The 57,731-nt window shown below is 41.2% G+C and overlaps 2 protein-coding genes, 1 long non-coding RNA gene and 2 pseudogenes across 6 annotated transcripts; 3 read left to right on the top strand and 2 right to left on the bottom strand.

The window, feature by feature from the left end:
* The first annotated feature begins 9,288 nt into the window (after positions 1–9,288).
* Positions 9,289–12,352, top strand: LOC112271534 (annotated as a pseudogene).
* A 636-nt stretch (positions 12,353–12,988) lies between these two features.
* LOC104583463 lies at positions 12,989–17,792 on the bottom strand. Its single transcript, XR_731218.2, has 5 exons — positions 16,895–17,792; positions 16,344–16,456; positions 15,475–15,649; positions 13,789–14,164; positions 12,989–13,674 (listed from the first exon to the last, which is right to left on the bottom strand). It is a non-coding gene; the product is annotated as an uncharacterized LOC104583463 (long non-coding RNA).
* Positions 17,793–21,404: 3,612 nt separating this feature from the next.
* LOC100837884 (coatomer subunit beta'-2) lies at positions 21,405–33,140 on the top strand. Of its 3 annotated transcripts, XR_731217.3 has the most exons (26): positions 21,405–21,630; positions 21,900–21,920; positions 22,009–22,070; positions 22,187–22,241; positions 23,179–23,215; positions 23,290–23,615; positions 23,714–23,845; positions 23,925–24,073; positions 24,805–24,873; positions 25,547–25,697; positions 25,789–25,854; positions 26,407–26,595; positions 27,213–27,353; positions 27,446–27,520; positions 27,757–27,933; positions 28,035–28,126; positions 28,213–28,329; positions 28,404–28,518; positions 28,600–28,671; positions 29,137–29,333; positions 29,425–29,518; positions 29,668–29,774; positions 30,238–30,406; positions 31,832–31,994; positions 32,572–32,637; positions 32,709–33,137. XR_731217.3 is itself a non-coding variant. In XM_010235726.3 (25 exons), exons 1-24 carry the CDS (start codon positions 21,882–21,884, stop codon positions 32,589–32,591), a joined length of 2,766 nt encoding a protein of 921 aa, XP_010234028.1. In that variant the 5' UTR covers positions 21,867–21,881; the 3' UTR covers positions 32,592–32,637; positions 32,709–33,140. The 3 variants fall into 3 exon arrangements, 1 of the variants encoding a protein (XP_010234028.1); XR_731216.3 differs by lacking the exon at positions 21,405–21,630 and having other exon boundaries at positions 21,867–21,920; XM_010235726.3 differs by lacking the exon at positions 21,405–21,630 and having other exon boundaries at positions 21,867–21,920; positions 31,832–31,946; positions 32,709–33,140.
* Positions 33,141–35,496: 2,356 nt separating this feature from the next.
* Positions 35,497–47,567, top strand: LOC100837575 (annotated as a pseudogene).
* Positions 47,568–50,044: 2,477 nt separating this feature from the next.
* LOC100835421 (probable ADP-ribosylation factor GTPase-activating protein AGD14) lies at positions 50,045–57,177 on the bottom strand. Of its 2 annotated transcripts, XM_010235725.2 has the most exons (14): positions 56,940–57,177; positions 56,694–56,807; positions 55,357–55,418; positions 55,168–55,255; positions 55,020–55,081; positions 54,835–54,928; positions 54,251–54,724; positions 53,623–54,111; positions 53,354–53,524; positions 52,350–52,454; positions 52,100–52,264; positions 51,820–51,940; positions 51,583–51,649; positions 50,045–50,630 (listed from the first exon to the last, which is right to left on the bottom strand). In XM_010235725.2, the coding sequence occupies exons 2-14, from the start codon at positions 56,790–56,792 to the stop codon at positions 50,513–50,515; spliced, it is 2,115 nt and encodes a 704-aa protein (XP_010234027.1). In that variant the 5' UTR covers positions 56,793–56,807; positions 56,940–57,177; the 3' UTR covers positions 50,045–50,512. The 2 variants fall into 2 exon arrangements, with proteins under 2 accessions (XP_010234027.1, XP_024317609.1); XM_024461841.1 differs by lacking the exon at positions 56,940–57,177 and having other exon boundaries at positions 56,694–56,918.
* Between the last annotated feature and the right edge of the window lie 554 nt (positions 57,178–57,731).

Here is a 57,731-nt window from a genome sequence, read left to right as displayed (position 1 = left end):
CATGCAGACTTCGTCTCCCCCAGGAAGGAGCCATCAATATTTAGCTTAGACCAGCCGGCTGGAGGTTTAACCCAGCTCTTCATAGCAGTAGGAGACGGCGGGGCATGGGGACGCCGGCTCTTAAAATCAAATTCTAACTGTTTCCCTTTGACGACATCCATAAGAGGATTGATTTTCAAATCAAACAGAGAAGTCATATAGCTGCATCGAAACCGACTAGAGCCTTCCACATCAGGCAGTGGCTTGTTATTACAACAATGACTGCATGTATATTTCAATGTGGATTTCCCTCCACTGCTAACCCCTACTTTCCACCCAATTCCCCAAAGCAAATTCATAGCAACATAATCTCGCTGTTACCAAAGGTACCCATGCTATGTCTTACTGGCTACTAGGATCCAATTAAGCACCAAGTTGACATGTTATGGCTTACAAGCTATGAAGACCATAGAGATGTTGTTGAGGTTGTTGATCTTAGCTCCTCAATCACCTTCTCCCATAGTCATTGACTGGCCATCGATACTTTGCAGTTTGTCTTGACCCACACAAGACAGGAGCATCACTTCCTTGGCACCGACGCTGATTGCTACTCATGTTGAAAACTACATATGAAAACATATATATCAGATGAAGAGAAATGAATATATAATTGGTAGGTTCTCTACAAAACAGTTACCGGGTTCTTTACAAACAATTGCCAGGTTCTTTACAAACAACTGCCAAATTCTTTTCATAATAGCCACCGGGTCCAATTGCCATGTTCTTTACAAACAATTGTCAGGTTCTTTACAAAAAACAACTACCAGGTTCAATTGCCAGGTTCTTTACAAACAATTGCCAGGTTCTTTACAAACAATTGCCATTTCTTTACATAACAGCTACCAGGTCCAATTGCCATGTTTTCTACAAACAATTGCCATGTTCTTTACAAACAATTGCCAAGTTCTTTACAAAAACAACTGCTGGCTTCGATTGTCATGTTCTTTACAAAAACAACTACCAGATTCAATTGCCATGTTCTTTACAAACAGCTATTAAGTTCAATTGCTAGGTTCTTTACAAACAATTTCCAAGATCTTTACAAAATAGTAACAGGGTTTAATTGTCAGGTTCTTTACAAACAATTACCAGGTTATTTACAAAAAGCTACCAAGTTCTTTAAAAACAATTGGCATGTTTTTTACAAAATAGCTACAAGGTTCAATTGCTAGGTTCTTTAAAAACAATTGCCAGGTTATTTACAAACAGCTACCAAGTTCTTTACAAACCCAGGTTCTTTTCAAACACCTATTAAGTTCTTGCCAAATAGCTACCAAGTTCTTTACAATTAACTACCATGTTCTTTTCAGTTAGCTACAAGGTTCTTTACAAATAAGTACCAAGTTGTTCAGTACACAAATTCCTATTTCATTTACCAGAGTACTGGGCCGAAGTTACCAGGTTGTATGGTGACAAATACCAGGTAGTTCAAAACACCTTAAGTAATATACATAGTAGCTGGCTAAATCAAAGCTTGCCATGAACAGGTGCTCCTCTCATGAGAAAAAATGGATATACATCAAACATTTGAGCATTGGGTGAATTACATCAAACATTTGAGACACAAAATAGACACGGGATAGATGGGCCGCCTTGAAGCTAACCTCAACATCATGATGATTTCCAGCAAAATGGAGCAAGCGTTGTGGGGGACAACAACTCCGTCAAATCAAAAGAACCTTGTGACCACACAACCTGGTACACATTCAGCGAGGCACATGGTGGAAGGAAATTAAATTGCTTCTGGAGAAACAGAGAGGACGCTCACCAGCGAGGCATAACTGATGTTGGGGGACGATTACCATGGCAAGGCCCCAGGAACCCTAGAGGCGGAAGCCATGTCGGCGGCGAGGAGGCAGCGGCACATGGAGAGAAGACAAAGACAAATTGTAACTGAGAGAGAGGGGGCAGAAGGAGAGGATGGGGAGAGCGGCATCATCGGATTGGGAGAGCGGCGTCATCGGATCGAGAATCACAGGACCTAGCGGCGACGGCAGATCCGGAACCGAAGGACCTAGCCACCGTCGCACGTGCTCCAATGCCATCGCTCTGTCGCCGGCGCCACGACCACTCCCTCACTGTCGTGCCGGTGCAGGAGTCCGGGATGGTGCTAGGGATGGATGACGGTGCGGGATCGGAGGAGGCTAGGGGCAGCCGGCGTCGGTGCGGGAGACGGGCTAGGGGCGGCCCGCTACCGTGCGGGGTAGGGACCGAGCCGGGAAGAGAACGAGAAGGAGAGGGGAAAAGGATATCGGGGAGGAAGGTTGATGAGAGGGAGAGAGAGATGGGTGGACTGGAGGCAAATCAATGGACGGGAGAGGCGCCGCTAGCTATGACCACACTGGGCACGTGCCCCACTTAGAAAAGGCGTGTAAATTATATTATCTGTCTCTCTAACGTGAACGCGTATTCCTCGCCCCATTTTTCCATCATAAACAACACCTGGTGTCGTCGCACGGGGCTCCGACTCCGGGGATGCGCGGGCACCCCCTTTTTAGGTTCGGCAGTGGGCTACAGGGATAGCTCCGGTGATCGCCGGCGGGGCCAATGCGAAGCGTAAGAACGCATCAAGAACGCATGCACACGCTTTTTTACCTAGGTTCGGGCCACCTTGCGGTGTAAAACCCTACGTCCTGCTTGTCTGAGCTTCTATTACTGTGAAATCGGCTGTTTATAGGTTGCCGGGGGAAGCCCCCGGGTGGTTTCTTTTTGGCTAAGTGTTCTTTCCTACTTCGGGCTACTGCTAGTGTTGTACTATGAGTTAGCTCTCCAAACGAACCAACGAGCGAATTGAACCGAACTAACCAAGAAAAATCCAACCAAAAAATGAACCCTTTGACCGTTGGCGGGGGTCCTCTTTTTATAGCCAAGGGGATACCACAGGTGCCACGGTGCATGGTCTACAAGTGTCAAGCAAGGAGCTTGGGCAGCTCCTCCTCGGTGCGCAGGCATGCATGCATGAGCGCCAACCCCGCGGTTAGAGGTCTAAGGCCTAAATAATAGGACTGGACAGCCACTGTTCGTCCGACTAGACGGATAACGCCCCTCCTGTCGGCTCATTAAATGCGCCGTGCGCTTCACTCCTTGCCCTGGCGAAACTGCACACTGGGCGCCTGTCACGCGCCCACGTGGCGTCGCTGCTCTGCTCGCTCGGCCCCGCCTTTCGGTGAGAACCTGCGCCCGGGAACACCTCCTCCCGGCAAGTGCCTTCCGGGGAGGTGCCCAGGCGGGAATATTCCCCGAAGCCCCGCTAGCCCTTCCGGGATGGTAGCTTGCCAGGCAGCCTATACGTTGCCGTCCGGGGTGAGATCCTCTCGGGAACTCAGCGATGCGACCCACGCGTCGTGCAGCGGTGGTACCCCGGGTGCCACTGGTACGACACCTGGTGATAGGTCATCACCACTCGGCGATAGAACCTTTTGACATGAGAGGTGTCAAGGGAGCGAAATAGAGTGATGCGTACGGAGTTCTGTGCAGCAAAGGAAAAGTTTCAAGGGAAATCTTTCCTTTAAATATGAATATGCCTTTCTTGAGATATTTCCCTCTTTTCTACAAGAAATACCCTTTGGAAACAAAGGCAGAAGAAACTCGGATACTGAAGGAGCCGTCCATAGCCTGAAGGTCGGACGCAACCAGGAAAACAGGGGGGCTCGACCTCACAAAAAAGAGACGGACCTAATGAAGACACTGGGGCAAGCATTCAAAGATCAATCGGCCTCCTATCCAAGCTGTACTCAGGGGCTAATGTGGAGGATATACCAGCCGGACAATCTTAGGACGACTTAGTGTACAAGCCCCCCCCCCCCCTCCGCCTAAGTCGGTTTGGTAGATATCTTCTAAAGGAAGGACAACCCATAGATATCTTGTAAAGGAAGAAACTCCTAATAGATTGCGGATGGCAGAGACCACGTTGTATGTGAACACCCCAAAAAAAAGTGCCCTTGACAGGGCAGACAATCTCTTATAATTGAAATTCCACAATACTACAATTATAGCAGGACGTAGTAGGTCTACCTCCAAGAGAAGGGGTAGCCAAAATTGGGTAAACTCTTGTCTCGCCAAGCTTCGCCTTAGATCGCTTTTGTCCCCATCGAAGGGCCTCCCTCCCGATCATCCTACATGAGGATATTTGTCTCTGAGAACTCTTGACAAGTCTTCTCTGGACCTGGGGTCAATGGAAGTGGCTTGCTCTATCTCTCTCTTGTGCTATCATTGTAGTAGAATCATATGAGCTGCTGAACATGATTATGATCACCCTTGTTATCTTTGTTCGTGGATCTTTCGTTAAGGATTAAAGTTGTGAGTTGCAATGTTCAGTTTGTGTGTGATGTGTTTATTAATCCATGCATCCTCCTCTTCTTGTTCACTTGTATTAATTAATAGTACTTGTTTCTGAATCTATGGAGGAGATGTGTGTTTTGGTTAGAGTTAAGCAGATAGTTGGGGATGGTCTAGTGACAATAGATTCCTGATCCACTATCAAATCTTTCTTGCTTACTCTTCTAGGGATAAAAAGATTTTATTTAGGAAAACAGTAGATCAATGATCTACTACAAATATATTAATAAAATATAATATGTACAAGCTGATAATGATGAATTATCAGGGCAGTCTCTCTAAAGCTAGCTATCCAGTTAGCAAACTGGTTATATTTCTTTCTTCTTGCCCTATGAAAAACAAGATTAAGCTCACCTTTGAAGATTTGCCTGCATCTATAAAGGGAAGGCCTGATGTTATTAAAAATACGGTCATTTCTCACCTTCCGGATACTCGAACACACCAATGTAGTGATTTCCATATGAAATGGTACCATAAGCTGCTGCTTCAGACCTTGAATATTTTGATGAACATTCGGGTGTGGTGCAAACATAGGACAAATATATCTCCAGCATGCCAGTGAGAAAGGGCATTGAAAGGTGATCTCTGAACTCCCTCTGAATTCCCTGACAGAGCAAACAATCATAGGATAAAAAGAGTTGAAGTGGCTCATCTGTCAGTGACCCTTATGATAGTCATGTGCGAGGTAGAACTGATTTTCACCATCATGTTGCAAAATACTTTATGCAATACTTTGCTTGTCTTAAACTTGGAATAGATCGGTATGTTCTCTACATCCAAGGAAGTGTTAGGAGATGTTAATAGCACTCTATTTATGAAGCATGATGCCAATATAAATATCATCAAATAGATCTCCGATTTGCTAAATTTAACTCTCCTTTATGCTATATTCATGCCACCAAAATTGTGATAGAGTAGACAAGTGAACCCATGAGACGAAGTCCTATTTTAATCATACAAAAACACTATATTTACCTTTGTTTTGCTATTATTACCTTGCTATCCAGATTTTACTAGTACCCGAAAACCTAAATTAAAAGGCAACATATCATGTGCATCCCGCAACAATTTGTATCCATGCATCCATCGATTGTCACCCCTCCGATCAGAATTTCACGTCCAGAAATGATGCAATGGCTAATTTGTACATAGACGCCCGCGTGGGCACTTAAGTTAACATTACTTTGCAATAACCCCCTTGAACCTTTCTTGGTGTGAAGAGCTTCATGCGCTAGCCAACGCAACCAAAAGACTGATCTAATGGAAAGGGTTAGGCAATCCACTTATACTTCAACACTCCTCCTCACGTCTGGCTCCCGCAGGCCTAAATGTGGATCGAAAGTGCGTCGCAATTTTATTGCGGCAACCAGGTCTCAAACTCGAGACCTCTTGGCTCTGATACAATGAAGAGCTTCATGCGCTAGCCAACGCAACCAAAAGAACGGTCTGATGGAAAGGGCTGGCCACCTGCAAGTCGAAGCCCCGTCGCCGTTTCCGCTGCTGCTTTTCTATGCGCCACCGTTGCCGGTCGCGACACCATAGAATTTGACGCATCTACGCATCCGCTGCCGCTGATGGAGCTCGCCACTTCCACCGCAGGTCGCCGAGCCGGCGCCTGCGATTGAGCTCACAGCACGGACGCCGTCACAGATCGATGCAGCCGCATCCGCCACTGCGCGGGTCGCATCCACGGATCCACCGCTGGAACTAGCCCCTGCCTCCGCAATTGCAGGTCAACGTGCCGCGGCGCTGCAGCTGTAGGTCACGGCGCCGCCTCCTGTGCAGATCTCTGAAGCCGTTCTCAAGGACAAGTGGGTCTATGGGTGCCGCACTGCGCCGAGTCGACTGTGAGGCTGGCGCTAAAATACGGTGCGGCTCCAGGCTACGGACTCTAAAATACGGTGTGGCTCCAGGCTACGGACTCCATGAGCGAGGCGGGGAGATCCTGACGGACGGCGGCATGTGCAAACTCCTCGGACAGGAGAAAGCACTTGTCGTTAGGACCAGCCCGCACAAACAGATACCTGGTCATGTTTAGGAGGTGTATAAGTGCAAAATAGTTCTGATTACGAAACAATACGTGCGATCTGGATCCTATGGCTGAGGGAGCAACGGATACGCGGATACAAAGAAGCCGCGGATGCACAGGATATGTTGCCAAATTAAAAATCCGTTTACAGTTATTTCTTGCATATTTAGTAGTATAATTAGTTATCCTTTCACTAAAGCATTAGTTCAACCATAAGCATTGCATATTTATATTTTAGAATCATATTTAGTTTATTTAAATTGCCTATTATCATTGTGACAGCCATTGTGATATCTTGTTGGGGCACAAAACAAGAATCTTTGTTTTGTAGGTCGCTTGACTGGAAGTTGGAACAAGATAATTACAATTCACACGTCTCCCCAAGCGTTACCTTTGTGGGGAAAACTTCAGCTTGCTACATCACACTGCGCTTAGAGTAACAATTGGTGCAAACTCAGTTTGACGCCATCAAGCAACATCCAGGGAGTATTAGGGATATGTTAATAGCACTCTATTTATGAACGTGATGCCCATATGAATATTATCAATTAGATCTATGTTTTGCTTAGTAATAACTACTCCCACCTTCCATAATTCTTGTCTCAAATTTGTTCAAAAATGGATGTATCTATTACTAAAAAGCGTTTAGATACATGTAATATTTCGAGAAAAATTATGGTACGGAGTGAGTATCATTTATGCTATATTCATGCCATAAAATTTTTGAGAGAGAGAGTAGTCAAGTGAATCATGAGCCCTGGGCCTATTTTAATCATAAGGAACAACTATCTTTACATTTATTTTGCTATTATTTTTTTGCTGTCCAGTATTTGCCAATAACCAGAAACAACATAAAAATAACCTGGGATTGCAAGCGACTACTGTATTTTGTCCGAGATCTTGGTGTCGGTGTTTAAGCGCCGTATTGATGATGCTCTTAGAGCATTTCCAATGCTAAAAGCGATTATTTGGGTGCTTAACATCAGAAAGATAAATAACACAAAATGAAGAGTTCGGTTAAGCAGTTCCTCTTCCAGCGCTGGGGAGGCAATTCGATCCGGATGCTAAACTATGCTCCGATTCTCATATGACAAACAAAAAAAAAATTAAGCCCCCCGCAATTACTTTGGCAGCGTTGGTCGGGGAAGAATTTTACAAGTTAAAATGAAGTCTAGAAGTTTATTCTAGGGTTTATATTTATTGAGGTACATTATAATAATACTGGTTTTCATGCATCTTTAGGTATTATTATTACTTTACCGCTTGGCAAAAAAAAGTAGGGATACTACACGGAGAATCAAGTATTGACACTGACATAGTTATTTTAGGTCGTGTACTTCCGGCTGCTCAAAACTCCACCGTGAAGCAACACCGAACATCTCAACTCCAAAAAGCTAGATGTAAGAAGCTAAACAAATCTGTTGTACAAAACCTGAAGCACCAGTTGTGAGAACTAGATGATGTCCCGCACGTTGTTGCGAAAAATTTTAGTTAACATAAAGAATATTCAAAATTAAAAACATATACTCACTCCGCCCAACAAAGGATGTCTTAATTTTGACCAAAATTGAATGCATATATACACTAAGTCATGTTTAGATACATCCAAATTTTGAAAAACTCGAAACATCTTTTGTTGAACAGAGGGAGTAATAAAATTGTACATTTTTCACTTAGTGGAAATAACTTGATGGATGTAACATACATGCATGTGCAAAAATATGAGTTTTTCATTAAATAAATGTGAACAAATTAATTATATGATGTATGACGCATGTTTAGAGAAATTAAGCCTCGAGGATACATGAGTATACAGAAGATTCGTGGATCAGCAAATCATTGATCAGCTTCTATTTACGTAATGTGGCACCGCCAAGTGAAAACGTTTCGCCTATTCTGTTTCTTCCTCCCTCGTCCATGTTTATCGCGAGCACATATCTCGACCAACTCCCGTCCCAGTAACCTACGAGACAGCGGGAGCCGGGAGGGTCTTCCCAGCCGCCGGCGCCTCCATTCTCTTCTCCGGCCACAGCCCACAGCTCCGTCTTCCTACATAATTTTCCCCGGCCTCAGATCCGGCCTCATCCCCAGCCTGATCTGCGCCCGTGTTAGCAGCCACCCCAGGTTGCCCGAGCACACACGCGTGCATCGAGCTCGGCGGCGGAGGCACAACGCCCCTGCCTGTCGCTATCCTCCTCCCAGCGACTCCCTCCCCTCCTCTTCCGTCCTGTTCCCTCCTCCCACAGCGAATCAATCGATAGGTGCTAGCTTTACTCAGCATTCCGAACTCACTATGTCGTTCCCAGGCGAGGCCGTTCCTGAGAAGCCGCGGCGGGAAAAAGGTGTCCGCCTGTACGGGTTCTTTGCCGGCAGAGGACGGTAGAGGGTGCCGCACTGAGGGCAGTCGACGGGGAGGAATTTGGGTGAGAGAGGAATCGATTGGGTAGATTGTGGAAGACGACCAGGGGAAATAAAAGGAAAATGGGCTTGCGGCCCAGGAAGAACTGGCTTCCGGCCCAGCCAAAAAGTAGCACCGAACCTTCTCTGCTCCGCCAGAGATGCTGGAGTGGCCCCTCGAAGCTGGATCGAAGGAGTTCTAAGAGCGACGACGAGGCAACTGGCTCTTTTTTCTGCTGATCGGCACGCTGCAAAGGGCATAATGGGCCCTGTTATCCGTTTCCTCGGCCCGCGAGTCTACTCTTTGCTGCCAAAAGCCCGCACGGCAACCTTGAAACACCCCGCCTTGGCGCCCGAACGTAACCGTCTCAACTCTCAACCAACAGGCAACAGCCTGTCTTCTTCTTCCTCTCGCCGGAGCCCGAAGAGGAACCCATCCCCAAACCCCCATCTCTGCTCTTCTCTGCAGAAGCAATCGGCGACCGATGGACCAGTTCCTCGACGGGCATCACGTGCGGCTGCGCAGCCTCGAGCTCGGCACGTACCTCCACGCCGCCGCCGACGGGATCGATGTCTGCCTCGACCCGGACCGGGCGTCAGTGAACTCCGCGTGGACGGTGCACCTACGCCAGGGCGATCACGCCAACGACTACCTGCTGCTACCACACAGCGTCGCCTTCGGCCGCTACCTCGCCGCCGCCGCCACCAACGAGCGGGCGCCGTGGGGCCAGCGCGGCTTCCGCTTTGAGCAGCGCGAGTTCGACGAACCGGAGGCGGGTGAGATCATGTGGCAGGTCATCAGGCCCGGGAGCTTCGTCCTACTCCGTCACGTCAGCGCCCGCCTCCTCCACCATAACGGGAGACGACGCTTCAACTGGAACAGCGGCGTCACCGTCGACAACTTCGAAAACATGAGCACGATGATGATATGGGTTGTGGAGCCCATCCCGCCCAGTCAGGTGTATCCTGGGGTTCTAGCTCCGCTCAATGTGAGTTCTCCATGCCCGCTTCCTCGACCTCGAATTGCTCTGGGCGGACCCTACCGATTGTGCTAATTGGGTTTTTGGTCGTCGTTAATCTGAATAGGATTTTAATGTCTCGGACTGCGAATCGTGTTAATTTCATTCTCCCGGGAGCAATTCTTCCTTCTGTTGTTGCCGAATTTTGCGCTTCCTGGGTGCAGCCTCTGTTTCCTGACCTCCTGGGTGCATCTGGGTGCATTTGCGTAGCTTTAGGGACTTTTCCTGATCGCATTTGCTTCTTCTCGAGATCGAATTCGGAGCCTCATCATGGTTCTTTGTAACTCAAATGCAGGAACACCTTTCCAGTCCCCAGTTCGTGTGTTTCCTGTTCGGGCGCGAGCCGCCGCCGCTGCGGGTGATATGGTTCAAGCGGGCCAACGCTGACGGGACGTTCAACGAGGACGGCAACTCCAGCTACCGCCTGATGTACCAGCTGATCCTCCGTCTGGACATCGTCGAGTTCATCATGTCCGTTCGAGCTGGCCGCTACGCGCGGCTCACCCCGATGATCGCCAACCTGCCTCACGGCACCGAAACACTCTCTACATAGTCCTCATAGACACCATTACGCCAGGTGAGACGCTCTACATGTCCCCAACTGATCTCCCGTCGCAAGAGATACATGATACTGGTCTTGAATTGCTATGCACATTTCATCTAAATGTTATTCTATTATTTCTGAACGCAAATGATATTTTTGGTCTTTTTTCAGTGGAATGTTAATCACTTAATCTGATTGTGGTTGAGAAACAGTTTCTTGAAGCTGTCGTGGTCTGGAAGTTTACTGAAACTGTTTGTATACTGAAACTGTTGTATGCTGAAACTGTTGTATACTGAAACTTTTACTACTCTGATTGGGACTTTGTCTCATACCATAGTAGTCTTGTAAACAATTATAAGTACAGATGTTTCACAGTCCTTCTTATGGAAATTATAGGCTTCATACTACTACTGTTGATTCAGAGGATAATTCATTTCTTCCATTTGATGCTATTTCCTCTAGTTCTTTTATTATGCACATTTCATCTAAATGTTCTTCTATTATTTCTGCACGGAAATGATATTTTTGGTCCTGTTTCAGTGGAATGTTAATCACTTAATCTGATTGTTCTTGAGAAACAGTTTCCTAAAGCTGTCGCAGTCCGGAAGTTTACTGAAACTGTTGTATACTGAAACTTTTACTACTCTGACTGGGACTTTGTCTGATACTATTGTAGTCTTGTAAACAAATATAAGTACACATGTTTCACAGTCCTTCATATGGAAATTATAGGCTTCATACTACTGTTATTGATTCAGATAATTCATTTCTTCCATTTGATGCTTTTTTCCTCTAGTTCTTTTGAAATATAAACTTCTTTGCACATTTTATTTATTCCATCTTGTTCTACTATATGGGATTGGAATACTGAGCTCAACTTTTATCTGTTCCAGGAGGTAAAGTAGCGTGCTACTGCAGGCACCAATTTCATGTTGAGCTCGGCACCAATCAAAATCATCACAAAACTCTTCAATATCCAGAGTATGTTTTTTCATGTTATCTTGCAGATAACTAAATCAATGTACTCCACATTTTTTAGTAGTGAAAGGTGAAAAGGCCAATGTTGCACCAATCTACATATGTGTACTTGTTCTCTTACAACAAATAGTTGCATATAATGCACGTCCAAATATGACATGTAACGACTATTCGTGCTTAATTGTTGCAGAGACGTTGCTCAATTGAAAGAAATTGATGTGGGTAGAATCAACTATGCAACTTCACCCATAATGAAAGTATGTCGTACGATTTGCAAAAGTATATGGTTGCCTTGTGTAATTATGATAGAAAGTTGGTTTGATTATTTCCATACTCTTTTTAGTGTGCAGCTATCTCGAACCCAATGTTTAAGTGCCACAGCTCATCTGGATATAAGACAACAGTTTCTCCATGTAATGGTCAGAAAATATTTCAGCAGTTTTTCTCGAAGAAGGTATATTATGTGCCTTTATTTTATGTGTCTTGTCTTCATTGAAATATTGGTAATCTGCAACTAGACCACCCGAAGCTGTTTGTTGCTAGTTATAGCTGTTTTAGTCTTTATAGTCCGTAGTTTCTAGCTTCTGCCGTCGTGCTCTTTTCAGTTTTGGCCTGTACTTATACTTTGTATATTTTTCATCTTCTTAAGAAATGAAAGTAGTGCTGCTAAATTTTGTCAAAAAAAAAAGGTAATCAATCCCTTTTTCTGTTGGTTCTTTGCAGGTTAAAGGTTTCCGCTCACCGATTGATCAGATAAAAATTGGGAATGAGGCTTTTGTTTGCATTGATGAAACAGAGAATGAATTGGGATTCTTGGAAAATTACAGGACTGGTATTGGAGAGATGCGATACTGGTGCTACAGGAATGGACACCGCATCAATGTTTCCAGTTTATTTGGTGCCAATTCTGTCATTTATACCGCTCCAGGCCGGGGGTCTTTCAACCTTAATCTGCTGTACCAACAGCGGGTGCTCCGATTTCCTTTATTATTATTTTTTTGAGGAAAAGACGGTCGTTTCCGTCATTCGATTAGTGGAGAGAAACTGTACAAATCATCAGACCAAGCGGGTCCGGTGAGGGAAAGCAAAAAGAAAAGAAAACAGCCCTCAAGGGGCTAAGAGTCTCCCGGATCAAGGGAGGAAGCTAACGCCCCGCTCTCAATTTCCTCCCAAACGAGGAAGGCAACATCTAAAACTGGAAGGGCCTTGGATTGGAAGATGCGTCTGTTCCACTCCTTCCAGACACCCCACCAAGTCGCTATCAGCCTACCGCTGAGCATCCGTTTCTCCTTCTTGGGGAGGCCACGGAGCATGTCATCCCAGTGAGAGCTAATAGTGGTGGTGAGAGGAGGGGTCGTCGTGGTTGTGGAACTCCAAGTTTCCGATTTCCTTTATTGGGTGACTTGTATCTGCTAGGATGGGAAGGTGGACCCAACGGAGCATTTTGCACCCTTAACAGCGCAGACATTCTCAGAAGGGAATGTCAAATGGAAGCACAAGTTCTTCCTTTTAAGGAGAACTACGATCATCTGAGGACTGGTAGAAATCTTGGTGAGATTCCAACTGGCCCTGTTCCTGTTAGGAATGCATTTGAATTCCTACACAGGTGCAATGGGAAAGATTTAAGTTATGTGAAATCTTCCCTAGCCATAATTTCTGTGAACTTTTGTGAGGCTGCTCGGATGCAAGGCCCTTTCCAAACAGTTTGTGATTCTACCTTCGACTACACATTACAACAGCTGGACTCTAGAGATGACAATTCACCATGGCTGACAGAGTACGGAAATTATTCAAATCAGGTCGGTCTAGAGGTATCGTGCAGACTATCAGGAAAGACTCCTCGGCTATTGATGTTAGCTACTCTGATGGTAAAGTTGTCAGGTCTACTTCTGACATTTTATCAAACATCCAAGTACTGCTGAGGTCAGATCATCTTGCGCATATACCCACTTTCAGCACCACTGTACTCAGCAACTGATTCACCAAGATTTCCAAAGTGGCTATTAGAAAAGTTTAATTCTGATCATGATAAAAAAACAAGAGTGAAGTCTCCAGCATCTCTGCCCCTGCATCTTGATTCAACATCTTCACATACCAATAACCTCATCAGGGATCCTTACATGTTCTTGCCTACCTTGCTGATGAGAACAAATGAACACAGCACTGTGACAAAGCTTCCCCTGGAACCAAGAGTGAAGTCTCCAGCATCTCTGCCCCTGCATCTTGATTCAACATCTTCACATACTAATAACCTCATCAGGGATCCTTACATGTTCTTGCCTACCTTGCTGATGAGAACAAATGAACACAGCACTGTGAAAAAGCTTCCCCTGGTTGGAAGAGAAGCTGGGCTTAGGTAAGATAAAAAAAAAATTAAATCGTAGTTCATTTCGTACACAGCATTGTGAAAAAGCTTCCCATGGTTGGAAGACAACTTTGCTTACCTCAAGAAAAATATTCTTGTAGGTGTGTTTCAAAGAAAGATTTTCCATTGTGCATGTGAGAGGTCAACTCTAATGAAGTTTCTTCGGTTTGTTCATTGATGCTTGAAAGTGATTAAAGCTGACATGGAGGCCATCAGATGTGTGTGCTACCACAGGCAAGATGGACTGAGCTCTTACCATAGAACTGATGGCTTATTAGCTTATGTTAGTGTACCTCTTTAGAGTTTCCAATGCACTGCAAGCTGTACCATTCGCCACAATCCCAATGTGGTCACATAGAACTTCAGCTTCCTCCATTGAATGCACTTCAAATTGATGGAAGTGTGTTTATGTGAATTCAAGATGCACAGGCATGAAAATGCAGTAATTGACTGACCTGAAAAATGTATTGATATATGAGAATTCGATGTAAAATACTGTACTCATGAGAAATATAGCCCTTTACTGTTTGGTGGACTTTACAGCATTCCATAAGTCATTCATTCCTTGATGCTGGGCCTAATCCAGAGCTAGTTCATCCATATAAATACCAGGTTCATGAGGTGGATTCACTAGCTTGCTTAAAATTTGGGCATTTATTAGCACAGAATGACAGGTTCATGAGGTTCATCCTTAAAATACCAGGCACATAACCAAATCATCATTCTGTACAATCATCATCAGCTGTTCACAGGTTGTACTGTCAAGAACCATTTGCGATAAATACCAAATTGTTCAATTCAGTCCTAGTACATGAACCCCTAGACATGCTGTTTCCTAATGTAAATAAACTAGATCATGAAAGCGCGTGTTGCCGCGCCCGTCTATGCTGACAAAAAGTTGATAGGAATACGGTATGTCTCAAGAGTCAAGATAGGAATAATAATAAATGATTTTTTTCGAAAAATAGGACATATATAATAATATCTACTCCCTCCGATCCATAATAAGTGTTTGGAATATAACTTTGTACTACATTTCCGACACTTACTATGGATCGGAGAGAGTAACATATTTTGAATATATACTTCACATAATGTGCCTTGTGGAGCATAACTGTTTAAATTTTGCTTATAAGCAACACATTTGCGCAACCATTGCCGCGCCATGGGAATGTATTTGTTTTAAGTTCATTGTAATGAGAAATACAGTTGATGTGCTTCTCACTCTTCCAGTAAGGCTAAGGATATTCCCTAGGAAAGTTTTGGTATTATTTCAAATTTGAAGAAGTTTCCTAAAAATAACAAGAGTCCAAACATGGCTTAAAGGTTAAAATTTCCACGGCACAGTACGTCCTTGGGGCATACTTTTACAGTGACCACGTTGGTGAGCACACCATCATCAAAGCATAATGTTGCCTTTTATTCAAATGTTAATCCTGGAAACATTAATCATGTTATATCTGAGACACATAAAATTAGGACATCTTCCCAGAGAGGGAATAACAATTACAACACGTACAGTTATCATCGGACATTTCGGCATGAACACCACAACCATATCCTGGAGCATACATAGTTGATATGCCAAAGATAGGTACTACTAACAGCAACAGTTCCAATATTGGAAACCTAGGTAAGCAATAAGAAAGTAGCTACATGATATGAATATAATAATCTCCCGGACCATGGTCTTCTGTACAAGGGTAACTACTACCAGAAATCAATAAAATGTAGAATATAAGTTTCAGTGTTATCAAGAGTTAACCTGATCATCTTTAGATACAAATATGACCTTGGGCCCACCAGCTCATCACAACTAAAGTCCACAATATCCACTGCTCTCCTGGTTGCAATGAAGATCATACATTACGTTGAGAAAACGTATTAGACTGGTTGAGAGAGTGAAATGATTAATGATCTCCCATTATGTCTCTCGGGTCCTGAAACAATAGTACTAAAAATCAAGAGTTCTAGTTGATGTAGTTCGCACATAGAAGTGGCAAATAAGAGCACAAATTACAGTGGTTATCTAACTGAAACTTGTAAAGAAACAAGAGGAAAAGCAACGTGCTGTACTACATCTTTTATGCTTGCCATTCAACACCTGAAGAACATAAGAGCAAATAACTATTTCCTATAGAGAAATTAAGTTAACAATGTGGTATCTCAGACTAACCAAGTGTTAGTTCCCAATAAGATATATATCTGATAGAAGATTATACATACCAGATTATGAATAACATGTTTATACCCAATTTGCAGTTTTTTTTTTGAGAAAGACTAATTTGTAGTTTCCCCTTGAACAGATCGTTTAGAATGTTGTACTGTATTTTATTTTGTAGATAGTTCCATATATACTGCCTAGATACCTGAAACTGAACGATTCTTATAGAGTGAAACATATGTTTATCATAAAGAGCAGCCCTTCCATAGCATGCAGAATGTTACTCCCTCCGTTCCATAATTCTTGTCGAAGTAATACATGTATGTAGACACTTTTTATAAATCGATACATCCATTTTTAGACAAATTTGAGACAAGAATTATGGAACGGAGGTAGTATAAAATATAGTAATCCCAAAAAAAAAAGTTAGAATAGTGTATTCAAAAGTTAAATTGTGATGGCCTTGTTACCTCTGATGGACTGATGGTGCAGAACATAAAATGCAAACTCTGTCATAGTTTCTTTATGTCAGATATTGGACAGACATGAGATTGTTTCCAAAGGCAAATCCTTATGGCAGTTCCTGAGATATTTCCATTTTGATTAAATTGGAGATCAACAAATTAACTTGATGAAACGACTGGGTTATGAGATAAAAAGAAATGTGAAAGCCATGTTGCTAAGAAAAAAAATACAATTTTCTGCTAAATGTACAAATACCAAAGGAAAAATATATGAAGGTAAAAAACAGAATTATAGTTCAATTGAAGTTCATTACTTCAAGAGTTCAAGTTATTATTTCTGATTGTGCCAATCAAACTGGAAAATTTGAAAACATAAATCCATGCCATAGTATTATTTTTAATGAAATAAGAATTTGTTGTAGTCCTGCAGTATTTTTTTTCTTGACGATCTAGTCCTGCAGTATGAAGTGCTTGGTTTGCATATAATCCTGAACAATAAGTCTAAAGAAAAATAGAACAAAAGAAGTGGTGTCAGAAAGCATTAACAGAGATCTCACCTCCGGCACTTGTTGTTGCACTGATGTGCTACACCAAATTCTGCTCCGACAAACTGACACCCATATAAAAGCAAGACATTGCATCATGATATCCATAATTTGTTATGTATAATCTCCTTACCAATATGATAAGCCTGCACTGTGAGTGTTTATACTACTGTAAAGTGTACAATATTCAAATTAAAAACACAAAAGCTCATTGTTTTACAGTAAAAAAACTAACGTATATGCACGGTCTATAGTGTCAGGACTCAACTCACTGAATTTGGTTTCCCATCATGTGATCGTTACAAAAGATAGGAAGTCTTAAAACATATTACAGCTATTAATATGCTCCCAATACAAGTTCAGAAGAACAGGTCAGGATATTGCCAAAGTAAAAACTGAGCAGGTCATAAACCAGTAAAGGTTTAAATCGATTTCAAATTCCAGAAATTTTTGCCATCGAAAGACCACTGACCAAACCATGGACTCTCAGTAACCACGACTGCGAGGCGCAACAAGCCTTCCAGGACACCCTCCTCAACCTCAGGCTTCCAGTGCCGTGCCAAGAAGTCTCACGGTCTCAGTCTCACCGCCGCCGCTGAGCGCATGGCCGCCGCCTACTGCAGGTTTTTGCTCGCCGCCGAGGAGTCCGGAGCGCTCGCCGACGCGTTGCTCGCGCTGCGTACGCATCAGCCGCCGTGTTCTCCGTCGTCGAGGTCGTTCCCACCGCGAAAGATCTGTGGTTGCCGGGCGGAACGGAGGCCGTGTGCAACGCCCACCTCGACACCGTGCCCTCGCCGGGCAGATGCCGCGGATGTGATCGAATTTAGGAGACCTGCCGGCGCATGGTGGAGGAGAGAACTCGAGGAGCCTTACGTCTGCCTAGATCACTGGCGGGCGCAGACGTTTACGGGCCGGGAGAACGCTCACATGGCCGAGATGGGCCGTTGCACCAGGCCCAATCAATCAAAGATCTCAGATTTTTCTGCTGGAACAGCGGCCCGTCGGACCAGTCAGCTCGTGCGGATTTGCAGCCACGTTGGACGGTCAGAAACGACCAGATAGGGTGATCCGGAGTTCCGGACGGTAAAGTAGGCAAGCGACCTGAGAACGCTCCGAGATGGCTGGGTTTTACTGTCGTGAATAAAAATCTGTGCCGTTATAATTTCCACCGGTTGTAGATATGCCGTTACAAAAACTTGAATTAGAGAAATGCTATTCTAACTTTTTTGTACCTCTATTCATGCCATTTTGTCCAATACCAGCACGTATACTGTCTAAATACATATAGACATAACTTTATATGAACAGTTTTTTTCTCATCCCAAGTCAAAGAGTTCTATTCCTCTTATTCCCCACGCTCTCCTCATGTCCCGTCCCCAACGGTGAACTCATATTACTATTTTTTATTTTCTGTAATTTTTATAGATTTTTCTGAGAAGATTGAATTTTGGGCTAAATTTGAATTTTTTAAACTTTTATGGCGCCCGGATGATTCGAACGTACTGCTGAACGTTGTAACTAGGAGTATTATTTTAAATAATGGCATTGATAGAGGTATAAGAAAGTTAGAGTGGCATTTCTCCATGTAAGTTTTTGTAATGACATATTTCCAACCGGTGAAATAGAGAGTCGCATAGATCCAATTAACCCTAAATAAAAATGCACGACTGCCCTTTTGAAGTTCCAAAACAGACCTTGCTAGAAACTTTCTACGTACTAGTGCTCCCTCTGTTTTATTGCATCTGTCAGGTGCATGTTCATACTAGCACATCTTAAAAGACTAAATATACATTACACACGTTGGAATGCTAACAATTTATTGAATTGATGCACTCTTCGGCGTATCGTTAAAGTTGTGGTACTCCCTCCGATCAATATTAATTGTTTTAATTTTGTCCAAATATGAATATATCTATGTCTAAAAAGCATCTAGACATATGTAATAGTTCGACAATTAATATGGATCGGAGGAGTTGATCGATGTCTTCGCAGAACAGATTTAAGCGGGGTGTGGCGAGCAATCTCATCTCAATCTCAACTGTCCCTAACAAATGGGCCCGTTGGTACGACACACGAAGTACGTATCGTCAACACCAGCTGGTTAAAATTTTAGCAAAGATATAATGAAACCGGACCATGCTTGCCACTATTAAACATTTTGTGTCTCCTAGGTACATGTGCTAGATAGATAAAATTTCATCCTGATTGCATTCTAGGTTAAGGAGTCTCACAAATTAAAGTTGTACACAACACTGAAGTTTGTCAAAATGTAGAGAAGGACCGAAATGTAACTCCAGCCTCAACTTTAAACATAACATGGTTGCATGATAAACTTACACACTGACTACTTTCACCAATGATTTTAATTAAGATTAAATGAACTAATCATAAGCAAAGGATTATTATTGTTTATAGAAGGATAACACTGGCTGGAGCATCTACAGTAAGATACCCACCTCTTTGATAACATCTTCATTCTCCATTTTAACTGAAGTTTTGAAGTTCTGAAGTTGTATCATTTTGCTGTTGAGCAGCTTGAGAACGGTTCCCACCCAGGCGAGTGCTTACGAATAGCTTCCCACCGCTTCTTCTCTTTTCCAGAAACTGCTACTGTTTCCTTGGTTGGCTTGAACGGCTCCTATTTTCTTTTCCAGAAACTCCATTTGCAGTGGAGTGACGAAAATGCAGGGAAAGTTCCAGAAGTGTAATCCAGCTTCCTAGAAATGGGCAAATGGAATAAAGGACTAACACTTGGATAAAAGAAGCCCTAAAATTCTAATATGAACTGCATAACGATACTTCTATGGAGATAAACTTGCATACGTACTCGAGAGGAAAATGTCTTTAACATAGGACTTGAATAGAAATTCTCCTAGAAGGCCAGGCGCAAATATGTAGAAATATCTTGTCACTGCAGCGTGATGTGCCAAATAGTAAGATCAGATAATTTCATACCATCTAATGGAATGGACGTAGCAAAACTATTTGTGACTTTGTGTAAAGCTGTCCTCACATTTGAGAAGCATGTTGCCATAAGAAATGCAAATGAAAGTAGAACACAAACTGTACGCCAAAGTTATTCAGTCGGAAGATGCTTAAACCTGGAAATAGAGATAAGAGTATAAAGCAAACTTCTAATTTACAGCAGTTTCATGATACTCATTTCTGCATTATTTTTAGCAATTTCAATTAACCAAAGAAAGAACCAATTAAAATTGGTGAAATAAAAATTTCGATTATCAGATCCACGTAAAAAAATATTTCTTTCTACCAAAACATAGACATAGTCATGAAAGTAATCAAGCATTATCTTACCAAACACTGAACCAAATAGCATGAAGGACGACAACACATAAATCACTGACAGAAGAATAAAATATCAATAGTATATAGCCCAATATGGTAAATCTCCAAGACCATGCATCTTCATCATTATCCTAAGCTTTTTTCCCCTTCTCATGTACAAGGTTGCTGAAAATTACCTGCAGGATCAATTCATTCTTCTATAAGCTATAAAAACAGGTGCTGCCATATTTACTTGCTTGTGAAATTTTTTCAATAAAATATATACTCATAAATCATTGGAATTAACGGCGCTTTGCAATGATCAAAGAAGCTCTAATGCTCCATAGCCACACATAAAGCAGCTGCCGTAGGCAGGAGATGTGGAGCTTTCAGAATATTGTAAACCTGCATGCATGCAATATTTATCAGATTCGTTGTCGGCTCTTTGTAAAGAAGAGTCCATTCCTTAACTGTTTTTAAGACACGCTTAATATCAGACAAAGGGGATGACCAAAATTCATATTGTTGTGAATGTTTCGTGAACTTAAGAGAACAGTCGCGCAAACATAATTTATGCCTGCATGATTTTTAGAAGCAACCCACCCGGTAGATATGGAAAACAATACCAACGACTATATCTTTCTGAAGAAAAAAGGTAGACAAGAATACCCGCACTGACATTGCAATCACACGGCCAAAGAGAAGATGCTGTAGAATTTCTTTTTCAGTGCAAAAAACACAGTCTCCAGATTTTTGAATTTTCCTCTTTTTAGGTTATGTCTTGTCATGATTTAATTATGTCAGATTAACACATGCTAGATAGCAGGAATACTAACCGGACGACCACTTCAAAATTAGTATGTTGTAGAATGTGCTTGTTGAATAAACCTCAGAAATGGTGTATTTCAAAATGTGGCGTGACTTTAAAATTTTAGTTAATTTGATTGAACTAAACAGGATGAGAAGGGTCTCCTTACCGTTTTTCCATCAAAAAAAATCTCTACCTCTACTGCTCTGTAGTAATTTAATTTTGATCCAGCCTAAGAAAAAACATAATCCCTTGGTATGGTATCAAAAACAAACGAACTTCGATATAGTGTTTTTTTTTCGATATATAGTGTTGCTTAGCTACAACGTCAGCACGAGAAGTCAACATCGGAAAGGCAGCACAGCACACAACCTTCAGATCCAATCAACCTCCCTCCCCAGCGACCAAGACCCGTTTACCCGTTTCTGCCATCGGCCATCGCCCACTTCCTGCCCCTCCATTCGCAAATTCTTCTCCTCCCTGTCGCGCCCTTCCTTCCCCTCCCTGCCCGGCGAGAGAGGCCACCCAGCGCGGCTCCGCCTCTCCCGCTCCCGCGCCCCACAAACCCTAGGAACCTCGAACCCCGAGGTTCCCGTCCGTCCCCGCGCGCCTCCCTCGCCGCGTCGCGGCCCTAGCCGTCGCGGGCGTCACAATGGTACGTGCTTCTCTCCCGCCCTCCCGGCAGCCCCGCTTCCTCCCTGCGTTTCTCGCCGCTTAGACGCGAATGCGATCCGAGATCACGCGATGGCGAGGCCAAACCGTCGCTCGGGAAGTTCGTATCGCGCGCCGGCTATGCCTCGCCGTGGCGAGATCCGCCGCGAGACCCGTCGAATTCCCAGTGGATCTGGGGTTTTGGTGCATCTACTGACGTGATTTCCATTTTTTTCGTGTCCTTGTCTTTGGGTGATGGCCATGATGTGGCAGCCGCTCCGGTTGGATATCAAGGTAATCTTGATGCCTCGTGCTATAGGATCAACTCGGTAAATGTTTGGTGTGGCGTCGCTTATGTTGGTCTTGTGTTTGGTTGGATCAGAGGAAGCTCGCGCAGAGGTCGGAGCGGGTCAAGTCTGTGGATCTGCATCCGACAGAGCCATGGTGAGTGGGCAGTCTGCGTGACATGAACATGATTTTTTATTTTGGGTACAACATTGATGTGCCAGCTATCGACACTTCTTCGACGGTTATTTGCATGACTCTCTTGTGTGATACAGGATTTTGTCAAGTCTCTACTCGGGGAGTGTCTGCATCTGGAACTACCAGACGCAGGTAGGCTCACACTAGCTTGCCTTTGTAATTTCTTAACTAAACTGGATGAAGATTATAGTCCCTTAAACAATGATCAACTGATGATGGTGTTACTTGTACCTTGCGTATTGCTTTTGCATTGAAATAATATTTTTATACATATGTAGAAATAAAGATGATTTGAATTTGCTGTAAATAGCTGCATTTAGATTTAAGGGGTGCGTTCTCTGGGATGCATCTTAGGGTGTATATCATGGTGAATTTGATCTGAAATTTCCAGATTAGTGATTACATAAACCCCAGAGAGAAAGGCTTTAATGGCACTTCCAAAAAATGTGCTGTCGAAGACAAAAGTAATTGGGACCTTCCACAAAGTTATTGTGATGGATGAGTGTTTAGTATTCTTTCCTACTTATAAACTTTGGAGTTGGTGGTTGTCCGTTCACTTCTTCCCAACCCTTCTCTTCTCATGTCTGACAAGTAGAGGGTGCAAACCATGAGTTGGAACATCAAGCCATAACCTTCCATTGCATAGTCTCTGCCTCTCGTCTCCACTTCAATCTCCATGAGTTTGGGTTCGTACTTCAAATCCAGCAAAGCTTGTCATCAGCCTTTATGGCATTGGTTCATAGCCTGACTATCATGTTGTTTTTAGCTGTAATTTTTCTTGTCTTGGTGATTCCGTTGCAAAGCACAGGCAGACAACTAGTCAATATATAAGTGGGACCTGTAAATGGTTTGTGACTAATTAGATATGAGAAAAGTAAAACCTCACGAGTAAACCCCATTAGTAGATGGCAGAAAAGATAGTACAGTGGTTCCATAATTTCTAAGGGAACAGAGGAGGTGGAAAATAAAAATAGTAAATACAACTATCCGTTTTATCATAACCGAGATAAATGAATTTATATAGTTGTTTTTAAAACTTACTGATGAAAATATATTCATTTATCCCCAGACAATGGTGAAATCATTTGAAGTCACAGATTTACCAGGTATGCTTTCCAACATAATTGCTTACTTCTCTTCCCTTGTATACCATCATGTTAATATATTATGCCAATTACAGTTCGTTCGGCTAAATTTATTGCACGAAAGCAATGGGTGGTTGCTGGTGCTGATGATATGCATATCCGTGTGTACAATTACAATACAATGGATAAGGTCAAGGTATTTGAAGCTCATACCGATTACATCAGGTGTGTGGCTGTTCATCCAACCCAGCCTTTTGTGTTGTCATCATCTGATGACATGCTGATCAAGCTTTGGGATTGGGATAAGGGTTGGGCGTGCACTCACGTATTTGAGGGGCATTCTCATTATGTGATGCAAGTCACATTTAACCCAAAGGATACCAATACTTTTGCTAGTGCATCTCTTGATCGCACAATAAAGGTCTGTATTTTTTTTCTCAAAAAGGTGCTGGTGAAAATTGTGCCCTGTTGTGTATGGTGGTCTGTGCCTGACAGTGATATTCTAATATTTAATTTCAGATATGGAGTATTGGTTCTCCTGATCCCAACTTCACGTTAGATGGCCATTCAAAAGGCGTGAACTGTCTTGATTACTTCACTGGTGGTGATCGCCCATTTTTAATTACTGGCTCTGATGATCAGACTGCAAAGGTGTGGCATCTGTATTAATTTGTGCTATTTTGAGCATGTTGGGCATTGGCCCTGCTTATGACACAATTGGTTGGATCAGGTTTGGGACTACCAAACAAAGAGCTGTGTTCAAACACTTGAAGGACATGCACACAATGTCTCAGCTGTATGTTTCCATCCAGAATTACCTATAATAATTACTGGTTCAGAGGATGGTACGGTTCGCTTGTGGCACTCTACTACCTACAGGTATTGGTTTTCTCCCCTGTACTAATAGTGTGTTGTTAGAAAATCTGATGATTAAACGAACATCTATACATTCACATCCCGTGCTGATATGACTGGTTTCAGTTTCTACTTTTCATCCACACGTTTTTGTGTGTGTGTGAAATTTAGTACTCCCTCCGATCCATAATAAGTGTCGGGGATTTAGTATAAATCTAGTCTTTCATGCTTTAGTTGTAGATTTGGGTGTTGAGTGAAAGGGTTACACACTTACTCCTACAGTGTATGCTTTGCAATAGGGCTCAGTCGTTCTTTAGTACCTGCAGTAGATAGCTCAGATAGAAATTTTACAACTCGACGTAGGGATCACGAAACGAAATATTTTGATATTAAACCTGTATGGATTGGTGCCAGCTCTGGTAACTACGGTTGATTGTTAAACTATCTGAAATATGTGACTAGACTACCATATAGCTATTGACAATTATGGATGTGATCAACTCCTATTAATGGGAGGCGTTGAAACAAGAGAAGTTCTTGTAGCTATTAATATTGCAGAGTTGGTGTAATTAGGAAAGATATCTCTTGAGTTCTCATATAATCTTTTGAAATAGGTTACTGTATATGCGGCTGCCTAGTTGGCCGTTAACATTTGCCACAATGTTATATCCATAAATATTCTGTTTCTCTCTCGAGTTTAATTCTTTCTGTTCTTATAGAATAAGTGAATAACACTTTGCTTGATGCATTTACAGACTTGAGAACACTCTTAACTATGGCCTTGAGCGAGTTTGGGCTTTAGGATACATGAAGGGATCAAGAAGGTAAGGAATATTTAACACTTGCGTTATTTGAATGCTAAGGTGGTATGACCAATGTGAAGGGCCGTGCCACTGATGTATATTTCTTCTTGTCTGCCATCGAAGCTACCCACGCGCTAACAAGCTGACTGCACTCCATACATCTTTGTTTGCACATGTATTTCTCAACCATCAGGAGGAAATAAGTATTTTGATGCATTTATTCTATGTGCCAATTTCTTATGGTGTGTAAACTGACAACAGCATTGTTTTTGTGCTACACTATCTTTCCTAATTTTATATAAAGTTTAGAGTTTGTGGTCGTCCGTTCACTTCTTTTCAACCCTTCTCTTATCACTCTAAGACTATACAAACCCGCGAGTTGGAGCAGCAAGCCATAACCCTCTCTTCTCCAGTCTCCTACCACTACCTCTGCTTTCCAATCTCTACGAGTTGGGGTTCATAGTTCAAATCCAGCAAAGCCTATCATCAAGTTTTAATGGCATTGGACCATCTAGCTAGATGTTGTTTTTAGCTGTAATTTTTCCTTTCTTGACAATTCCGTAGCAAAGCACGAGCACTCTGCTAGTTTGTTCCAGAATTTGCTCTTTACTCAAACATGTTTTTTGCTTTCATTGACTTTTCTTTCCTTGCAAGTCAAGTTAGTAATACAATACAGGATGTCTTAATTTTGTAGAATTGTGATTGGTTACGATGAGGGGACAATTATGATAAAAATCGGGCGTGAAGTACCGGTTGCTAGCATGGATAACAGTGGAAAAATCATATGGGCGAAACACAATGAAATTCAAACTGTTAATATCAAGACTGTTGGGGCAGGCAACGAGGTTTCTCCTGGTTCACCGGGCTAATGTGTTGAAAACTTGTTAAGTTTGTTATAAGCTTTATGTATGCTCTTTAACCTATTTCATTTGTCAGATTGCAGATGGTGAGCGATTACCATTGGCTGTGAAGGAGTTGGGAAGCTGTGATCTTTACCCACAAGTAGGCTTATATTTGATATTGAAATATCATAATGAATGCATCATTTGCGTAGTGATGGTCTTCAACATTAGTCAACTAGATTCTTGCTGATGTGTCTGAAGTTTCTGATCGAGTTCTTTCCTTTTCTGTGCAATATAACCTTTCATGATGCACCAAAATAACTCATTAACCCTGCACATTTTAAAATAAAATAAAAACATTTCGTCATACATGGTAAAATATTTTCATTTTGTTTTAAAACGTGCAGGGCTAATGAGTTATTTTGGTGTAACCAACTTTTATGTATGGATTTTAAGCTCAAATACTGAATTGAAGTGTACTTTTGAACAATGCAATATGGAATTAAGTCTTCATTTTGAATTTCACTTGTTGGATTAAGAAAAATGCACCTGAGGATGTTGTGACTGCTACTAGATTCTTCTGTGCAACATTGAATTAACAGTAATTAATTTTCATACTGAACTGGAATCAATGAACCCATTTTTTTAAGCTTTTGCATGTTCTTTGTTCTAGTTTTTATCTGGAAGTTACTAATATTGATCTTCATTTCAGAGCTTAAGGCACAATCCGAATGGGAGATTTGTTGTTGTATGTGGAGATGGAGAATACATAATTTATACCGCACTAGCATGGAGGAATAGATCTTTTGGGTCTGCTCTTGAATTTGTTTGGTCGTCTGACGGTGAATACGCAATCAGAGAAAGCACATCAAGGATAAAGATATACAGTAAAAATTTCCAGGTTTGTATTCAATATAGTACATCTTTGATTTTCCCAACTAATGGTTTGTTTAGTTATATTTATGCAGAAGTATGGTTCTTTCTTTGACGAACATCTATGACAATAGCAGTAATGGCTTGTTCATACGCATTTCATTCCCTGTGCTGCAATAATCTTCATACATGAAACCAGATTTCCTGCAATTTATTTGTCAGTTTGTCCTTATTTCTTCGATGTCATAATACAAGACCTGTTTGCCCAACTACTGAAAGAAATTGATGGAATACGTATTAGTGGCTGTAGACAGGTCATTTTTTCTCATCCTGGAAGCGGCCTTATGCTATGAAACAAAGAGGGAAATTTTCTTATGTAAAGCGCAAAGTAAATATAGGAACACACACAAGTATTTGTGCTGCTGCTTCAGGATCAGACTGTGACCTTGAGCTTTTAATAGTCAATGTATTCCCTCCGTTCCATAATTCTTGTCTCAAATTTATCAAAAAATGGATGTATCTATTCCTAAAAAGTGTCTAGATACGTGTAATATTAGTAGAAGACGAATTTAATGCTTGAATATCTAATTCCGTATATCAATCTTCTTTACTACAATTCCTGAAACATAGAGCTAACAATTTCAGGAGAGGAAAAGTATAAGGCCAACATTCTCCGTAGAACGTGTATTTGGTGGAGTATTACTGGCTATGTGTACAAATGACTTCATCTGCTTTTACGACTGGGCAGATTGCAGGTTGATACGTCGAATCGATGTCAATGTGAAAGTGAGTTAATTGTGTTGCTTCATGAATCAAACTTCCTTTCCTTGTCATTTGGAAATTTATGCCACTAAAAAGATCTGTTCTTTTCGTTGTAGAATCTCTACTGGGCTGACAGTGGTGATTTAGTGACTGTTGCAAGTGATACATCATTCTACATTTTGAAGTACAACGTGAGTTCTGTAACTTCTGTTAAAAATTCCGTTGCCTTTGTACAGTTAGTAGTTATGATACATCTGCCGCTTATGTACAACTATTCTCTTCTTGTGTTAATTGTACTACTCCCTCCGATCCATAATAATGGAGCAACAGATTTGCAACTCTTACATCGATACTTGTATTTAAGACTTATTGTTTTTTCAATGTAACAGTCTGTATTGATACAACATCACTTTTTTTTATCTTCTAGAGGGATGTAGTATCTTCTCATTTGGATGGAGGGGGTTCAGTTGGCGAGGAAGGTGTGGAAGATGCCTTCGAACTGCTTCATGAGATAAATGAACGCATCCGAACTGGGCTATGGGTTGGCGATTGTTTTATCTACAACAATTCGTCATCGCGGCTTAATTACTGTGTTGGAGGAGAGGTGAGTGTTTTTATTATATAAAAAGGCATTGCTATGTATGGTTTCATTTAGATCCTTACCAGTTTTATCTCTTCAAGTCATAACCATTCCATGTATTACAGGTCACCACCTTGTTTCACTTGGACCGACCGATGTATTTACTAGGATATCTTGCTAACCAGAGCCGTGTCTATCTTATTGACAAGCAGTTTAAGTGAGTTTTTTGTTTGTTGATCTGGTATTCTTCCATGGTATGAACTCGCTACAAACTTTTTGAGGCTAATATATTTCTTATTGCAGTGTTGTTGGGTACACGTTACTCCTCAGTTTGATCGAGTATAAAACACTTGTACTGCGTGGGGATTTTGATCGTGCAAATGAAGTTTTGCCCTCTATACCAAAGGAACAATATGACAGGTGCCCCATGTTCTACTAATTATTGTACTCTGCAGTTCAGGCCTTGCCTTACACAGATAACCTTTTATTTGCAGCGTCGCACATTTCTTGGAATCACGGGGCATGTTGGAGGAAGCCCTTGAGATTGCAACAGACTTGAACTACAGATTTGACCTGGCAGTGCAGCTTGGTCGAGTCGATGATGCAAAGGCACGGCTAGCTGACTATTATTTTTCACATTTTCAAGAAAGTTCCCTCTTTTTTCAAATATTCTGAGTATTTGCTTTACAGGCCATTGCTCTTGAGGTGCAAAGTGAGTCCAAGTGGAAGCAGTTAGGGGAGTTAGCTATCTCAACTGGAAAGGTACACAGCGACTGGATGTGTGTGTTGCTTGTATGCTCACTATATATTGTGCCAATGATTTGGGATTGTTCAGCCATGGCATTTGAGCTTTAAATTATTGATAAATGGATGAGTTGCTAACTATGAGTTTGCAGTAAACAATCTAATCTAGTACGATATGGACATATATTAAGGCATATTACACTACAGTTTTTATTGGAAGGAGGTGCTCAGCATCATTCTTGAATCAGAAGTATTGTTGGCGTTCAGCTTTTGCTCTTTCAACCTTAGTTTTTAATAAATAGGATTTACTGTAAAAGCTACAAAAAAAAATATCTAATAACTTTGCCATGTTATTGTTTTGTTTCTGCATTGCACTGGGATGTAAACAGTAAACTTTTATGTGTTCCGTTTCTTCCTTTCACTAGGATGCAAACATTTGAGTTTGCATACTCTTGGTTTCACATGTCATACAACTTTTTGCAGCTCGAGATGGCAGAGGAGTGTCTTCAACATGCCATGGACCTCAGTGGTCTATTGCTTTTGTACTCATCCACTGGGGATGCTGAAGGGATAACAAAATTGGCGTCAATGGCTAAAGAACAAGGAAAGAACAATGTTGCCTTCCTTTGTTTGTTCATGTTAGGCAAGTTGGAGGAATGCCTTCAATTGTTGATTGAAAGGTATTGACGTTTTGGTGAGACTGTCCTGTTTCATACATTGCTTGGTCAAATAGATTACTTTATGTTAACCATACGACCATTCTCTATGCAGCAATCGTATTCCGGAAGCAGCATTGATGGCGAGATCTTATCTTCCGAGCAAAGTCCCTGAGATTGTAGCATTATGGAAAAAAGATCTCCAAAAAGTACTTTCAGCCATATAAGTGCTTTCATGCTTTGTTATATTCTTTTAGTTGACTACTCTTATGTTTTGACCTATGCTGCACCATTTTTAGTATTCAAGGGTAATGTTTTACTAACTGATAATTTTCCTTTTGTTCCATTTGCTTTGTAGGTAAACTCAAAAGCAGCAGAGTCATTGGCAGATCCTGATGAGTACCCAAACTTATTTGAAGACTGGCAGATTGCTCTTAATGTAGAAGCTACTGTTGCGCCTAAAAGGTTTTTGTTTTTTTAATTATTTTTAATAATAATAATAATAATAATAATAATAATAATCATCATCATCATCATCATCATCATCTTATAAAGATTTGAGTTGGTGGTCGTCCGTCCACTCCACTGCTGAGAAATCACCGTTATTGCCACCCAATATGTGGTAGATATACATGTCATGATATTGTTATTATAAAAAAAAAGGGAAATTTAAGGGCACAAGCATTTAACAACTCATGCAATACATATTTTTTTAATTTTGCAGCAGTGCACATGCATTTAGCTAGTATCTTTATAAAGCTACAACATTTGTGAAGTTTTAACCAATTTGTACTCTAACTGTCTTCCATTAATGTTTGGAGGATTTAGATTTTGCTTTAATTGGATGCTGATGAAATTGAAAATCATGTCAGTACCTGTTTCTGAAGCTATTAATTTATTGCTATTCTGACAAAAATAAAATGAGTAGGGGTATCTATCCACCTGCCGGGGAGTACTTGATTCACGCTGAAAGGTCCAACGAAAGTCTTGTGGAAGCTTTCAAAAATATGCATGTGCATGAAGAGGATGATGTACATGAAGAAGACGATGTACATGAGGAGGAGGTGCTAACAAATGAAAATGATACTGTTCACGAGGTATTTCTTGTTGTGAAAAGAGTTGTTTGCATGTTTAGCCAGTTGATTCGTTATAAATTCTCACAGCACAAGCGACCATACGACAAATATGTTACTCCCTCCGACCCATATTACTTGTCGCAGATTTAGTACAAAGTTGTACTAAATCAACGACAGGTAATATGGGTCGGAGGGAGTATGTCATTTCTGTTAAATACCTGGTTATTGATGTGTTTTGGTGAGAGGGATTACACTTGTGCTTTCAGATAAATCTGATAAATATTGATAATAACTGATAATAGGCTTGTCCAGGAACCTGCGGGTAGAAGAGTTTCACACCTCCATTCAATAGTACTACATGTCCTTTGCTTGTCTTTTACTGTATTTGAAAATCAGCCAGTGAGTTTACAAAGTTTACAGAACTATTGTGTGTTAGGTTTTCTGTGCTTCTTTCTCATGGGACCAAAAGAAGCTCTCCGTGGCTCTTGAATATGACTAAGCTTTTCTGCTTAATGAGAATGCTTTAATAGCTTATGCACATCTCTCTAAAACGAGAGTTTCCAAAAATTGCTCCAGGCAGGAATGACTGAGATAAAAAAAATTCGCGGGTAAAGAAATGACTGAGATACCAATGTAGGACTAAGCAATAAGCATTGAAGAATTTACTAATCTTGATCATTGCCATGAAGTTCTGTTAGTGGTGATTGGTGAACCTTGTTGGTTGGTTCCTATTCTTTTGGAAGATATCCCAATATCCCTTGCTACCTATTGGTTGAGAGCAGTTCTCTTATTGCTTTTCTGATTCATAGATACTGGCGTTTGTATTATTCTTGGCTATAACAGGGGCTTGCAAGGTGATATTTTCCCTGTCAGTTGATTATATGTAGGGGTTTTCTTTTGAAAATGGTTTCAAAAGGAACCAGGGAAACCAGCATTCACAGCTTTAGTTCATTTTGCTTCACTAATCAGTAATCACAACCACAGGTGAATTGGACCCGTATTGAACAGCCCTGATTCCATGTCTGGGTGATAGAAACGTCTTTTTATCACATGGGGGCAGGTTTACAAATGCATAAATGATTTGTATTTTGCTTTTGCTTGGCCAGAACCTCAAGCAGTGTATGCTAGTACTCTATACTAAACTCTTTAGGGCTTGTTTCGATACACTCTGATCCATCTCAATTCCTTTGGCTCAAAAGGATTAGTTCAAAATTTCCAATCTAGTCAAAGAGATTGAGTTGTGTTAGTTGGGATCCAAGCAAGTCCTTCTGCAACTCTACGACTGCACTTGAATCACCAATGGCGTCAATCAGTCGGTTCTAGTTCAAACTTCTGCACGTCTAGTTAAACTTAAAGACTGTTATTGTTATTATTATTTTCACTATAATCACTGGCCTCTATTGCTCCTGTTCATCCTTGAGTAAATGATAACATCTTGTTCAACAGGTTATTGAAGATGACGGAGCAGAAGAGAGCCAGGAAGATGCTGTTGAGGTTGATGCTGATGGTTCAACTGATGGCACCATCCATGTGAATGGAAATGATAGTGAGGAACAGTGGGGTATGAACAATGAAGAACCATCAGCATAAAAGCTGTAGTTGAGCAAGTGTACAGTCCCAAATCCTTTTCGTCCTGGTCTTTTCTACCAGTGCACCAATTATCTAAGGAAAACCTACTGCTGGCTAATGGTTGCCTATTCTGGACATACAGATATCCTTTAGTTGCCTCACTAGTTGGCCTTCATCTTTAGACTTCTGAGTTCTGACTGCCTCAAGTTTGGGTGTGTTTGCATAGCATATGGGGCACTTCAGGGAGTTTTGATTGTCTCAAAGTTTCACTGGTTTTATTATGAAAGCTAGACAAATTATTCTAAATAAAAACCTGCAAAACCAATACTTCTGCCCTTGGCCCATTCAAAAAATTGTTTTTGCGGTTTCTATCAAGTCACTGTTATGTGCGATATATGTGGTGGTGAACGAAGTGTTTGATAGGCAAACCAAGTTGAGTCAGGTAGCAATTAAGTTTATTGTATGGACATTGTGTTAGAATTCCAGTCAATCTGTTACTTCGACCAGTTTAGTTTAACTGGTATTTGAGCGTTATACGAACTCGACCTTTCAAAGTTGATCCTTGTCTTGCATGGTTTGGGTCCAAAATGTTTTCTAATTGTTACCTTGTTTTGCAGTGCTGACTCCTGACCACTAGTGGATAATGAGACAGCAGCCTGCATCAGTGGTTTAGTTTTGTAAAGGCAAGTCTTTTTCCAAGTGCACAAATCATTTTCTTGATCAATATGTTTAGTTACACTTAATTTCTTTGCAGGTTGCTGACTGTTTCTGGGATGTAAAAGTCGTTTCTGCCCATCTGTATAAGCACTTTGCTCTAGGATTGGCTTATCCAGTTACAACATTCGACATCAATTTAGTAACTACTTTGCTTTTGTGCCGGATAGAAATTTTGCACTTCATTTTTACATAGAAGTCTGGTTGGTAGGTTTGGGGGATGTTTTATAGGGTGTAAGAGGCTCATTTTCTCATTTTGAGATGGAATTGTGTTTGATTGGAGGCGCTATGTTTTACACAATTTATACAAAGTACATAGGGCAGTCGGTTTGGGGAGGTTTCTGCCGCCCCGTAATGTAAACGTCAGATAGCTTGAAGACAGTACACTGGACTTGGTGGGAGCTCTATATATCTTGTACTGTATGTGCCTGGTTGGGACTATATGGGTGTGGCATAATACGTTACCTGAGCTGAACTTAAGAATAGGCTTTATCCAGTTAGACCTGGTTGCATGTGGAGCTATAGAATTCACTGACTTGTTCCTAAGGTTGTGCGGCGAGATGTCTCAGTGAAGCATAAAATCGCTAACACCTCGTTTGGCAACCCTCACTTCACTTCATTTGGTAGAAATTAAATCCACATTTTGGTAAGATTCCATTTGGTTGAATTTGAATTTTGGGTTCAAAAATCATGTTTATTTACCACATAACTTTATAGAATGAGAGACAGATATAGAGAAATGATGCCTTCTAAAGAGAAATTGAGGTTAGGTATAAATGTAATTACATGAAATTTCAAATTGAATTCTTGTACCCAATTTCGTGCCTGCCAAACTGGCTGTGGAAAATATCCACATATTTTGTACGTGTTCGGATAATCGGGAAAGCGCGCATTTTCTCGAGCCGTCGCCGCTTTGGCGAATCAAGCGGCTCAACCTGTTCCTACCTAGCATTGGCAGACACCTCCTCGACCTGCCTCGTCCACCTCTTTCTCCTTAGCATCGGCTGCGCCGGCCGCTTTCTCGTCCTGCTGCAGCCACGCTGACAGTTGTGAAATGAATGAATGTGTGTGTTTTTCATTGATTGACTTCATATATATATATAAGGGGAAGAGACACCAATACATGCATCTGACTGTTGTGAAATGAATGAATGTGTGTGTTTTTCATTGATTGAGTTCATATATATACAAGGGGAAGAGACACCAATACATGCATTGGTGTCTCAAGATTTGGCATTCGTGTCCCAGTTTTGGAAAAATTGGGACGCGAGCATTTACAAGCTTAACTGCCCTATTAACTATTAATTAACTAATAATTAATCCTAATTGATCATGACTAATTATTCTTAACACTGACCACCTTGTCCCCCCTAGTTCCACTATTTCGTCTGCCCTGTGTCCATTTCTTTTGATGATTTTTTTCTCCAAATTGGATATGTAAATGATGAATTTGGATTATGTATGTTGAAGCATAAATGGATAGAAGTTGAATTTGGATGATGGATGATGAAACTACAACATAGTGTAGTTTGTGAAATTTGAAATTTGTTTGACCTATATGCATTGTAGTACATGTTTATGTTTGTAAAATTGGAATTGCATGGTTTAAAAATCAGGATTTGAATGTGTTTGAACTATATGCGTCCAAAACATTCAGTTAGAAACTATATGCTTCCAAAATATTCAGTTATACAAACTATATGCATTCAAAACATGAACTACATTTTGTTGGAGTAAGCACTTGTTTTTGGCCCCTATTTGCACTTTTAGGTGTCTTCTGATAGAATATCTAGTGCTCCGGGACCATACGGTGCTCCGAAACAGTGTTGTGCTCTGGGTGATTGTGAACTGTTGGATGGACAACCAAGGAACAAGATTAGATCAAAGATACCCTTAGTGTTGTGCTCTGGGTGATTGTGAACTGTTGGATGGACAACCAAGGAACAAGATTAGATCAAAGATACCCTTTCGTCGTTTTTCATTTAGACCCTTAAGTTTATTAGGAATCAACCCTCGCTCCACTCCTCTATAGGGTATTTTTCAGAAAAACCCTTGAGCTTTTCTTAAACCCACGTGCAGTCCGCAAAAATGACACAGTAATTTTATCGATATACCATTAACATGTGCTCCCTGTGTCCCATATTAAGTGACTTGTATTACATGTATCTAAATACTTTTTAGACATATATACATTCATATTTGGACAAATTTAAGTCACTTAATATGAGCGGAGGGAGTAACATTTATATATCATATACTAAATGACATATATAATTCATATATCATATATCAATGACATGTACCGTCCACGTACTATATACCAAATGAAAAAAATAAAGCATATACCATATATACAGTAATATACCATTTAGGAGCACCGGTAGCACCGTATGGGCCGGGAGCACTGGATATTCTCTCGGTGTCTTCTCTAGAGTCTACCGTTGGGGAAGTTCTAATGTTGCGGAACTGCTCGTTGAAGTGCTGGTTCACTTTCATGCTCTATATCTTTCCACAAGAAGAACATTTGTTTGATATGCGTGAAGTTTTCGAAAGTTGGTCAATTCCTTGTGATTATGTGTTATAAGCTTATAGCGGTGGTTTCTTTATAATTTACTCACAACAAATCGGCTCTTTATATAATGATACTCTCTCGTCCCATATTAAATGACTCAAATTTGTCTAAAGATGGACATATCTATATACAGTATTAAAATATGTTTAGATACATGTAATATTTCAGCACTTAACACGTGGCGGTATAAAAATCTAGGATATGAAGTGTGACAGTGACATTAGTAGGTGTTTAACTTTAGAGGACGATCCAGCGTTAGCGACTACTCGTACCGTCTTCGTCCTCCACTCGCAAATCCTCTGTCTCAGCGCCGCGCTCTCCTGCTCGGCTGCTCCTCCTCGTCCGGCGAGAGGCCACCCACGCGGGTCCGCCTCTCATGCTCCCGCGCCCACAAATTTAGGAACCTTTCCTCCCCCGAGGTTCCCGCTTCCGCGCGCTTCCCCCGCCGCGTCGCGGTCCTAGCCGTTGCGCGCGCCACAATGGTACGTGCCTCGCTCCCGCTCTTCCCACAAACCGCTTCCTCCATGCCCTCTCGTTCGCGCTTCGAAGCGAATGCGATCCGTAATCAGGCGATAGCTATGAATGCGATCCATCTCGATCAACTCGTTCGTACTGCGCACTGGCTACGCCGCGCCGTGGCTAGATCCACCGCGAGCGAGACATGTCGAATTCCCAGTGGATCTGGGTTCTGTTGTGCTATGGACTGACGTGAATTCCGTTTCTCGTGTGCTTTTTTTTGGGGGGTGATTGGCCGTGCTGTGGCAGCCGCTCCGGTTGGATATCAAGGTAATCGCCATGGCTCTTACTAGGATCGACGCGGTAAGTTGGTGTGGTGTCGCTTATGTTGGTTTTGTGTTTGGTTGGATCAGAGGAAGCTTGCGCAGAGATCGGAGAGGGTAAAGTCGGTGGATCTGCATCCTACAGAGCCATGGTGAGTGGGCAGTTTGTGTGATACGTATCATTAAGATTTTGGGTATAAATTTGATGTGAGAGTGATCAACGTGTTGAATGAACCATGGTAAATCGCATGACCATTCTCTTGTGTGGTACAGGATTTTATCGAGTCTCTACTCGGGGAGTGTCTGCATCTGGAACTACCAGACACAGGTAGGTTACTGCTCAGTGTTCACAGCTTATTTGAAAAATGCAAAATACTCTGTATGGATGCATTGATAGAAGAAAAGTTTGGTACAAGCCTAAAAAAGGGCAAATACCCCTGTTGAAATTCGACATTTCTATACATAATATAGAAACAAAGATGCATTTGGATTTAAGGTGTATGTTTTTTGAAATTGCAATTTATGGTGTAAATGTAGCAGGCTAGCAGTGAATTTAGTGGTATGCAGATGCCTGAGAGGGGAAAAAAGAAAGATCATTGAACATTGACAGATTAGAGATTAGTAATAATTACATAAAAAACCAGTGAGGAAGGCTTTAACATATTCACTATGTAAGTGGGACTTGTATGCTGACTACATAGAAACACGAGAAGGAAAAACTCAATAGTAAACTCCATTACTGGACGGAAGAAAATAGAAACACAGACTGCTACTCCATAGTTCCGCATATTTAAAGGAGGCAGAAAAGGAAATGTAACTAGTGTTTTCTTAGAACTGAGATATATGACTCTGGGTAGTTGTTCTTAAAACTTGACTGATGAAAACATATTCATTTATCGCCAGACAATGGTGAAATCATTTGAAGTCACAGATTTACCAGGTATACTTTCCTACCTAATTGCATACCTCTTCTCCCTGATATACCATCATGTTAATATATCATGTCAATTACAGTTCGTTCGGCTAAATTTATTGCACGGAAGCAATGGGTTGTTGCTGGTGCCGATGATATGCATATCCGTGTGTACAATTATAATACAATGGACAAGGTCAAGGTATTTGAAGCTCATACTGATTACATCAGGTGTGTGGCTGTTCACCCAACCCAGCCTTTTGTGCTGTCATCATCTGATGACATGCTGATTAAGCTTTGGGATTGGAAAAAGGGCTGGATGTGCACTCACATATTCGAGGGACATTCTCACTATGTGATGCAAGTCACGTTTAACCCAAAAGATACCAATACTTTTGCTAGTGCTTCCCTTGATCGCACAATAAAGGTTTGTATTTGTTCCTTCAAAAGATGCTATTTAAAATTCCTTGTCCCGTATCTTGGTTAGAGTCTTGACTGTGATATCCTAATATTTGGTTTCAGATATGGAGTATTGGTTCTCCTGATCCTAACTTCACACTAGAGGGCCATTCAAAAGGCGTGAACTGTCTTGATTACTTCACTGGTGGCGATCGACCATTTTTAATCACTGGCTCTGATGATCAGACTGCAAAGGTGTTGCCTCTGTATTGAATTGTGCTATTGTGATTGTACCGGGCATTGTTCTGACTAATGACACAATTTGTTGTATCAGGTTTGGGACTACCAAACAAAGAGCTGTGTTCAAACACTTGAAGGACATGCACACAATGTCTCTGCTGTTTGTTTCCACCCAGAGCTACCTATAATAATTACTGGCTCAGAAGATGGTACAGTTCGCTTGTGGCACTCTACTACCTACAGGTATTGTCTCTCTCTCTCTCTCTCTCTCTGATGTATTTGGAGATGACACTAACTGTACATTGTCAGATAATCTCATTGCTAAACTAACATCTATGCTGTCACATCTAGTGCTGATATTACTGCTTCTAGTTTCCATTTTTCTACCATATGTTTTTGTAAATTTAGTAATATCTTCTGCCCTCTCATCCTCAATTTATGTAGTCATTCATGATTTAGTTATAGTTTTGGATGTTGAGTGGGTTAACACACTTACTCAGACAAAGTAGCGTGGATAGGGATCGGTAAACGGAAATAATTGATATTGAGTTTGTGTTGATTGGTGCCAGAACTGGTAGCTACAATTGAACATTAAATTATTTTGAAATATAAAATTTGCATTCAACAATATAATTCATAGGAAACTGGTTCTTTCCTTTTTTATTTCTATACTCAATTGTTCAATTTCTCTCAATTATGTAATTCTAAGGAAGTGAATGGCATTTTGTTTTATGTGCTCACAGGCTTGAAAAAACTCTTAACTATGGCCTTGAGCGAGTTTGGGCTTTAGGATACATGAAGGGATCAAGAAGGTAACGAATATTTGGCACTTGCGCTAATTGAATGCTATGATGTTGTGACAAATATGAAGGGCCATGCAACTGAATATCATGTGTTTTCATCAAAGGGGTGTAGTAGTCTAAATTTTTTGGAACCTGGACCCATATGAACCCTATATGATAACTTACTGGAAATTCATATCTACAAGTTCCCAAAATTTGTAAAAAAAAGTCAAACAGCTAATTGATAGGTAGGCATGCATACATACGAAACTTCGTAAGAAAATATGATTATTTGCAAGTGTAGAAAGACAACAAAGTTACTGTACAGTTAGCTACCGTACAAGTTTCGAAAGTTGTATAAAAATCTAAAAGTTACTGTTAACACAGATCACAAATGATCTATATTTTCACCAAATTCCGCATGTACATGTTCTACCCGTTCTCTACATGCACCTTTTTTTGAAACTTGTTGATATGCTCTCTTTTTTTGCTAAGTTACAAATTTCGGTTCATATGGACCCAGGATCAGAGCAGCTCTTTTTAGCGAACACATCAGATAAGTATTTTTTAGGGGTCTAGTGGTAAACTGGTTGCCACATTTATTTTCCTAGTCCTCTAATCTGCTATTGAAGCTCCGCACGCACTAACAAGTCGTCTCCACTGTGTGCATTTTGTTTTTAATTTTACCTCGACCATCAAGAGGAAACAAGTATTTTGATATATTTATTCTCTGCGCAGTGACAACAACATTGTTTCTGTGCTACACTATTCACCAGAATTTGCTCTTCACCAAAACATGTAGATTTCATGCGTTCATTGGCATACTCTTTCCTCTACTAATATATAGTGTTATATATTTTCTAGGATTGTGATTGGATACGATGAAGGGACAATTATGATAAAAATTGGCCGTGAAGTACCGGTTGCCAGCATGGACAACAGCGGAAAAATTATATGGGCAAAACATAATGAGATCCAAACTGTTAATATCAAGACTGTTGGTGCAGGCAATGAGGTTCTCCTTGTTCGCCATGTTATGTGTTGAGAACTTGTTAACTTTCTATAACCTTTATGTAGGTTCTCCTTGTTCACCATGTTATGTGTTGAGAACTTGTTAACTTTCTATAACCTTTATGTATATTTTCAGATTGCTGATGGGGAACGATTGCCGTTGGCTGTGAAGGAGTTGGGAAGCTGTGATCTTTATGCACAAGTAGGTTTATATTTGATATCAAAACGAGTCAATCATTCGGATAGTGATTCTCTTAAGTCTTAACCATTAGATAACTAGATGCTTGCTGTGAGCCCCAGGTTTCTGATTGAGTTCTTTCTCTTTCTATTTAATAAAAGATTCAAATTGCAATATAAGATTCATCATGCATGCTAAATATTCTATCTTATTTGTTTTCAAAATTCAGGGTTGATGAGGAGTTAATTTTAGTGCAACCACACTTTATATATAGATATTCGGTTACTTGTAGCTGCTGATGTATAATTAAGCTCACATATTGAAATGAAATGTATAAGGTTCATGGTTAGTAATAGTGCAATATTGAATTAAGCATTGGTTTTGATACAAACTTGTTGGGTTAAAAAGAAGACACATGAGGATGGTTTGACCATTAACAGATTCTTCTGTACAATGTTGAATGTTACTTTGAATTAATATCATTTTTGCTTTCCTGGCGAAACAACAAGCACATTTTTTTAATTTTGCTCTACTTGTCCTCTCTTCTAGTTTTCATTGGCATGTTGCTAATATTGCTCTTCATTTCAGAGCTTAAGACATAATCCGAATGGGAGATTTGTTGTTGTATGTGGAGATGGAGAATACATAATTTATACAGCACTAGCATGGAGGAATCGGTCTTTTGGGTCTGCACTTGAATTTGCTTGGTCATCTGATGGTGAATATGCTGTCAGAGAAAGCACCTCGAGGATAAAGATATACAGTAAAAATTTCCAGGTATAATTTTCCCTTCTATTGATTTGTGTGTTTATCTTTATGACAGAAATACGGTTCTGTCTTTCCTAAGGGAACAGACACATGCTTGTTTTATGGGAACAAAAACATGCTTGCTTTATCACTTTATGACAGAAATACGGTTCTATCTTTCCTAAGGGAACAGACACATGCTTGTTTTATGGGAACAAAAACATGCTTGCTTTATCACACATATTTGCATTCCCTGTGTTGTAATCATCTTTATACATGAAATCAGAATTCGTGCAATTTATTGACGGTGAATCACTATTTCTCCCATTTCATATATAGAGGCTTGTTTGTGCAACTACTGGCAGAAACCGATGGTACATTTTTAAATAGCATTTACTAGGTCATTTTTTTTCTTCTCATCTTATGTAGATCTTGCTATTTCTTAATCTATATGAAAAATTGAAGCGGCCTTATCTTTGCTCTTATAAAGAACTCAGTTGGTGACAGTGGTCCATCACTTTCTGAGTTCAGATCACCAGTTGGATCGGGCACAGACTATGTTTGTGGGTATGGATTATTTGATCTGAAACAACAAAATGATAGTGCAACATTTTCTTTAAGCATTTATTTATTTTTTAGTCCATAACGACGCACGGCCACATGGATGATGTGCTAGTGTTATGAAAGAGCAATATTCTTATGTAAGTGCAAAGTAAATACCCCCTCCGTCCTGAAATAAGTGACGCGGATTTGTATAAGAATCTATACAAATCCGCGTCACTTATTTTAGGACGGAGGGAGTATATGATATGCACAAGCATTTTGTGGTGCTGTTTCAGGATTGGCTGTAAACTTGAGCCTTTAATAGTAGTGAACATATTATGTTTGTATGTTATTATCCTTTGTTTTTAATTTCTTATGTAAAGTGTGATGTAAATGTGGATATCAAGAAGAACCGTACTCTAAGTTAATGCTTGGCCATCTATTTCGCATGTCAATCTTCTTTACAAGAATCCTGAAACAAAGAGAGCTAACACTTTCAGGAGAGGAAAAGTATAAGACCAACATTCTCCGCAGAACGTGTATTTGGCGGAGTATTACTAGCTATGTGTACAAATGACTTCATCTGCTTTTACGACTGGGCGGCTTGCAGGTTGATACGTCGAATTGATGTCAATGTGAAAGTGAGTTAATTGTGTTGCTTTATGAGTCAAACTTCTTTTCCATGCCATTTGGAATGCTATGCCACTCAAATATCTGTTCTCTTTGTTATAGAACCTCTACTGGGCCAACAGTGGTGATTTGGTGACCGTTGCAAGTGATACATCATTCTACATTTTGAAGTACAATGTGAGTTCTGTTAAAAAAAAACTCTGTTTCCTCACCCGCAAAAAAAAAACTCTGTTTCCTTTGTACTGTTTCTTGTTACTTTATGTCACTTCTGCCACCTATGTACATGTGTTCTTTGTGTGGTTTACTAACATCAGTAACTCTTACATCAAACACTTGCATGGAGTTGTTTTTTTGTAACAGTATGTGTTAATACAACATTTACTTTCTACTTTCCAGAGGGATGTAGTATCTTCTCATTTGGATGGAGGGGGTTCAGTTGGCGAGGAAGGTGTGGAAGATGCCTTTGAGCTGCTTCATGAGATAAATGAACGCATCCGAACTGGGCTATGGGTTGGTGATTGCTTTATCTACAACAATTCTTCATCGTGGCTTAATTACTGTGTGGGAGGAGAGGTGAGTGTTTTTATCATAGAAAAATGCTTCTCTCATGTATGGTTTCTGTTAGATCGTTCATTATCAGTGATCTCTCTTTAGTCCTAACCATTCCATGTATTCCAGGTCACCACCTTGTTTCACTTGGACCGACCTATGTATTTACTAGGATATCTTGCTAACCAGAGCCGTGTCTATCTTATTGACAAGCAATTTAAGTGAGCTCTGTGTTTGTTCCTCTGGTATTCTTTCATGGTACCAACTCACAGTGAACTTCTGAGTATTAACATATTTCCTTGTTGCAGTGTTGTTGGCTACACTTTGCTCCTCAGTTTGATTGAGTATAAAACACTTGTGCTGCGTGGGGATTTTGATCGTGCAAATGATATTTTGCCATCTATACCAAAGGAATAATATGACAGGTGCTCCATGTTCTACTAATTGTTGTACTCTGCAGTTGAGGTATCGACATACAAAGATAACCTTTTGTTTGCAGCGTGGCACATTTTTTGGAATCACGGGGCATGTTGGAGGAAGCCCTTGCGATAGCAATGGACTCGAACTACAGATTTGACCTGGCAGTGCAGCTTGGTTGAGTCGATGATGCAAAGGCATAATTGACTTGCTTCTTTCACATTTCCAAGAAAGTTTCCCCCTTTATTAAAAAATTCTGAGTAGTTGCTTTGCAGGCAATTGCTCTTGAGGTGCAAAGTGAGTCCAAGTGGAAGCAGTTAGGGGAGTTAGCTATCTCAACTGGAAAGGTACCCAGCTATTGGATGTATCATTTACCTTGTATGCTCACTGTATAGTGTGCATGTGAATTGGGATTGTTCTGCCATAGCATTTGAGTTTCTTAATTACCGATGATGCATGAGTTAATAACTATGACTAGGCAGAACAAACTCTAGTAGGAGTAGTACAATATATCTTTTCTCAAACATGCACCCAAATGCGTGTTATTTTGTATTAGAAGAAGGCACTAAGATGATGCACAAATAGACCACAAACAAACCCAAAGAAAATCAAAACTAGGGTAGCACCAAAACAAAGAGCACAAAACAAAGAAAAAAAGATCTAGTATAATACAGCATGGGCATATGTATAGCGAAGGAGGCGAAGGAGGCTTCTTTGCTTGTCGCTCAGCATCATGCTTGAATCAGAAGTATTAGCATTCAGCTTGTGCTCTTTTTACCTTAGCTTTAACAAATTGGATTCAGTGTCAAAGCTAATGACTTTTCAGTAGAACGCGCACCTTTAAGTCACATTCTAATAACCTTGCTATATTACGTTTCTGCCTTTCAATAGCATGCAAACCTTTAAGACACATTATAATATGTTTCCATGCTAAGTTTCTGACTTACACTATGATGCAAACTTTTGAGTTTGCATAGTCGTTGTCTAACATGTCATGCAATTTTTTGCAGCTTGAGATGGCAGAGGAGTGTCTTTTACATGCCATGGACCTCAGTGGTCTATTGCTTTTATATTCATCCATTGGGGATGCTGATGGAATAACAAAATTGGCTTCCATGGCTAAAGAACAAGGAAAGAACAATGTTGCGTTCCTTTGTTTGTTCATGCTAGGCAAGTTGGAGAAATGCCTTGAATTGTTGGTTGAAAGGTATATGCATTTTGGTGAGACTATCCTGTTTCATGCAATGCTTGCTCCAATAAGTTATTTTTGTGTTAAGCATACTACCATTCTCTATACAGCAATCGTATTCCGGAAGCAGCTTTGATGTCAAGATCTTATCTTCCGAGCAAAGTACCTGAGATTGTAGCATTATGGAAAAAAGATCTGCAAAAGGTACCTTCAGCTCTAGAAATTCTCCTAGCTTTTCCCCTAGTCAATCTTATGCTACATCTTTTCCCGACCTCACGGCATTAAGTTGATAGATTGTTAGTGTGCAGATCACCTTAGCACAAATTGTTAGTTCAATCTAAGTTACACATTCAAGCATGTAATTGTTGTGTGGCATTATCATGGTATTGTTCTGCGCTAGCTGCAAGGATGAATTGAATTGTCTGGTTTTAAATGCAATAAGTACAATATACCAGGTAACTCTAATACACTAAATTCAGGACGGTTATGCATTGCCTGAGGAGTATAGATGTAAAGTTTTGCTTCATTTCTGTAGTGTTTAGCTTCTTTTCATTTTGGCTGTTCTTTTTTAAGAAAACGCAAAGCTTGCATCTCGATGATATATTAGGATAGAGATATATAGAAGCCCAAAGAAGGGTCAACACTTCAAGATTACAACTAAAAACGTCTAAGCGCTAGGGCCGGTAGCAACGACCTGAGCCCCACCGCCCCTGCCCTGTGCTCACAGCTTGGCCTCAGCCTGGAAATTGTCAAGCAGGCTAGCTGTGGACCATGTGTTGTCGAAGACAGCAGGGTTACAGTGGCCTCTAGATCAACCACGCTGGTAGCATGATCAGCACCATTCCATGAAATTCTTTCTTTTTTTCTTCCTGGTTTTTGAGTTTTGCTGGCCTGTAAGACCTTCGGCATGTTGGCAGCTTCTAATGAAAATGAGTCAAGCTTAGGTGTGGATTCAAGCTTAGGTGATGATTGGAACACTAACTAAAATCATTCGTTAACTCTATTTGTCGATTGCTCTCATGCCTTATGATGCACTTTCTATAATGCCCAGTAGCTATGTTTTACTATTGATGTTGTTCCTTTTGTTCTATTTGCCTTATAGGTTAACTCAAAAGCAGCAGAGTCATTGGCAGATCCTGATGAGTACCCAAACTTATTTGAAGACTGGCAAATTGCTCTCAATGTAGAAGCTACCGTTGCCCCCAAAAGGTTTGGGTTCTTTTATATGTTTTTCTCGACGTTATTTTATGAAGTTTTACCCTACGCTCTTCCATTAACGCGACAAGAATTTAGATCTTGTTTTAGTTGGAATGTCTGATGAAATTCAAAATGATGTCTGTACTTGTCAGCTATTAATTTATTACCATTCTGATAAAATCTTTTTGGATAGGGGTACCTATCCACCTGCTGCGGAGTACATGATTCACGCTGAAAGGTCCAATGAGAGTCTTGTGGAAGCTTTCAAAAATATGCATGTACATGAAGAGGAGTATGCACATGACGATGAGGTGCTAACAAACGAAAACGGTACTGTTCACGAGGTATCACTCTTGCAGAAAAAGGTTGTGAAAAGCCGAAAGCGTTCTTTGCGTACTTAGCCAGTTGATTTGTTATAAATTGTGATAGCACCATCCGCTATATACAACTCGTATGTTCTGTTATTTCTGTTATTTCGTTAAATAGCTGGTTGTTGATGTGTTTTTGTTTGAGGAATAACAATATGTGCTTTCAGATAAAATTAGACACTGGTAATACTGATAATAAACTACTCCCTCCGATCCTAAAGAAACAACCGAGTAGTTAATAATGTGACTGCTACTAAATATACTTGTCCAGGAACCTACAGGAACGGTTGCCTTGACTGGTGTTTGAGCGCATGACAAACTCTACTTTCCAATGGCATGCCCTTTGTTTGGTTTCTACTATATATGTCTTTGAAAATCAGTTGGTGGAGAACAAAAATCACCATTTGCAGAAACAACTGAGATGCTAGGAATGGTGTCAGATTTAAACATTGAAGAGTTTACTAATCAGGATCCTTGCCATGAAATTCAATTTTGATATGTTACTGGCAAACCTTGTTTGTTCATTTTTGGGAGATATCCCATGCGACCTCTGGGCTGAGAGCAGTTTCTCTTATTGCTTTTTGATTCAGAGAATTAGTTTTTGGTTGGCAGTGCATCTGTACTATTGTTGTTTACAGGAGGTCTTGCAAGGTTTTCTTTTCCTCTTTCATTTCATCCTGGGTGATACAAACTTCATTGAGAATGGTATAACACATAGGGGTGGGCTTACAAATGCATAAATAATTTGGTTTTTCATCTTTGCTTTGCCCAGATCCTCAACCGTTTCTGTGTTAGTACTATATACTTTGAAGTTTGAACTATTTCGGGCTTATTTGAAAGAAGTTATATTCTAGTCCCTGTCTATCTGAAGTTATTAAGTCCGATTAATGTCTATCCAAATAAGCCCTTACGTGAGAATAATTCTATGACTACGTGGCCACCACTCATTGGACATGGCATCGATTAGTTGGTCCTGTTTATAGAAATCTCTGCACATCTATTTAAACTTAAAACACTGTTATTGTTATTTTCACTCAAATCACTTGCTTCTTTTGCTCTCCTTCTTATATTCCATCCATCCCTGCATGAAATGATAACATATCTTGGTTAAACAGGATATTGAAGATGACGTAGTAGAAGAGAGCCAAGAAGATGCGGTTGAGGTCGAGGCTGATAGTTCAACGGATGGCACTGTCCATGTGAATGGAAACGACAGTGAGGAACAGTGGGGTATGAACAACGAAGAATCACCAGTCTAAAAGCTGTAGTTGAGCAACTGTACAGTCCTAAATCCTTTTCATCCTGGTCTTTTCTCCTAGCGCACCAATGATCTTAAAGAAAACCTGCTGCTCAGGCAGTATTTGCCTATTCTGGACATATAGATACCCTTCAGTTGCCTCACCAGTTGGTCTTTATCTTTAGGCAATATGACACCTTTGGGCTTCTGACCGCTTGAAGTCCGAGTGTTTGCATCTCATGGGGATGCACTTCTGGGAGACTTGATCGACTTAAAAGTAATTTGAGTATGAAAGCTAGCCAAATTATTTCTAAGTAAAAGCCTGCGAGACCAATACTTCTGCCCATATGGCCTATTCAACATTTTTTTACAGTTTCTGTGACGAGTCACTGCTTCCTCCTTTACTTTTCCTGGTTGATTGTGTGGAATATATACAATTAGATATGGTAATGGATGAACTGTTTAATAGACAAACTTAATCGAGGTAGGTAGCAGTTTAAGTTTGTTTTATGGACATTGCTTGAAAATCAAATTAATCTGTTGCCTTGACTGGTGTTTGAGCGCAAGACAAACTCTACTTTCCAATGTCGATCCTTGTCTTGTATGGTTTAGTACAAAATGTTTATAATGGCTGCCTTATTGTTTTGCAGTGCTGACTCCTGAACAATAGTGGGTAACGAGACAGCAGCCTGCTCCAGTGATTTTGCTTGTGAAGGCAAGTCTTCTTCAGTGCACAGCACCTAGCTAGTCATGTGGTATACATTTTCACACATGATTCATTGTTGCAGGTTGGTGACTGTTGCAGTTATGATGTAAAAAGCCGTTTCACCTGGTTTGTGCAAGCACATGATGTGCTCTTGGATTGGCTTATCTGACGACAATATTCACCAGCACCACGGTTTTGTGTCGGATAGAAAATTTTGCACTTCATATTTACAGACGGTTCAGATCAGAAAGTACGTGGGATGTTTCATAGGGTGTAAGGAGTCCCATTTCTCACTTTGAGTTCGATTCTGTTTGGTGATTCGAGTTTTTACCCAACGTACATAAGGGGAGTACTGTTCGGGAACGTCCCTTGATGTAAATTTCAAACGGTTGGAAGATTGAGCTTGGTGGGATCTATGCCATGTCATCTCTGTATTGTGCAAGTGTGCTTGGCTGACCTAATAAGTCAACGACTTGGGGTGATCTCGTTGTGCCATGCTGGCTGCTATTTCTGTGGTTTGTGCTCAGGTGCCATATGTCACCCGAGCTGGGTAATCGGAGCTCCTCCCTCGCCCACCCTCTGAGATTACTCTCCTGCTTCCTTCCTGGCAACTCCTTTCCCTTGCTGCCGCCGGCCCTGCTGTTTGGAGGAAGGGACGGGGCGTGGGAGCTCAGGCTTCATCTGTCTTAGAGCATCGCTAGCAGAGTCCTTGTATCTTTTTTTTTAAAATATACCTCGACGGGTATATCATGCATTAGAAAAGAAGACCGCGATGCGATAGGAGTCAAGTTACAAGATTACTCACGCAACATCCACAAAACCAAAATCACAAAAAAGGTTCGAGCCCTTGAACAAACAAGCCCGACACCAAGCATCGCCCTCTTGACTGATCGCGCGAAGGACCTGCGACATGCTCGGCGTTGCCCCATCAAAGACCATTGTGTTGCGATGCTTCCAAACACTCCAACAAACCAAAGTGACCGCGGTGTTGAGATTCCTTCTATCCTTCCGTCCCCCAACCGTCAAGCTCGGCCACCATTCCTCCATAGTGCTACGCGCATCAGGGACCCACTCCTGCTTTCGCCATCTATCCAGCACAATGAACCAGATCTGGCGAGTAACCACGCACCACAACAGCAGATTCCTTGCATCGTGCCAGCCTTAAAAAAAACTGTCTTTCTATGGTTTCAGGATGAAAAACTGACCCGAGCCAATTCCGTAAAATCGCCCATCTGTATAAATTTTGAGCTCTCATATATCCGGAATTGGCGATCGTTTTCCCAGGTCACCATACAAACGCTCAACGCTTGGCTGGAGGGACATTTCAGCTTGACTCTTCCCGCTTCCACGTCGTCCATCATTGCCACGCCGGCCAAACACTGCCATGGAGTTCGCCTAGGTCCCAATCTTCGAATCCCCTGTCGGGTAGCCCCAATCACAAGCGCTCGTCGCTCTCGCCCCTCGCATGGCTCCCGTTGGCCTCGCCATCGCGCCACCCAATCCGTCCACGGTGTGGGCCAAACGCAAGCAGCAGGGAAACCACATTGTCAAGGGAGCCATTTTGGCCGATAGCGCGTCCTCTAGGTTCCCTCTCGCGGCATAGGCGCCGCCGTCCATCGCTGTGGTGCCAAGTTGGGGGCGGCCTAAGTCGACAACTAACGGCCCGAAGCGGCCAAAGAAGGCGGTGACTTCTCGAGGACCCGTGCCGCCTCCACCACCTCTGCCGGCCCGAGAGCCTTGCTCGACCATCACAACGCCACCTCCGCCACCGAAGTGTTTGAGGAAATGCCAAAGGTGTAAACTTTTGGGCCCCCTCTCCTATTCTGAACCGAATAGGATGATTTTCGTAAGTTATTCGGTCTTTCCATTGTGTAGTCACAATTTGCATTATGTTCCTATCTCCTATGTCGATTTGTTGGATGATGATGCGGTGAACACTGATTGCACGCCACTTGAGGCATTTGATGCCGGGATTACCGCATTAGGGTAGAAACAGAATGTAGCGGCATGGTTCTCTTCTAATATTCAGATCTCACAATGAGATTAAATATGTATAGCCTAATTCTTCTTGCTTGGAAGATGGTAAAGACCTGCGTACTATTATCCCGTACGTTCCGCACGTGGCCTAGCTACCCTTCTCCAGTCCATCTACCACCGCCAAACATCCCGATGCCATGGGTGGTATCTACCCCCACCATGTTAGCATGTGTCCCTTTTTAATTTACATATCTCCTTAATCTCTTGCCATCTCCCTTTTCTCTCTCACATCAGCACCTACTCCTCGCACATGTCTTTCTTTGCTATCTTTCTTTTATTTTATACCTATTCTCCTCACATGTCTCTGTCATCTCTCTCATCCTTGGACGACATGTGCATCCAGCCACAACTATTTCGAAAGAAGATACATGTCATGTATTTTGATGTGCCTATCATGTACCTTGATATACCAGGAAAAGAAGATTCACATAATCCGTGTGCATATAAAATTGATACTCACTCCGATCCATATTAATTGTCTATATATTACATGTATCTAGACGTTTTTTAGGAACAGATACATCCATATTTAGACTAATGTATCTAGACGCTTTTTAGGAATAGATGTATCCATATTTAGACAAATTTAAGAAATTAATATTGATCAAATGGAGTAATATTTTTGCCATGTATTTTGATGTATCCGTCATGTACTTCGATGAACCCATCGTTCTCCACCACTTGCCACAAATTTATACTCCCTTCGTTCCTAAATACTTATCATGATTTTAGTACAAATTTGCACTTAAATACTTGTCGTGGTTTTAAAAACGGAGGGAGTAATTGATAAGATATTTGTCATGTAGCATAATTTACTCGCAAACCAGCGGTACAAAGGTGTGGGAAAGAAATGTATCCACAGATTGAGGAGCAATGATCCGCGATACAACAGATTGAGGAGATTAAAATAACTTAGTAATCACAATTGTACATCATGCAGTCGGACAATGTCATACACATTAAAATTGAATAGCCAGCTGACTAGGAAAAAAACTGAACTAAGAATACACTATATGAGATATTACCCGCTCAAAGATCCCAAGCAAAAACCATTCGAGGCATAGGGTCTCCCTAAATATACAATGGATACAGCATGCACCAAAGACAAATATACAAGAAAATAGGGGATGGAAACACAGCAGAACTCCCCTCCTGAGGCTAGAGCCCAGTGTCGCTTTCAAACCAAGTAAAAAGGAACTACAGTCAACAAACGCACCACCAGTCTATGAAACAACTATTCTTGGGGGCTTTGTGCATTCTGGTGTCACTGGGTTCCCGAGATCACTTGGTCAGAAGAAGCGCAAGATTCCATAAACAGGTAACATGGTATGACCACATTTCATAAACCTTTTACCCAAAAGGATTTCCACCAACAGCACCATAGGAAGGTGGTGTGCTTGGCTGCGAGTACCTGGGAGCAGCTTGTTGATCATAGCCAATGCCAAGAGAGCCTGGCCCTCCTTGTTGCCTGTGATGCCACAAGTCAGACATCAGTGTTGAAACCAGAAAACAAACAACGTAACTACACAGCCTAGATTGCTCTATATCCAAAAGATGCAAAACAAGGACTATCCATGTCACTGGAAGGTGGATGGCTAGAATAATTAAGAGGAAAGCTGGTGGTATTCAGTTGTTGATCTCAACCATCCAATATAAAAGGGCCAAAACTGACAATTCGGCCAGTTCTAGTTCCATTTTAAGGTTAGTTCCTATCTGTACATACATTTGACCAGGGTATCATAATATGATGTCTATATGGGAAAGGAGAACTTTTTAAATACAGCCAGCATGCACGTTACTCCCTTAATTCAGATATGTTATCCCTGAAAGGGAGGGCTACTGGTTCTAGTTGTGTTAATCTGGTATCATATTTACCAATTAACAGCTACTGTAAATATTGCCGGCAGTTACAAACTTGAACAAACAACGTAGCTACTATACTTTGCAATTCCTACCAACTGTAATTGGAAGGGTCATTTATGTAGGTAATGTTCTAGAATTTGAACCCATGAACAGTGTACTGTAATCGTTAAGTTGTATACAAAAGTGGTCAGCGATCTACAAACCTTTGCTATATATGTGACTACTTATTGGAAATCTAGATTGTGTATTTTCTTCTTAGGCAAGTGAGTTTCTAAACTCAATTCCTTCTGTGTTTCTAAGTAAATTTCTTGTTACTTATGGTTATAGACATCTCCTGCAGGATATCCAGAGCATGAGAGAGTTGCAGTTGTCACGAAAAGGTACTAATGAAGTGCAAAGTAACCAAGCAAACACAATGGATGCTGATGCTCATGCAAGGTATTAGGTATTCTGGTTCTTTGTCAATCCCTAGTATAGATTGGTAGAGGTGGTAATCAAACTCAGGTCATATGCAAAAACATAGCACTAACATTAGACTAGATACAACAATCGCTCACCTTGGAAGCATGTTATTAGGTAGCTGCCCAGGCATGTTATTTGGAACATGCTGCATCATGTAATGGTCTGAAGTTGAATCATAAATTAGTAGCAGCAGCAGTAACAGCAACATTAACAATAGCGATAATAATAATAATAATAATAATAATAGCGATAATAATAATAATAATATTAATAATAATAATAATATTATTATTATTATTATTAGGGATTATGATGAGGAACTATGTAAATACTTTGAGGTGCAGATGACTGATACAGCTGCTGAGGTTGCCGTGGTGGAACTCCAAAACTAGAGGTACCAAGTAATGTTTCCGGGGTAGCGCCTGCTGATGCTCCCAGTGGCCCAGATAGGGGCTGCTCAATGACACAACAATGAGTTAATAGAACAAATGATGAGCTTAAAACAGTTACTTTTTTGCTCAAAGTTAACAAGAACAGCATGACAATATGTAAATTGATTTTTATTTCGAGTAATATGTAAAAGAAAAGAATATTTCAATCATGCAGTCATACCGTGTGAGCTTGAGCTGGCTCATTTCCCAAATCAAAAGGGTTTGAAGCTTTCGCAGGTTGAGGATATGAATGCTGCGGATATGCAGGTTGTTGATACAAAGGTTGTTGATATGTTTGTTGATATGCAGGTTGAGAAAATGCTGCCTGAGGATACCCACCCTGCAACTGAGAGAGCATTTATTTTTAAGAAAATATTGAAAAATATCTAAAATAATGATCATATAAAATGCTAATGCGAGAATGAAAATACCATTCCAGGAGGATACTGCATTGCAAAACCCATTCCAAACTGAGGAGCTCTCTGCCAACCAGGCATTGTTGGAGCTGCTGATGGATATAGTGACGTAAAGAAATCCTGCAGAGATTCAATCTAATGTCAGATATGCTTTGCAATGATTTTATTGAATGAATTGGGTGTTAGCTACATCAGTTTATCATGTTTTCTGATAAGTTCAAAAAAGATACTTGTCTTCAGTTGATAATTAAGCAATGGTCTTGCAAATGAACCCATGTGAATGTGGTAACAGATAACACAAGTACGGTGAACAGTAGAGTTAACGTGATCAACATGTTTTAGACAAAGCACTAATTTTCCAGAAAGAAAGTTTCAAGCCAATAGCTATCACAGTTCTTGCTGTCTAATCATGGTCAGAACCATGCTTGCATTGTTCTTAGAAAGTGCATTTACTGCATATATTCTTCTATGTCCACGTAAAAAGTGCTTATATCCAACTGAAATGCAATCTAATATTCATAAAAGTACCACCTAACTGCTCCTATGTTGTCATGATTTATTATACCTAGAAGTTAACATATCTCGCTAGCTAAACAAAACTCTCCGCATCTTCAACGCATCAAAAGAATACTGCTATTCTCAGTCACGGCTTATCATACTGTGCATTATATTCCGAAATTCTGTAGGTCTATCTCTTGTAAGTTGTAACTACTAAACTGGACAACAAACTGACTATATGTTATGTTATATATATTTTACCTACATATCCATTCGAAAAGCAATGGTCAAAGTTGTCTATTGGAGACTACAAAATAAAAATGTCAGTTTTGGAGCAGAGCAAGTATTTAACAGTAGCTCTACTGTGGAAACATGTAGCAAACTAGTACATCATATATTGTGTAGACCACATCAATCAAGCGAGGGATGAAATAATCGAATCTGGAATAGCACATATCACAGGGGCATATTAAACGGCTACTTCAGTAGATGTGCAATACTACAACCAGTTAATCACATACCACTGGCAATGGTTTCCTCCCACTGGATTTATCATCAGCAGAGGATGTTGCTTCTTGGATGCCACTGGTTCCTTGTGAACTAGAAGGCACTTGGGATGGAAGAACGCCCATAGGGGCAGCTACAGCAGATTGCTGAATTGAAGATCCTTGGATGGACATCCCTGTTGACGCCTGTAAAAGGTATTGAGTAACAACTTCTTTCAAGACCAAGAAAAGAAATGAAGTACACGTGACTTCAAAAGTTCAAATTATTCCGCAAAAGAAGCTACCTGATGCTGATTGCCTGAGATTCCCAGGGGTGCACCAAATAACGAAGAATGTGACTGATCTATCATGGATGACTGTCCTCCATCATTTGCTTTTGGATCAACAGAAATTGGAAATGTTGATGTATTGGGTGCAGAGGGTGTTTCGGAGAATGATAGTTCTGCAAGTACAGACTCAAGGGGATTTACACTGCTGGTTGCTTGTGGTATTTGTTGCTGGCCGAAAGCATCAAAAGATGCCCAATCACCACCACTCACTGATGGAGCACTTTTGCCTTGTTCAAGAACAGGCTGCTGCACTGCTGCATTAATAGGCTGTGGTGGCTGTGCATTAACAGGATGCTGTTGGGGTGCAGGGCCTGTCTGTGATGGTGGGGCAGATGCAGAAGGTTCAGGGTCTGCACTAAAATCAATTAAACTGATTGGACTTGCTACCTTCATCTGTTCCAAAGTACCCTCAGAAGAACCAACACTGGTGGCAGTAGATGTCCTCTACAGTAATAAAACAATGAAGATAAAAGGTTACAATTTTGCATCAAATTCCCAGCTTAACAATATATGTGCACAAAAGCATGCTGACATTTCAAGAGATCTATAAAGAATATCAGAGAGGCGGCATAACTAGAACAACCTGTGCCTGAGGTGGAGGTTCAATGGTCCTGATTCCATTTGGTTTTGGAGGGTCAATTTGTTTGGCTACATTTGGCTTTGGAGGTTCACCAATCCGAAGTTGAGGGGCATCATCACCCAGTATCTCCCTCACTGGTCGTACAACAGGCGGACTAGATCCATTGGCTTCTCTCTCATAATTTGGAGACCCAGTTTCTGGCTTTCGTGGTTCAGAAAACCTGCGGTCTTCAAATCTTTGAACTGGAGTTGTTTTTCCAGATCTATCATCGACAGCCTCAAAGCAGCGGGGACTTTTCTTATAGTCACTCTGGTCATAGCCAGGACTACGTTCTCCATAGGAATATCTGGAATTTCTGTCATCACTCCGTCCACTATAACTCCGGCGGTCAGAGTAACTTTCATTGTATGGTGGACTTCTTGAACCACCCCGATTTCCATCAGACCTTCTATTTTCACTAGGTTCATCCTTATCATCCTGAAATATGCAAATGCACCAGCAAATAGTCAATTAAGAGAGTAAGATTAAAAAATCTGACAAGGTTTACCCCACAAATAAAGGGTAGAGCTATAAGGAACCAACATCACCTTTCCCCTCGGTGGTCTATCAGAGCTTCTTTCTCCTGTATACCTCCGTTCCACATAAACATGCTTAATGAAATTCCTCAATTTATCCACATTACTAAGACAAAAAGAAATATGTCATAATTTGGAAGACAAAACCAATGAGATGTAACCTAGAAGATGGAATTTACTGAACAGAGAAAGGTAACCTGCTGTCAGGGTATGAACCGCGCTGAGAATCCCACTCCTTGAAAAATATTTCTCTAGCACGCTACAGGTTATGCAAAACCCGTGTTAAGATGGACAGAAAGACATGAAATGATGGGAAATTCAAAATCATAGAGATAGGAAAAATACCTCATTTCCTCCTCCTTGAAGAGCACTAACTTCTTGTGCAGTAAATTTAGCCATAGAAACTGATTTCACCCGATGTGTGAACTCTCGGCTAGGAGAAGAAGTAATGAATTGCACATGCATTTATTTATAAAAGGTTGAAGAACTACAAGAAACATATGCGAATGAAAGAGAACTGGAGAAGAGTCTTACTGCGCTCCACTGCAATTGGTACAAACAAAGGTCCAGAAATTTGTGCACACATATTGTGGTCCCTGTGCATATCAATATATGTAGTGCATTAATATTTCAATATTTAGGAAACAAGTAAGTTGAAACTATAGAAGCAAGATGGAAGATGGCCAAATGGCACATATTTCAGAAGCTGATGCTCATTTGTTCAGTTTATAGTGCAAATCAATATAATCAGGGCTGAGACCCTTTTGCAAGGAAAACTGAAAGACCGTAAAACAATGGGCACAAATCGGAGCTTAGAACTAGATCAAAGCCCATCAAATTGCAAAAGCAGAACTCTGTTCTCTAGAATCATTGCATATCACTTCAATGGGCAATCTGAACTGTTCGACTGTTTCTACTATCCACTTTGCAAAGTTCTTCAAGGTTAGACATTAGAATTGTCACACTATATTGGAGGCAATTGTGGTGTCTGATCAGAAGCACTGTGAGATCCAAATCACCCCATCCTGCTACAAACTCAGTAGCAAACTACTAAAAGTGTCTCAATTGATGGAAGATGTCATGTTGAATGGCATTTGGTGGCCCTTTTGAGAAGGATAAATGAACCAGTCACAACAATAGATGGCACAAAAGTACTACTACCTCCGTTCCATAATTCTTGTCGGAATATTACATGTATCTAGACACATTTTAGGAATAGATACATCCACTTTTGGGAAAATTTGAGACAAGAATTATGGAACGGAGGGAGTACATGATTCAACTGCTACGATATAATTAAGATCATAAAAAAAACACTGCTGTTCATCCCAGCAGAGAAGACACCTAGTGTAATTTGGCAACTCTAAAGAAAGTGTAAGGTTGATTACCAAGACAATAGCCATCCAAATGGGCCTATAATTCTACTCTAGTTTCCTCATTGGTAATTTTGGTGTGTGCCTAGTCACTGAGGAAGAAGAACAGGAGCTCAAGCTTGACAAGGGACAATGTGCTCTCAGACAATCATAATCCATTCACTTTTTTTATTGATAGATCAAGGCTCCTTTTGCATCCTACCACCAATTTGGAGCACGGCGTAATCTCCAGCACTGATGCTACATTTTCTCTACTTATCCATCCCCAAATTATCTTCCACGGCCTAACTCAACAAGACGACAGCATTGACACCAACTAATCCATGTCGATAAGAACCATCAGCACACACGCACATTCACAACTTCACGGCTTAGCTCCAAACCAAGCATCATTCGTAGCAACCATCCCAGCCGAGCTCTAAACCACTCTAAACTCCTCTACCGCACCCAGCGACCACATTTAGCAAGGGAACTCGACGGAGCTAGCCGAGCACTCACCAGATTGTTGCAGTTGATGCACCTCTTGTTGGCGGGCAGCTTGAGCAGCCCGCGTATGACCCGCTCGTTCCTCTCGTCCTCCTTCACCCTGCTCGCCATCGCCGCCGCCGAACCCTAACAAGGGAGAAAAAAAAACACCACCCAAAAAAATCACCAACAAAACCCCCGGAATGGCCCGAGATCCGGCGAAACCCCGGCCAGATCCGCCCGCCCACGACCACCGACCAACCGACGAGGAGTCCTCACCCGCGGGAGCCCTCCTCGGCGCGAGCGCGAGATCCCGCACGCGCGAAGGAAGGAAGGGGGGAAGCCGAACCGAGGCGACGAGGTGGCGGTGGCAACGGAAAGTGAAGGCAACTCAACTCAACTCCCCTGTGTGTTTGTCGTCGCCGCTGTGCTGTGCTGGGAGCCTGCTTCGCTGCGCGTGTCAGGAGAGAATAGCAAAAAGAAAAAAGGTTTTCTTTTCCTCTGCCCGGCTGGGAGAGTAGGAGTACTCGTGGGGTTTATTCATTCACCGGGAAAGGGGAAGAAGGCTGCCGGTCAACTTGCGGGTGTTGACCGGCTGAGGCCGGTCGCCGGGCAGCAGGAGGAAGGGAGGGAGGCGGTTTCTGGAGGGACGGTGGGGCCTGGGGGTTTTGTGGGGCCATTGTTGCAGGGACGGTAATGAGGGTTGGGATTGGTTTTTCTTCCCAGGTTGGGTGCGGGGTGAGCTGGACGTGACCGTCATTTTCTGCTGGTGTTTGTTTTGTTTATGGGGCTTTTGGTTCCGGAGGAAATGATTCTGGTTTAGCGCTAGCTAATCATGGCAAAACTAAAAGAAGCTCCAACCTGCGTTCCTTTTCAAAGGAAAAGAAAAGAAAAGGCTCCAACCACTTCGAAGAGGAGGTCCGAGGCCGTCAATTCAAAATGGAATTTATGTAAAATAATGGAATTTATGTAAATCTAGGCTTACTACTATTACAAAGGTTTCCAGTGACGTTAGTATTGTTGATTTGGTAGAAAAGAACCAAGATCACGTGATGTTACCTTTATGGCTAG

This window comes from Brachypodium distachyon, chromosome 3 (assembly GCF_000005505.3).
Source record: "Brachypodium distachyon strain Bd21 chromosome 3, Brachypodium_distachyon_v3.0, whole genome shotgun sequence".
NCBI classification, from domain to species: domain Eukaryota; kingdom Viridiplantae; phylum Streptophyta; class Magnoliopsida; order Poales; family Poaceae; genus Brachypodium; species Brachypodium distachyon.
Note: the sequence above shows the minus strand (reverse complement) of the source record. Positions and strands in the feature narration are given on the sequence as shown.

Bases quoted from the DNA above. Each gene is read 5' to 3' on its own strand.
- LOC100837884 (XM_010235726.3), top strand. From the start codon at position 21,882: ATGGCCATGATGTGGCAGCCGCTCCGGTTGGATATCAAG. The intron at 23,846-23,924 runs GTGTGGCATCTG...TGGTTGGATCAG, and splicing joins CTGATGATCAGACTGCAAAG to GTTTGGGACTACCAAACAAA. The intron at 28,519-28,599 runs GCACGGCTAGCT...TTTGCTTTACAG, and splicing joins GTCGAGTCGATGATGCAAAG to GCCATTGCTCTTGAGGTGCA.
- LOC100835421 (XM_010235725.2), bottom strand. From the start codon at position 56,792: ATGGCGAGCAGGGTGAAGGAGGACGAGAGGAACGAGCGGGTCATACGC. The intron at 55,419-56,693 runs GTGAGTGCTCGG...TGATATGCACAG, and splicing joins GCATCAACTGCAACAATCTG to GGACCACAATATGTGTGCAC. The intron at 54,929-55,019 runs GTTACCTTTCTC...TTTTTGTCTTAG, and splicing joins GGTTCATACCCTGACAGCAG to TAATGTGGATAAATTGAGGA.